The sequence below is a fragment of the Amaranthus tricolor genome, chromosome 17, assembly GCF_026212465.1.
Source record: "Amaranthus tricolor cultivar Red isolate AtriRed21 chromosome 17, ASM2621246v1, whole genome shotgun sequence".
Lineage (NCBI taxonomy): Eukaryota > Viridiplantae > Streptophyta > Magnoliopsida > Caryophyllales > Amaranthaceae > Amaranthus > Amaranthus tricolor.
Genome location: NC_080063.1, coordinates 8450678 through 8522766, shown reverse-complemented (window position 1 = coordinate 8522766; position 72089 = coordinate 8450678). Strand labels below are relative to the sequence as shown.

The 72089-nt window shown below is 33.3% G+C and overlaps 4 protein-coding genes across 20 annotated transcripts; 1 reads left to right on the top strand and 3 right to left on the bottom strand.

Annotated features, from left to right (window-relative positions):
- Window positions 1–3008: 3008 nt before the first annotated feature.
- LOC130803998 (uncharacterized) lies at window positions 3009–18013 on the top strand. Of its 16 annotated transcripts, none has more exons than XR_009039972.1 (13): window positions 3117–3278; window positions 3419–3573; window positions 4818–5254; window positions 7656–7689; window positions 8349–8959; window positions 9046–9094; window positions 9207–9332; window positions 14053–14154; window positions 14294–14385; window positions 14466–14619; window positions 17148–17291; window positions 17376–17430; window positions 17575–17714. XR_009039972.1 is itself a non-coding variant. In XM_057668266.1 (12 exons), exons 3-12 carry the CDS (start codon window positions 3433–3435, stop codon window positions 17851–17853), a joined length of 2025 nt encoding a protein of 674 aa, XP_057524249.1. In that variant the 5' UTR covers window positions 3032–3110; window positions 3226–3278; window positions 3419–3432; the 3' UTR covers window positions 17854–18013. The 16 variants fall into 16 exon arrangements, 6 of the variants coding, with proteins under 6 accessions (XP_057524250.1, XP_057524249.1, XP_057524248.1 ...); XR_009039973.1 differs by having other exon boundaries at window positions 17545–17711; XR_009039974.1 differs by having other exon boundaries at window positions 17536–17711.
- A 2561-nt stretch (window positions 18014–20574) lies between these two features.
- Window positions 20575–23902, bottom strand: LOC130804388 (probable inactive receptor kinase At3g02880). The gene is made up of 2 exons (XM_057668806.1): window positions 22361–23902; window positions 20575–21507 (listed from the first exon to the last, which is right to left on the bottom strand). Exons 1-2 carry the CDS (start codon window positions 23709–23711, stop codon window positions 20867–20869), a joined length of 1992 nt encoding a protein of 663 aa, XP_057524789.1. The 5' UTR covers window positions 23712–23902; the 3' UTR covers window positions 20575–20866.
- A 6133-nt stretch (window positions 23903–30035) lies between these two features.
- On the bottom strand, window positions 30036–65429 carry LOC130804676 (valine--tRNA ligase, chloroplastic/mitochondrial 2). 2 transcript variants are annotated; one of them, XM_057669205.1, is made up of 28 exons: window positions 65217–65429; window positions 65048–65132; window positions 62804–62930; window positions 61818–61901; window positions 59843–59937; window positions 55305–55396; window positions 52025–52078; window positions 51495–51547; window positions 51342–51409; window positions 49694–49769; window positions 48735–48818; window positions 48065–48213; window positions 47868–47985; window positions 47633–47749; window positions 46129–46349; window positions 45680–45769; window positions 44722–44833; window positions 42676–42786; window positions 41350–41487; window positions 38627–38677; window positions 38431–38543; window positions 36363–36510; window positions 33805–33909; window positions 33574–33675; window positions 31974–32046; window positions 31726–31892; window positions 30907–31040; window positions 30036–30388 (listed from the first exon to the last, which is right to left on the bottom strand). In XM_057669205.1, coding segments are annotated over exons 1-28 (2898 nt in total). In that variant the 5' UTR covers window positions 65347–65429; the 3' UTR covers window positions 30036–30387. The 2 variants fall into 2 exon arrangements, with proteins under 2 accessions (XP_057525188.1, XP_057525189.1); XM_057669206.1 differs by lacking the exon at window positions 30907–31040 and having other exon boundaries at window positions 65217–65419.
- A 3827-nt stretch (window positions 65430–69256) lies between these two features.
- Window positions 69257–71845, bottom strand: LOC130803708 (uncharacterized). The gene is made up of 5 exons (XM_057667909.1): window positions 71662–71845; window positions 71520–71580; window positions 70511–70955; window positions 70290–70433; window positions 69257–70204 (listed from the first exon to the last, which is right to left on the bottom strand). The coding sequence occupies exons 1-5, from the start codon at window positions 71843–71845 to the stop codon at window positions 69257–69259; spliced, it is 1782 nt and encodes a 593-aa protein (XP_057523892.1).
- Window positions 71846–72089: the final 244 nt, after the last annotated feature.

Below are 72089 nucleotides of genomic sequence, written 5' to 3'. Positions count from 1 at the left end.
TTATGCTAAATTACAGACTATTAAAAAAAATTTAAAGGTTGCAAAGAGTATTTATTGATGTGCCTAGGGGTGTGTTCGGCCCAAACACGGACCGGGCAGACCAGATTTTTGAAAATGCTAAGACCGGAGACAAGACCGTTCTATCCAGTACGGTCCCGATCTAACCTGGGATCCTTCCGTCCGGTCCAGGTTTAAACCAGTTAGACCGAATGCAATATTTGATACTAAACATTTTGTTGTCATTTAGAGTTTATAATGGTTAAGATGGAAGATTTTGAAATATTTTAGCAAATTAGTAAATATAAAATTAAAATATTTGAAATAAAATATTTTTGTGTTAGAATTAAGAAATATAATGCCTTTTAGATAAATATATAATAAAAATTGCAAATATTATTCCCTTTGAAAATTACTTTTTACATATATCCTATCTAATCCAGTCTAATTCATAATTTTTCAAGCTTAGATAGGACCAAACCTAATTAGATTTTGTATGTGTTTTTATAAAAGAAAAGCATTCGCAAATGCATTGGCATAAAAATAATTTTTGTTCAAAAGTAGTACATGTGTGTTTAGTGCATTACAATCCTTGTTCAATAGCAAAAGCTTGACATTTTTGTTCAAAAGCTTTCTTATATGAGAGGTTACATTAATAACAAAAGCCACACCACCCTACTTAGGATTACAATCTTAGTTCAATAACATACCACATTGTATAATTTTCATTCTTAGTTCAAAAGTAGTACACAATCTTCATAGGGAATATTTGTTGATGCTTGAGATGAGTTTGGCTATGCTTTTATGGCCTTTCTCTTTTTCTTAGAACCTTGTAAAAGAAATAAATTTAACAAATGTCAATGCAATCTCACTTATTGTATTTTTAATAAAAATTCTACATAAGTATCAACAAATAAATATAATATGATGTTCAGAAATGCTACTGAAGTTATATAAATCATAATATCAAAATGTATATAAATGTATATGAATGTTACTGATGTTCGTGAAATCAAATTAAAATGTGTAAATCAAATCAGAATGTGTATGAAGTTCAAATCAGAATGTTTATAAGTCATAATGTACTTGATGTTCATGTGAAATTATTGTTCAACTACTTTCATTTTCATGTAAGACACATTTCTTCAACTCTGAGAGGAACCATTGTCAAGATTCGTTGTTTTCTCTTTCAACAACCGCCCAAGCTAATGGATACATTTGTTAATAACATAACACCTAAGAATGTTTTGATTAACACTCATCGATGCACAATGTCTACTTACAGCCACTCACACATCCATCTTTTACAACTTTAAAGCAAACAAAGATCCTTTAAAATATAGGTGGTATTTTTTCCTCATCAGTGACAAGTGTAAAGTTACTATTTGAGTTACTTTGTTTCAAAGCCTCCATATAGTTTCCAAGCTTATAATAATGTTACTTCATTGACGTAAATTTTTTAATGTGGTGAAGCGTAATAAATCAACAGTCAACACTTGATAGGTGTTCAAGTCCCATCCAATAAAATGTTGCCATTTGTTAGAAGCTTTAAGAAATTAATTTTATTATAGTTAAATTATTATATTGTATGATATGATGATTATATGATCTTTAATATATTGTGATGTTTTTAAAAGCTAATCACTCAAAGTGAGATTGAAGAAACTAGGTGTCCTAACTTGATTAGAACACATATTAATGCGCTTAGGATCAATGACTAGATTTCCAATTGTTTCGAGGAAAAACGAGGTTTGAAAACATAAATAAATAAATGGACAATTTGCATGAATTAAACATCAAAATAATCAATGGACAACAACACATAACAATTAACTAGCCTAGGTGTTTTCATTGATGTCTACACAAGCTTCTTAAAGCTTTCATGGAGAATTACAGTGGTGATTTAAAGAGGGTTAGAGAAAAAAGAAGGAAGGGATAACTATGGATTACACTTTGAGAGAGAGATTTAATATTTAAGATTAACCAGGGCCATCTCCGACATTTCAAAGGCCCTGAGCAAAATCTAAATTATGGGTCCCTAAAATCTAAAATTACGTACTATTACATTTTGGTATTTGTAAATTTGTTTATCAATACTTTAATTAATAGAATTAATTTTTATCAATATATTAAAATATTACCAAATTTTATAATTATATGGAACCAACAACTATTAATCATAAATACACATAGCCAATCCTTCTAAGTTTAAAGTTTATACCACTATTATCATTTATCTTGATAAAACTAATAATAAAAATAGTAAATTAAAAATCATCAAGAGAGATAAATTGCTCACCTATAATAATTTATACTAGTATATCCTAATCATTCACAAGCTAATAACACAAATTTATTAACCAATTAATATAATTATCTTTTAAAAAATGATTGAATGTGAATATATAAAATTATAAAACTCACTATTCATTTAATTTTTCTACACAATAAAAAAAATTTTATATTTTAATTTTAACCATATAACAAAAATATGAGACTCCTTATAAATCAGGGTCCTGAGCAGTAGCTCATGGTGCTCCCCTAATAGTCGGCCTTGAGATTAACTCTTCTAATCTAGCGTATTAGGGGTATTTATTACCCACTAATACTTACAATAGCATAGGACTAGAACAAAGCAACGAACAAAACGGGCAAGAGCAACTTGCAACTCGACTTAAACCGCTACCTTCAACATTAGATTTCTGTCTAAAGCCGAGTTGACTTTGGTGCCAACAGAAGGTGCAACCGACTTGACTTTTAACTTCCGTTCCTGGACCAAAGGCTTAGCTCTTTCTCTTGAAATGCTGCTATATTGCTTCTCAAACAATGCTATACTTGTACTCATATGTCCACACTTAAACCTAAGACTCAAGGCACACATAGATCATTAATTTTAAATTTTCTAAAATTATGTGATAATAGTATATAAATATGCCAACTAAGATAGTATAAATATATAAAAAACTACACCATATATATGTAGAAATATTTTTCAAAATAATTTAATCTAAAATTAATATATAAAATGTTCTCTATGACCAGTCATACACTCTGGGCTATTTGAAGTGGGACTGAACCGAAGCTACGGTAGCAAACTAGCAATTGCTAAACAGGTAATAACATTATTATTATTATCTTACAATTTTCGTATTCGCTTGGTTTCGTAATCTGGCGCCAAATCTATTCATCGTAATTTGCCTCTCAATCCCTAAAGTAATCCCTAACCAGGCTAGTTTCATGGTACCAGTAGTACCATTGAGATCGAATCTTCTGGTGTAATTGTAAGTTTTCGAATTTCGTTTTGCGAATGAATTCATAATGTTATGTTTTTGTACAATCTAATTTGAAATTAACTTCGAAAATTGAAATTAATTTCAAAATTGAAATATATAGATTTCTCTAAATTTTTGAGGTTTTTCAGGGTTTTAGGTTAGGATGTCGACCAATCTGAGGGTGGGAGTTGGTGATGGCGGATGGTCAGAGGAATACGATTGCGTTCCGCTGCGGTTACGATTGAAGATGTTGCATTTAATTAAACATCAAAAGGAATTTGTAAAAGTTAAATCTGAGCCTCAGGTATTCTTCATTTGCTTATGTTTATTTGTCTTTGTTAGACATCTAAAATTGCATTGTAAATTGTAATGTTAGCATTGTAAATTTTTCTTTATAAAAATTTAGTGATTTAAAATTTCTTAGATTCCCTCGTACGTGATATGCTTTTATATATAATTGGTTGATTTTACGAGGATTTAAGGTTTTATTTATAATAGGTGTGTTCTTATATTAGTCTACTTAGTTTTCACATTAAAGAGAAAAGCACAAGGGGAAACTAGTTTTGGCGCATTATGATAAATTAGAAGTAGTACTTCTAGTTAGGGTGGTTAAGGCTTCTTTCGTTTGGTGGAAAATTGTTTCAATGGATTATGAAATCAATGGATTACACTTTTAGGTGGAATATATCATTGTTAAATATTTTTCTTTTGTTTTGTTTTGTTGAATAAATATGGGAAGAAAGAGAATGTAAAGGAGGTGAAGAGAATACATGAAAGAAGAAGGAAGAGGAAGAGAGTAGAGAGGAAATTGGCTTTTGTTCCGGCAAAGGAAATATTGAAAACTAATTTCCAACCCTTGTAAAATCGTTTTTCTTTCATTGCAAACTCGACAAAGGAAACTGTGGCATTCACTTTCTTAGGAAACTGTATTTTCTCTAATTAGACGCACTAATGGATTTTGTAGTTTGATGGATGGTAGAAAAAATGTTCAAAAATAGTTTTCTATTGTTTGATTGGTGGGTAACATTTAGGAAAATGGAGAAAGATGAATTTTGAAACGGCTTACTAATTACTACAAACAAAATGCAGAGAGAAAGAAATTAACCAAAGGGGCGCGAGCTAGAGAGGGAAGGAAATTTAGTTTCCCTTTTTTTTTTGGATGGAAACAATCTACACTGGGTTGAAAATTCTTTCCCCCTCACTTTTCTTTCTAAAATCCTCTCCCAACCAAACAGCGGAAAAGGCAGAAAAATAAATTTCTGAAAGTGTTTTTATTTTTTCCGGTAAGAATGTAACTTTTCTATTCCGGTACTGGAATATTGGTGGACTACTCTTATGGCTACTTAGTGAGGAATCTGGTTTATGTTTGCATCAGTGTAGTTAATTTCTGACAATACAGCCAGGTTTCGAGTAATGTAGAAGCAATCTTTACTCTGCAATGGTAAAGAGCATACTTTCTGTTTGAGACTACAAGATTATTTGGATTATATTGTCGGTTTTGTGTTTATTATTATGTTTTATCTCAGTGTATTTGTTTATTTTCTGTAGACAATATGTGGTTGTTTTGCTGAAAGTGAAACTGTAACTGAAAAGCAGCTGATTCAAAGTGCAAATTGTTCTAGCATGGTCTTATTTGCCAAAGATTTAGAATTACGGATTCAGCAAGCTTCAGATAGTCGTGCTGATCGTTATGAGGAATGTCCTAAAGACTATGGTCTATCGCAATTTGAAAATTGCTTCATTTCTTCTAGTAAAGTGCTAGCTTCTGAAGCACAAGCTGACACTGAGCAACTTAAAGATCTAGCAGGTGCTTCTTTACATCGAACAACATCAGATGTTCCTCATAACATTCTGCAAGACTGCTTAATGAGCTACACTAGTGAAAGTGGGCAAGCTAGTGATGTTAAGCAAGAGATTTTCTACGATTTTGATGATACTCTGGATAACATTTTGTTGAAAGAACGTAGGAAAATGTTATTATTCAGGTACTACTCTTTGCTAATATCTTTTAGAAGCATCTTTGAATGTCTGTAGCATTTTGATCGTGTCTAGTCTGAACAAGAAAACCTCATTTGTATTTTTCATATTTAACTATGCTTAGGATTTTTAAAAACTATAATGCTAGTTTTTTTTGTTTTAAATTAATTTTAGTAGAGCCAATATCATTGTTACACAAAATCTTAGTTTTTCCTTTTTGTTTTCATTTGTTTTAATATATAGGTTTAGGATTTCTTATCACTAATTTTGTTGCCAAAACCTATATTTTTTCTTTTGTACTTCCTATGCTTAGAGGTGTGCAAAATAGACTCAACTCAAATTTTTACACATAACCTGATTGTTTGTATTCAATAGTTGATTGAATTAGTAACTCAAGGTGCATTATCAGAACCAATATGATGTTCAACTGAATCAAATGGTGACTCGAAAGATTTGAATTTGAATGGAAAGAGAATCGATGTTAGGTTAACTGAAATCGACATGAACCTCACACTATAATAAACCGAACCCAAGTTGAACCAATATTTGAAACCTATACGGCTATAAGTAAATTATAATCAACCGACTATTAATTGATCTAGGGTATGATTGACTCATTGAATAATTTGTCTCGGATGAAAATTGACCGGATGTTAAACTAACGTGGCAAAATAAAAAATAGTGAAGACACAACTCATTTTTCAACCTACTTTATTTTAAGTTTAATTACTTCTGAATCAATTAATCAGATTTGAACTTAAGAAATAAGTGTTAACTAACTCATATTGACTTGAATTGAATGGTAAGCCAACCTCTTAGTTCTTTGAGCATGTCCTTGAGTGTAAATCTACATATATGTAATTTAATTATCTGATTTAATATTATTTGTTAACTGTTATGTATGAAGATGGTATCAAATACTCACAATTGATTTTTTCTTTTTAAAAAACATTTAAGTATGTTATTACAATCATTTCATATTTGTATACTGTATTAGGATGTTGCACAAATCACATGAATATTTTTGAGATTTTTGGTAAGTGAAATTTCATAATTCCATGGTATTCTATTGTTACCTAAGTTGACAAACTCAAGAGATTTTTCAATCAATTGATAAAGCGCTAAGAAGATTTACCTTTTCACCTACATTTTATTTGTCGATTTTTCAGATTCAGATCAATATTCTATAATAAGACTCGAATCATTTTTTCGACCCACTAATAAATGTATTATGAGAGAGATTCACCTTATTAGAGCTTATTTAGCCTTATCCATCTTTGGAGTGGGTGGTGGACTTTTAGACCACTGAAGCCTTCCTTCAAATGAGATTCTTTTTGGTTTTGGATCTAACAACCAATCTTATCCATCTTTGGAGATGTTGCATCTTTGCCATTCTTTGAAGCATTTGGATAGAGAGAAATAGAAAAACATTTAAGGATTGATTTCTTCTGTTACATGCGGTAGAGTCAAGTTTCTAGCCTCGCTTTGGTCAAAGGCTAATGGTTTTTTTTGGAGTGTTCGTTAGGAGATCTTTGTAGAAATTATTGGAGTCTTGTATTGTAATTTTTCTGAGCTTCACAGATACCTCATCCCTTTTCGTATTGTTTTTAAAGATTATTTTATTTATCAAATTTTTTTTCTAGCTTTCTAATATTCACTTATTAGCTATTTTTTATTTTTATATACTTTTTTATGCAACCATTTATTTTTAGATATTTTACAGTATATATTGTAAAATATTGTACTAATTAGCGTTTCATGTCCAAACTTTGGATGATATCTCCCTTGTTAGAAAATTTCAAGCACTACCAAGTCGGTCACTCAGACATGTGCCCGACGTCAACACTCATGTCTAGGTTAACATAGCCAAGACCTAATCTTAACTTAATATCCTTGGTATTTATAAGGAACACTTCAGCTTGATGGGATTTCAAACTTGAAATGAAGACAATAGCAACTTTGAAAGGGGTCAACAGTGAGTTATAGAAAGATGAGTGATAGTATTGGATGATAGATTTGGTGCTAGCTAAAGAACAAGTTCTGATTACTTCAAAAGCAAAAGCCATGCTAGTTCTAATGTTTGTAGCAACAAACTCAACATTTTTGTGAAACTTTTACTATTCTAAATACAAACTCTTCATAGGCCTATAATTTATCATTTTGAGGCTTAAAGCCAAATCATGAGGTTTAGGGCCTCTCCTTTCTTAGAAAGAGTTCAAGAAATTCATGGCATGATACAAAATGATCTATGATTAAGATAGATATGATCAAGATTATGTAGAGTTTCATGGATTTTGGTAACCCAAGGTCATAGGAGTAATCAAGATATGTAAATGTGTATTTGTAACTTCAAGCTTTACATGGTCAATGTTTATGCTAAGTCTTTCTGTTCTCTTTTTATTTTGACAGGAAATTCATGGAATCTTCTAGATCAAATGCCGAGGTAATATTTGGTACTTTTGATATGATTTATGATCGATGCTTAATTTACTGGCTTTTGTTTGTTCTGGATTATTTTGGAGATGATTTCTAGTTGTGCTAATTTCTTAATAAAGGAAGCCTTTTGGCTATATTTCTAGTATTGACGATGAGATGTAGCTTTTTCCTCTAATTTAATGTCTAGAACTGACAATTGTTTATGTTAAGGGAAATTTCTGTTGGTTATGTTTACTTGTCTGAAATATTTTGAGACTTGGTTGTGTACATCTAGCTTCCATAAATGTTCACCATTGGAAGGATGTATAAAGGGTTATTGTTGTGTCAGTCTTATGAGGATTTATTTGTTTATTGTTTTTTGTGTGAATAAGTAAGAGATTGGACCAACAATGCTCCTAAATTATATTAGAATACTTTTTCTTCCAAGGATGCATTTGTTGTCAAATTTAAGACACCATTAATATAGCAAATGAGCCTTTTGGTTCAGTGTTGCTGGGCTTCCCTATACTTACTTCAGGCCCTTAAGCCATTTCAAGAACTTGGGCAGCAATATTATACTTATTATACCAATAGGTGTCACTTCTGTATGGTGCACATTTTTTTACTGCGTTTGAGATTATTATCCAAAAGTACTGAATTCTGGCTTCAATTTACTTGTTTTTTCAGGAGCAGGATGACGGAGGGTTGTCTACTTTTTCTAAAGTTATGCTTCAAAGTGCCGGAAATGATTTCATCCGAGATGTAGTGATTGAGAATAATATAGATCATGAAGTAAATGGCTACGAAAATCTCGGTTCAGAAATTGCAACTGATGGGACATTCCATACTTCTAAGTACTGCTCATCATCTTTGACTGAATCTTTAGTATCAATTAAGTCCATCCCTTTGACTGCAGGGTGCAAATCTTTTTGCACCCAAGAAACTACTATTGTGGAAACATCAGTTTTACCATCGCTTGCAAAAGTGAAAGATGAACCAGTTGATATTAATGAACAGTACTGTGAAGGAAATAATGTCATGCCAAACTCTTACATTGACCAAACCTTAAGTGTGAAGAATGAGCCCGTGTTTTCTGAATTTATTCTGGACGAGTTAGATCACTTGCCACTCGCTTATCGGGTCAAATTTCTGTCATCTGGAATTCCGAGCTCAGATGCATCTGGAACACCTGAGATCATGGAAGATGGGGCATCAGCAATGGAATTTGGTAGTGATGTCTTTGAGTCTGTCAAATCAATCAGCATGAGTCGGCCTAAGAAGAAGAGAAGAACTGCAACGTATTCTTTAAATGAATCCTATCATTAGTACTACATAACTTACTTGTATGATTTGGTTTCTTATATATTCTTAAATTGTTGTGCAGTGATTCAGTTGAGACTGCGTTAGAGGAAGATGCTCCTGGGCTTTTAAAGGTAGTAAATGATTCATCTGACCACCATTTTTTCTATCTCACATAGACATAATTTCTATCTTATGTAGAGTCCAGCATAAAATCATTTCTAATGTTGATCTTTTCTTTTCTAGGTTTTGCTTGACAGAGGAGTATTAGCCGAAGAAATAAAACTATATGGGGAAGCAAATACTGACGACGCCCTTGATGATTCTATTGGTGAAGTTGGTTTTGCAGAGCTTGAAGCTGTTATATCACAGGTAATTTACAATTTTTTCTGCACGCTTTCTTGGAAATTTTATTTTCTCTTAAAGCTAATGCATAAAACCTAAAGGTGCTCCTCTTGTGAGTATATATCACATTTAATTGTACTTTTGGCAAAATAACGGTCACGGGAAGTGATGTACTTTTAAGCGGAATTACTGAAGATATTGATACCATATTGATAGAAACTTCAATTGCTTATTTTTTGCCATGAATTGTTTTCTTTTTTTTTATGGGGATATTTTATTTTGGATATTTTTATATACATCCTTTTGTGCTAGCTTATGATACAACGGAGGTTTTTTCAAGGTAATGCTTTCTGCTTATAGTACAGTACAGAAGTAAAATTTGTAATATTGAGGTATTCTCAATTGGATTTTGTGATCCTAGCACTGGTGATGGTTAAGTAGTTGACTTTGAATTGTTAACAGACATGTTTTGTAAAATTTTGAGCCTTGAGGTCCAAAACTACAAGGCCAAGCTTACTTTCTGTTGCAATTCTAACCTTGACAATCTAGGACAATAAAGGTTAAAAATACTAAGGGAAGGGGTAGTGTTTTGTTATTAGTTTTGTAATTATGTGCTTAAAAATAACTCTCGGCTCTGGAGACACACTCACAAAAATTGATAGGATCCGAATTATTTGCCAAGATCTCATGTTAATGAATAATAGGATGCCAAGAGATTAGAAGTACAAAACTCTATCAGGACTTCAGAGTATAAATGTGATGGGTTGGAGGGAGAATTAGATCGACTTTTGAGTATTTTGAACCTTGGATTGTTTTGGTTGAGTGTATGGTAGCTTCAGAACTTCCTCCTCATGCATGGCTTTGTTTTAACGGATATTTCATGATATACCACTGAGTTTCTTCGAAATTCACCATATACCACACAAAATATTTTAATTCATCACATACCATTGAGTTTTCGTCCGTTAGCACAAAATACCATTGATGACAACTGCCGTTAGTGTGCCGTTTGTGGTAAATTATTAATTCACCATATACCATTAATTTTTTTTTTTGCGTCAAATACCATTTTTATAAAATTATAACCGTTGAAATTGTGATAAACAAAAGAAGTGTCATACAAACCAAGTAGTTAACATTTTGTTCAAAAACAACTTGACACTGAACACTGTTCACCAAAAAAATACCAATATAAATATTGTTTCTGATCAGTTTCTTAACTACAATACCATGCAATTGCCTTCCAAATTTCAATGCCTTTTCTTCTCCACACGCCTTCAAAATACTACATATAGTATGTTCATTCAGAAAATATCTGTTGACCGGCATTCGTGATAGCAATGAGAACGCTTTCTCACTGTAACCCTGTTGCAAGCAAGAAGTGATCATCGTAGTCCAAGCAACTATATCTCGCTTGTTTATCCTATCAAAGATTCGTAAAGCACTTTGAAATTCACCAGGTTGTGCCTAGAAATACAAGATACCACTTTCTACAATCAACTTGCTCCATCTACCTTTGATAATACAAGCATGAACTTGCTTACCTAGCTCATAATTCAGCCTCTTTCCACACAAAATCAACACACACACACACACATACATCGTCCCATTTGCTTCAATACCCGACTTCATAAACTCTTAAAAAACCAAATTTCAAATACCCATTTTGCATTGCAGTCCAAAAAGCAACACTTTGTTCAAATATTTCATCGAACACCTTACGGGCTTCCTCTAACTTCCCAAATCTCAAATACCCATTAATCAAATTATTATCTACAAACACATATACTTTCATTTTACTCTTCAAAATGAAATCATGTACCACCTTAATTTCTTTCAATTTAGAACGTGATTGAAGGCAAGAAATCAACCAAAATGGATCACGTTCAACCCCATCACAGACTCGTGTTCCGAAAATTCAGCAACTGGGTTTTCTTCACAAATCTGATGATAGCTGAAATTTATTACATCAGCTGAAATATGCGAATTTTTGTGACGCAAACGAATTTTGGGAGGGATTTTATAAGGATTACATACCATTAGAATGCTGAAATTGATTGATAAATAACAACCAACTAAATACAAATTTTCAAAAACCCTAACAATGGCACCAGTTGAATGCATAAGGGCATACTGGTAATTTACCACAAACGGCACACTGACGGCAGTTGTCATTAATGGTATTCTGTGCTAACGGACGAAAACTCAATGGTATATGGTGAATTAAAACATTTTGTGTGGTATATGGTGAATTTCGAAGAAACTCAGTGGTATATCATGAAATATCCCTTGTTTTAAATATTTATGACCATACTACTCCATAAATATTGATAGCAAAGCTAGTCCAAAAGTGTTGTTATCTTGTTCTTACTTGTATAATACTTTGAGATGTCCAAAAAAGTTTCATACGATTTTTTCGAACTTTTTTATGGATGCTAAATCTTTAGAACTTACAATTTCGGTAACAAAAGAACTCAGGTTTGCATCACACAAAGTGCTATTGTTATGGTTACATACATGATAAAAACTAGTAGAAAAATTTGATATTAATGATCCATCTTTTTCAGGGCCGTCTTGGACATTTTTGAGGCCCTAAGCGAAAGCGAAACAATGAATTCTTAAAATACAAACGTTATCCCTTTTTTCAAGTGATAATTGATAAACTACTAATTTTATCCATTAGACAAAACTCTAATATGCTCAATTAACCTATTTACCTAGAAAATACAATAAATTAAAAATATCATTACTTAGTCACTTAAACACAATGATTATCGATGAAAAAATATCGAATTATATCCACCAATGATTAACCCAAAAATAAATAACTAGTCATTAACAAGGTCAAGTTCACAAATGACCATTAATTATGGAAAATCATTGCCATTTATTATACTATCACCTTTTCATCTATGTAAAAATATTATAGCCTTTACTTAAAAAATAAATGTAAAATAAATATATCAAATAAATTAGGCCCCTCAAAATAATGGAGCCCTGAGCCGTCGCTCATGTTGCTCTTGTTATAAAGCAGACCCTGATCTTTTGGCTTATCTTCTCAAAACAAACTCAAGTATTGGTTAGCTCAACATAATCCATTTTATCAGGGTTTTCTTCCCAAAATAAACTCAATTATGTTTTTTACAAAAAAAAATTGGGAGTATAAATGTAAGTTATATAAGTAACTATGATTTATTATGGGGTATAAATGTAAGTTAAAATTAACTTTGGTTAACTCAATATGATCCATTCTATTGGGGTATATTTGGGAAGTATCAATTTAGTCTTCCCAATTTATTTTATTGGGGTAATATTTCCAATAAGATGGATTATTTTGAGTTAAACACGTGTTTATTTTGAAAAGATAGACAAAAGGATGAATTATTGATATCAATTGTTCCAAACTAGAATGCCTAATTCGATTAAGGTAATTTAATTGGTAATATTTAGACTTGTGCTGTTGGGCAAATAAATTAGTTTGTATTGGGTCTATTTGTGCGTATATTGCAGTCATTTCAAAATATACACTTCATGTCTTTTGAAACGGTTCAAGGAAAAGTATACATACAAATTTTCTCTCCCTGCTTCTTTTCTCTTTTGTTTTGATTGGATATTCACTCCTTCCTTGCTATTCTTTCTCTACTTCACCATAACTTTCACACATGACTCATGAGTGGCACTTGCTCTCTAAAAAGTCCTTTTTCACTTGCTCTCTAAAAAGTCCTTTTTCCAACTGTTATTCTTTTCTCCTTTTTTTCATTGTAACTCCAATCAAAACCTCTATTCCACCTTTTTAAAATTGAAAGTTCCACAATTGCATTTTTAGAGTCCCCATTCAATTTCTTCTCGTTCAATTGCATTGTCAAAAATGTCTATCTATAGACAAAGGCAAAGTCATCTTCATGTTAGTGCAACCATAAATCTTGTTGAAATTTATTGAAACTCCATGGGTAGACTTCAATTTTATTTTTTGCTAAAAGTAATAATCAAGTTTTAGTTAATGAATTAAATACACATCAATGGAAGACTTGAATTCTTCATAAGATGATGCATTTCTTTATTCTTTATATTTCCATTATTAGGACATTTTTATTCAGTTTTTTTCCATTTGTTGGAATAAAAAGAATTTTATTTTAAAACTAATAATATATACGGTAAACAAAAAAAAAAATACTATACTTTATAATTGACATGCCGAAGAATCCACATCCAAAATCTTGATTGACTATGTCTTAAATGTCCATTTCTTAGTTCCTTTTATTTTGAATTATTGACTGAAGTTACTCGGTGAATCATATGCACTTATTGATGTGGCGTTGAAGATGGTGTTTATGATCAAGGGTCAACCAAAAAATAACTTTATTGGCATTATGGTGTGTAATGTTGTTGATTGTCTCATAATTGTACAACAAATAATTTTGTTTGATCACGTTTGTGGTTGTGGTCATGGTGATGCAGTTATCATACCAATAAATTTATACTAAAATCATGAGTTCTTTGAACCGGCCTAAAACACAGTTTATACTGCTTTAAGTTTATTCAATATATTGGAAAACCTTTATAACTTGGTCAATAGATAATGCGATTCAGTTTAATCTTGTTTTTGTACTATATTCATGACCTTCATGAGAATGTTCCGTGGAACTAGGAGTTCGAGACATCATACATGTACTTGATCTTGAGCATTGAGGAAATGAGGATGTTAAAATTTTCAAGATACTGATGTTTGTTGTTTCTGTTTATGCAGCTATTTTGGCAACGTCAAACTTTTCTTAAATTTCCTCATTTACGCTCCAAGGGTGCGAAAATCGACTATTGCTTGTCTTGTCTCCTTTCACTTGTAGAGCAGGTAAAGTTTTGGAATGTAATGGCTTTGGAAAAGAAATAGTCTCTTTGAATTTAGTGTTGATATATTGTTAATTAATTGTATGAGATGATGCTTTTCTATAACTTTTCTATTTCTATTTTAATCATTGAGTTGCTTTCAGACAAGATATTTGCGAAATAAAAAGTGGCCAATTGAATGGGGTTGGTGCCGAGACCTTCAATCTTTTATATTTGTGTTCCAAAGACATAACAGGTGGTGTTTCCAGGCAATTAATTATCTTTGAATATTTTATATTATCATTTGTAGCTTTTTAATCAAGTTGTTGTGTGCAGAATTGTTTTGGAACGTCCAGAATATGGTTTTGCGACATACTTTTTTGAGCTGCTGAATTCTGTTCCTGTGGCGTGGCAGATCAAGCGTCTAGTGACCGCAATGAAGCTTACAAGCTGTGGCCGGATCACCTTAATAGAAAATAGACCTCTGGTGGTAATCTACCTTGACTAATTTTATGGATTTCTTTAGTTCTGTCATCCGCTGATAATTTTATGAACTTGAAAAGAATTCATAAAAGATGCAAGGGTGTCGTTTTTAACACAAATAATCATAGCAAGGATGTTGTAAAGTTAGATACAAGTGAGCTCTTTGTAAGTGAGTGTTTTAAGTACATTGGATCAATATTTCACGATAACAAAGATATTAATCAAGATGTAAAACTTATGATTCAGTGAGGGTGACATAAAAAGGAAAGCTGCTACTGCACTAGCATGCGATCGAGGTATGAAAGGTTACATTGGATTGCCATTATATCAACGCTATCATATGGATTAGAATGTTGGATTTTCAGGAGATATCATCATAAGAAGGTAGGGGTAGCTTAGATTGCATAGGTCTAGTGAGCAAATACAATTTTGGTTGCGGTAAAAATTGCAGAATGACTTTGCTGTCAATGCATATGGTTTCGTGGTTGTATTAACCGATATTTTTCCAAGTACTACCTCATAAGTCTTTATAATACAATTGCGATATTGTGATGTAGATAAGTATTACGTTAGGGCTGATAACGTATAATATTTGTATTAAGGATCTCTCATGTTAATTTATTTGGTTAATGTGGCCAACCCTATAGGTTAGGATCAAGACTTTGACAATGTCATTGGCGTCGTTGGTAGTGTCACTTGTTTCGCACGCTTCCCCCATAAATCTCGGTTGGATGTGATCGTCCCAAATTAAAGTACGTTTGCAGGTCAAATTGCCCTAGGTCATGATTTGAATTCAGTCAAATCACCGATCTGAAGTGTGGGGTTTTTCTCTTACAAACCAAATATGATTCTTCAAGCTCTTCTATTGAATCCTCCTTCTAGAAATTACCACCGCCTGAAGAAGCTCTACACTGATTCAAGACACTTCACATTCAACCATTGTGTACTATGTTTTTTGTTTCTTTAACTTTTGCAAAAGGGGTGAAACAATTGAGGAAGAAGGGGCGTTTTCTATTTTTAAAATGAGGAATGGTTTCTGGTTTTGTGTGTATAACTGTACAAGTGAAGAAGTTCATAGTATAATCTTTAACATTTTTCTCTCTTTCTTTTACTTTTCTTTTTTCTCGACCTTTTCTTGACTAAAAAATACATTTTTCATTAAAATGTTGGTTTACATCTAAGAAGGTCCACTTAGATCCAAAATGCTTTGCATGAGTGAAAAATGACATGAAGAACTATGATTTGCAGGAATATATGGCAATAGATAGAAATGAATGAAAATAGGAAATATATGTATAATCATTGAAAATTGATTTTGTCAGTCCTAAATTAATATAAGTACTAGATATAGCTGAATAATCTTTGTTAGAATGATTTTCCACACTTACATGTAGCTAGCCTCATATTATTGGGATTAAGACTTAAGCATTGTTGTTGAAGTGTACTAGTGAGTGGTGAAGACCTTTTTCTTTTGGAGGATTCTTGGGCAAAAGAATCCTTTAGTACTGTTTGATGTGGATTTTTCATAGGACCATACTACTCGCTTAGTATTCATGGTGGAAATGGGCCATACTATATCTTTATTTTACTCTTGGAGGAATCTTCGTGAATGAGTTGGAGCTGGTACAATCAATTACATAGTCACCTACAAATAAATTATGGCCTTCCTCTTTTTTTCTTTTTCTTTTCATATAAGTGTTAAAGTAGTTAGAAGCATTGGATATCAGTTGAGTGAATGAGAAATAGGAGAAAATAAGTGAAGAGAAGAATGGGGAAAGGTTGAAGGTAGGATAGATTTTTGCTGCAAGCTTACTAGCAGGTCAGACTTTCAGAGAGGTCTGGAGCTATACATGAGGTACAATAATTCATCCTTTTGTCATGTTATGTTTCTTTTTCCCTTTTACTATCCACATAAGCACAAAGGCTCCAGAGATTTCTGACACATTCACAGTAGATTTTACAGCTAATTTTTATTCTTGCCCTCTTGTTGCTCCTTGATATGGAAGCATTAATATCTTGCTTGATTCATGACAATCATGTGTATCTGATGTTTTCCTTGTTGAAAAACAAAAATATTTGCTTTTTAGCGTTCTCGGGATTAGCTAGCTGCCTTATTACTTAAATATGATTTTTAGAGGTTTGCGAGTTCACTAAATTGAAGGGAAAATGGTGATGATTACTGCCCTTTGTTGGGAATTTAGAGTTGTATAATGGTCAAAAGAGTGTCAAATCTTAACAAACTAATTTGTAAGGTACTTTCTGTGGTCATATTCTAATTATACGCTAGTCAACGAATTTTCCTTTGTAATTGTTTTATGTGCGGTGTCGTTGGACCATCGTTTTACAAAATTCTCTTCAGCCTACTTCCGCAAAAGAAGATTTTCTTGCTTTTTAATATTGATGTTGCTTTGAGCATTTTGCTAGATCATATAGTCCTATATAGGCTGCTGGTATCGACTCTCCTTTCCTTTGTTTTGCTGAAGAAGGATTTTGACTATGCCTATTTTAATTAAGTTGTTGCATTTGCCAAGACAGGTCTCCTTGGCAATAAGACCTATGCCTTCCATTTAGTGGCCTGGCTCAAACAAATATTTTTGGAATGCATTTATCTTGGACTCATTTTCACATAATTCTTTTTCTGGGTCTGCATGTGCCTGTGTCTACATGATCCTGACTATGGTATGAATCAACCCATTATCAGCCTATTACTTGTTCCATGTTTCTAAGTCTTTTAGTTGATTCTACAATTCCCTTGTGTTACAGTTGTTTCATCTCTGCCCTCTTCGCCCTATTTGCTTCCATTTTATGTTCGGCTATGGTGAGAGAACGTTTTCCGTCTTGTTAAGTTGACTAGGATCAGACTTCATCAACTTAATTTACTATATTTTGCGTCCTTTTATGTTCCTTGATTGCTTTTTTTTAGCGTCTACAGTGAAGCGTTGCTTTGTGCTTGATGTAAAAGGTCGGAGAAGACTTAAGTGAAGGGGAAGCTCAAGTTTTAGCTGATTACGGATGGACTCCAAACACCGGCTTGGGAACAATGTTAAATTACTGCGACAGAGTTTTTCACGACCGGAAGCAGCAGTTCGACAGCTCAGAGTGGAGGTTGAAGATAGGAAGGCAGCTTATGGATGGGTATAATGGAGGCAGTCTTGTGGCCAAAAATCTTCCAAAGAGGTTTACAGAATATCAAGATTCACATGAGTACGTACAAGTGAAGACTGAAGAATCAGCTGTTTGAGTGTATATTATCTTTGTACAGATCCGAGTATCTAAGCTTGATCAGATTAAGGTGTTGTATAAGTAGGGTTTTATTTCTTTCTTGATCATTTGTTATTAATATTAAATGAACGAGAATCAGTCTTATGTTGCATTTATTTACCAACACTGATATTTCTTGATTAACTGCATTCAACATTCATAACAACTTTTTGAAATTAGTGAATTTATTTTAATAGACTTTTAAAATAAGCTTCGGAAATAAATGTTTCCAATGTTTTCTATCTGAGCCTAAGTAGGGGTTTGTTTGCTATTTAATAATAGCAAACAAAAGAGATTAGGTCAAAAAGTCAATTTAAATTTTGTTCACTATTGTTAAGAACGAACAAGTGTTTATTTTTTCATAATTAATAATGCTTCGTTACCTTGGTAATGACTACTTATTTTATAATTATCGATTTTGGATTTATGGTTACTAGATATTTTATAATTAATTTGTATTATTAATCCTATAAAAAATTAGTGTTATTATTGTTTTGTTGTATTTTTTTTTTAATGTAATTAAAATAAAATAGTAATCTATTATCGTCATTAAAAAATAAAAATACATGTCTATAATCAATAAGCTTATTTAAATTTTGCTCAGACGTTAAACAATTTGAAGAAGGTCCTGTTGTTCCATATAGTTATAATTTTGAGCCAATAAAATTTTTCCTAAAGTTTTTTATGATAAGGTAAGTAATACCTTGTGATAAAAAGACATCCAAAGGGAGTGTTGAGAGTCAAAAGGTTGTGTGAATGCCTTAAAATTGTTGGAAGGTTAGTAGTTTTCGATGAAAAGTTGTATAATGTGACATAAACACACACCAGATGCACAATACTTCTTCACTATAAATATGTAAATTTGCTGATGTAATTTATTGCACTAAGCTTGTATAACGCAGATTCAGACATGTCCATACAAAAAATTCAAATTTAAAAAGTAAATGAGTTATTCAGAGTATTACTTTTGACATCTAAAATAATTTTTTTATAACAAAGCAATTAAAATAAGTATTTTAAGTAAGAAAGTAAATATTTTAATTAATATAATTGGATTATTTGATTTAATTTAAAAAATTTGATGAGATTGTCTTAAATGAGAATTTGTAAATAAAATTTATATTCACAAATTCTTACTTGAGACTGTCTTTATAAATGACGTGTCTCAAATGGGACCGATCCATTATTACTAAAAAAACAACTACCAAAAAAATGCGCGCTATGTAACCCTATTTGGAGTTGGTGTTATAACCCATTAAAGTTAGTATTAAAACCTATTAGAGTTGGTATTATAACTTATTAAAGTTGGTATTTGGAGTTGGCATTATAATCCATTAAAGTTGGTATTTGGAGTTGGTATTATAACCTATTTGGAGTTGGTGTTATAACCTATTGAAGTTAGTATTAAAACCTATTAGAGATGGTATTATAACTTATTAAAGTTGGTATTTGGAGTTGGCATTATAATCCATTAAAGTTGGTATTTGGAGTTGGTATTATAACCTATTTGGAGTTGGCGTTATAACCTATTAAAATTGTTATTATATCCTATTAAAGTGGTATTATAACCTATTAAAGTTGGTTATAATACCAACTCTAAGTTATAATATGTTATAATAGGTTAAAATGTCAACTACAAATACCAATTTCAATAGGTTATGATACCAACTTCAATAGATTATAACACTAACTATAAATAGGTTATAATACTAAATCTAAATATCAACTTTAATAGATTATAATACCAACTTCAAATATCAACTTAATAGGTTATAATACCAACTTCAATAGATTATAACACCAACTTCACTAGATTATAATACCAACTCCAATAGAGTCAAACGCACGCGTCAATTTTTTGGTTTTTCTCTTTTTTGATTATTGGACCTGGACCTAGAGAGCTGTTAATTATAAAGACGGTCTCTTAGAAGAGACGCTAATTTATTTCTCTTACTTATTCAATCTATTTATCTCAACATATCCTCTTTAATTTTTTAATAATTGACAAATATTTTATTGTAGTTTTAAAAAAGCAAATGAGTATTTTATTACGTAAAATCTAATTGTATATTGGGTCATAATGGGACCACACGGAAGCCCACGGTGACGATCAATAAAAACATCTATAAATGCAATAAGCACGTTGTCCGAACGTGGTGGCATTAAGTGGGTATCACATCTAAATCCGCCCTACGACAGCTCGTATCGATGCAAGCTAAGAAGGAATCCAACCTCCTAGTGGGTTTTTGTATATTATCTAAAAAATATGAAAAAAAATTTAAAAATAATCCTTTATTTCTACGACACTGACACGAAAGCTAGTTATAATTAGTTAAAGAGTAAAACATAAAAATAATAAAAGTGATAAGATCAAGTCTAAAAATACAAATAAGATTAATTTATTAAAATAGACTAAGATTAAAATTGCGAAAAATTAATTAAGACGAATGGTAATAAATATTTTTTAAAAAAAAAAGATATTTTGGTTGTTTTAATTTACTATTTAATGAAAAAGAAATCAGCATTACTTTGACGCTTAACTTTGTGGTTGTTCAAATAACTAATCAATTCCCCCACCTTTTTCTTTCTAATTCCTACATCAAATCAAACGAAAACTAAGTTTGATCAACCTTTTTTCTCTTGAGTTTCACCAAATTAAACGTTCAATTAAAGCAAAATCATGTAGCATAGCAAATTAGAGGAACACTAAAAAATAATCATTGATTTATTATGAACAATCAATCAAAATAATCAATAATGTTGAATATATAGTACAATAACATTGGAACAAAATTAATGGGAAAGTTCGATCGAGAAAATAAGTACAGGAAGAGGATTTTCGATGGGGAATGAATCACGATCAAACGAGGAGAGCTTTAAGAATGAACAAACAATTTCAAGTATTCGTATAAATTGACGTAAACAATTGTGAGAATCGATGGTTCTTTTATCGATTGATGGTATAGAACGGGTGTGAATTTCTCGCAATTGACCTAACTCGGTGTGGAAGACGTGATCTCAAGATCGCTAGTTATGTCTGCAAGCGTGTCTTGCCTAGACGTTGAGTTAGATTTGCAAATCTCCTCGATGTAACTCGTGACATCTGCCATTGAAGGGCGGCTATCAGGGTACTGAGCAGTACAGTCGATAGCGAGCTGCAATAGCTTAACCATGTCCTCCTCGACGTTTTGATACCTTAAAAGCTCCATGTCAAAGACTTCAGCAGCCCACTCTTCTTGAACCACTGATTGCACCCATCGCGGTAGGTCCACCCCTTCTTCGTTCAAGAGGGCGTGAGTAGGAGCCTTTCCGGTAAGCAACTCCAAAAGGAAAACACCAAAACTATAGATATCGGCTTTTTGAGACACCCTACGAGAGTCCGTGATCTCAGGAGCACGATATCCAGCAATACGGTTTGGAGCAGAGCTTGGACTTGGAGTTGCAAGTTGTGCGAGACCACAATCGGAGACTCGAGCTTCGTATGAGTTAGAAAGGAGGATGTTGGATGACTTTATGTTGCCATGAGAGGATGTAGAGTTCAGCGAGTGGATGTAGGTAATGCCACGAGCTGCTCCAAGGGCGATAGCAGACCTCATTTCCCAGTTTAATGGTGTTCTTCCACTTCCTCTATTACCTGTATATGATTATGAAAGTACACAGTAAAAATTGTGTTGTTTTACCCATTTAATCCTGTTTTATCTATCTTTTTATGGAAAGAAAAGAAAAATGTGAGCAGTTTCATGAGTCCGCAGGGAAGACCGAACAACGTCAACATCAAAATCCTAAAACAACGAAAAGCAGCTATCCCACTGATTAAGAATTTAAGGAAGTGGGGTAGAGTTTTATTAACGGATCTTTGACTGTGGGCTACAGAACAATGACATAGCAGGAAACAAAAAAAAAACAATGTAAAACTACTTAGTGCCTGTTCTTTTCGTCTAATCTGATAGAATCTGATCTGAATTTATTAATGTCTGATCAAATTTGATCTGATCTGGTATGGTCTAATTTGCGTTCATGCAATTCCAATATAGACCATGATAACCGCAAAATCATCAGCATGGACTGTGAAAGTAGTTACGCGACCATTATCCTAGACACACAATTCTTGATGCAACAAAAAGGATGCTACATGATCTCAATTTTAGGGGATGGAGTGTTATTTAATGGAAAATATCAAGACATTAACTTTCACAAAACACCATGCTAGGTTATGTTCTAATGCCCAAAACAAATTTCCAATGATCATGCTAACTATTTATGATCAAATAACAAGATCCAAAATCCCAATTGTAAAATTACCAAAAGAAAGTATAAATAAGCACAAAAACACAAAAAAGATCAAAAAATCATGAGAAAGTAGAGCAATGAAAGCAATCATAATTAACTCAATCAACCAAAAAGCAAACAAAAATGGTATTTAAAATCAAAACCCACAAAATCAATTAAAAAAATTAATACACTAGTAATCATAAGAAGTAACTCACCATGTAAAAGTGCAGACAAGCTTCCCATTGGGAAATAATCATAAACCAATAGTTTTTCATTAGCACTACAATGATAAGCTCTTAGACTAACAATATTCTCATGCTCAATCTTTCCAATTTCCTCCATTTTCTCCTTGAATTCCTTCTCTGTTGCAGTCACATCCTTCAAACGCTTTACTGCGACCGCCACGCCGTTATCCAATGCCGCCTTGTAGGTGGTTCCATAGTTACCTTTCCCCAATACTTCAGCAGATGCCCTTAACAAATCATCAAGATCAAAAACTCTAGGCCCTTTACCAAAAAACACCAATGTCTTATCAATACCAGACCCACTTTTCCCACCAGATTTTGCAGCTGATGCTGCACTCGAGCTCTCGCCATTTGTTGTTGCCGTTGTAGATTCTCTGCCCGTCTCGACGTCTGAGCGCTTTGTAGCTCCAACAGCACCACCAGATGCAGGTACTGTAGCTGAATCGAGAGATCTTGTTGCATTCTGCTGTTCATTCTTTTTGCTTCTTTTACAACAGCAGAGGAAGATGAGGAGTAAAATGGCGAGCAATGCAATTACACTACCGATTATGATTCCTGCAAGAGCACCAGCTGAAAGCTTTTTTTTCTTCTTATGCCCATTTTTATCAACATCAATATCTCCATTCGGGGAAGGAGAAGGTTCAGTACTAGCGCAAGGAGTGAGAGAATTCCCTTCAAAAGCTGTAGATGGCATCCCACAAAACTGGGATGGAATATTCCCAGTTAACAAATTATGGGAAACATTAAATTGGTTAAGATTATTAACCTTCAAATCAGGAATCGAGCCCTTTAATTGATTGTTTTGAAGAAGCAATGTAGCTAATTTAGACAAATTGTTAAAACCCATTGGAATCTCACCAGAAAATCGATTATCCGACAAATCAAGTCGGGTAAGATTACGCATCGAAAACAAAACCGCAGGAATCGGACCAGAAAGCCGATTATGTTGAAGATAAAGGAATTTGAGGTTAGAAAGTTTGGAAAAATCGGAAGGAATGGTTCCAGTAAGAGCATTGTAACGGAGAGAGAGAAAGGTAAGTGAAGAAAGGTTACCCAAAACGAAATCAGGGATAGAACCAACGAATCCAACACCGGGTAAATGGAGCTCCAGAACCCGACCCTGGGAGCTACATTCAACACCTTGCCAGTTACAAGCGTTGGTAGCGGTGGTATTCCAACGGCCGCCAAGAGAAGATTTAAGAGCGGAGAGGGCGGCGGCGTCGGTGGGGTTAGCGTCGGCGGGTGCGGCTATGGGGAGGAGAGAGATGAAGAGGAGAAGAAAAAGGAGCAATAACAATGGCGGGAGTTTAGTTGACTTCATTGGTTTTGTTGGTAAGAATGTAGGGGAAAGAGAGAAAGATCTGAAAGAGTAAGAGTAGGAGTAATAGTAAGAGTGGGTTGTCTGTCAGAAAATAGTAGTTGGAGTAATGGTTGAAATGGTAGTGGGTTGCATATTTTTTCAGTTACTTATGGGCTAGTCATAGTGATAGTGATACTCATACTCATTACTCATTAGTGGTTGTGTAGTCTAATGTCCTCATTCATTTGTGTTAAATATGAGTTGTTTTATATTTTGTCCGTTACATCATATTTGTTATATTTGAGACTTTACCTAATTCAGTGTGTTATATTGATTATTTATATATTGAACTATATACATTTAAAAATTATAAAAAAATAATATTATAAAAGTATACGATTAGACGATTTAAACAATATCTTATTTGACTATATTTGTCATCATTAGTCACAATATACTACTCCCTCATATTCACCCTAAGTGTTTTATTTTCTTATTTAGTTAAATCACCCTAAATGCCTCATTTTTATTTTGGGTACGTAAACTTTGATAATTTATCCTTATGAAACTTACCTTTTCACACCTTTACATATATTAAACTCCATAACCTTATTAAAATTTAAAAATACTACTTTTTTTTTCTTTCACATATAGTCCTATTTCACTACTAAAAAATAATAAAAAGTCAAATAAAATATATTAAATGAATATGAGAATAGTTATAAATTATAATAATCGTATTTTGGCAATTATTTAGAATAGAGGAAATACAAGAGAAAGAGGGAAAATGACAATGATAATGATGACGTAAGATTAGCTGTTAATTCGATGGTCACTATTCATTGTCGCTGTAGGTTGGATAACTAATACATTACCTTTTCATGTCTTTTTTGTCTCACTGTTCGAATCTCTAAAATAGAAGTAGGAGCAATTGTTTATTCACAGTAACATTTAAAAAAAAAATGTTTTATGCTGAAAAGTATCTTTATTAGTCTGATTTATGTACATTTATTATAATTAAAGTAATTATTCATAATTTTAAATTGACTAATCATACAAGTTCTTTCCATGATGATATAATCTCATACAAGACAAAGTCGATATATATTTCTGTCCAATAGGAGTGCATTAGGTAATGCTTGAGTCTTGACTCTTGGGTCTGAAACTCAAACTGAAACAGCCGAAAACCAAGATACTATGTAGAGCTTTAAATACCTTAGATTCATATTTTAAAGTAGTGAAGGAATTTAATAAGTTGTGATTTATAAGATTAAGTGAAACTGTAGAGCTCCCACTAAGATACTATGTGCACCAAGATTGGGTCCCTCATACTCACAATCTTGCACTGAACCACTCTCCCTTTGGAGATAGTCTGTAAAATGCGGAAACACACACAATCCTCACCAATATATACCCAAGAACACTCTTCTTGATTCTCAGGCCAGCCTCGTGGTCTTCCTCTTCAGGCTTCACTCACCCTTGGGTTGAATCCACGACCCTTCTCTAAGCTTCACTCACTCTTATGAAAATGTTACACACTAGATTGTTCCTCAATCTAGTTTCAGAGATGTTTTACTCCTTCAATACGTTTTGACTGATTGAAGAACATACGCAAATATACTCAAGGAAAAGAAGAGAACAACTAACAATGAAGACGGATTGAAAACAATGAAAATCTGAATGAAAACTTGTATTAATCGAATGAATTCCCATTACACCAAGCCTATGCATCTATATATAGCTTTCTATCATTGCAACGGCTAGTTTGTACACGTGCCATTTATTAGGCTATTTTAAAACAGCAAATCAGAATAAAATTGGCTAAGTACTGGAAGGCCTATTCTGCTGGCTGGTGACTGGGGCACCTTGCACTGGTTCCTTCGGCCTCTGTGGCTATTGTCAGTAGGGTGCTAGGCCCTTGATGGTTAGGTCCATGTACCAAGATGTCATATCTACCTTGGTCACCCCTTAGAAGCTCGTGGTTACGTCTCAGGCAACAGAGCAAGGTGGCCTGGTTGCCGGGTTGCTGATCAGTATTATGCTCTTGATCCTGATGGTCCTTGCTTGAGTATTCTGTTGACTTGCTTGATGGTCTGGATGCTTCTACTTCCATCATGTTATCTAGTTGAGCCTTTTGCGTTGATCTTGAGGATTAATTATGCCTAATCCTTGATCAGGGAGTGCAACAATAGGGCAATCAGAATGAGAGCTTGAATTACTTGAATCACTTGAACCATGATTTGATGCTGCATATGGTTCAACTCCTCCTTCTTGGGGAAGAATTGACCTCAATTCTTGATTTGCTTGATGTAGTTGCAGATCTCCAATATTAAAGGTGTTTGATATGTTGTATTCATTTGGTAATTCCACCTTATAAGCATTATTCCCAAGCTTTGCAGTAATTGGAAATGGGCTTGCTACCCTAGGCATCAACTTGTTTTTTCTTAACTGAGGGAACCTCTCCTTTCTTAGATGTATCCAGACCAGGTCTCCTTCCTTCAGTGGTTCTCTAGGCTTATGCTTTCCATCTGCTTTTTGCTTGCATCTCTCATTGACTTTGCAAATATTCTCCTTGACCTTCTGATGCAATTTCAGCAGCTCCTCCGCTTGATCAACCGCATCTTTTTGCTTCCTGTCATGTACATTAATGTGTGTGAGGTTAATTGGCAACAGGGGGTTTTCCCCATAAACACATTGAAAAGGTGTATATTTTGTAGCATAACTTGGGCTTCGGTTGTAGGCAAATTCTGCTTGACTTAGTTTAAGGTCCCAATCCCTGAGGTGTTTACTTACCAAGGTTCTTAGGATGGATCCTAAGGTCTTATTAGTAACTTCAGTCTGGCCATCCGTTTGTGGGTGATGGCTTGTGCTGAAAAGCAGGGTGGTGCCTAATAGTTTCCACAGGGTCTTCCAAAAATAGCTAAGGAATTTGCCATCCCTATCAGATATAATGGTCTTGGGTACCCCATGTAGTCTCACAACCTCAGCAAAGTATAACTGTGCTATGAGTTTGGCATCATCCACTTTAGTGCAAGCAATAAAGTGGGCCATTTTTGAGAATCTATCAACCACTACAATGATAGAATCTTTTTGCCTCTGTGTCCTAGGCAAAGCCATAACAAAGTCCACACTCACATGTTCCCAAGGTTTGTCAGCCACAGGTAAGGGCCTATATTCACCTTTGTGGAAAGTGATCTTTGCTTTAATGCAAGCTTCACATCTCAATATGTATTTACCAATAGTTCCCAACATTTTAAGCCAATAAAAATGTTCACTTAGCATATCTAAAGTCTTTTGAATGCCAAAGTGTCCACTTAAACTACCTTCATGCATTTCTTTTACTAATAACAGTCTCAAGGGGGTCTTGGGTATGCACAATCTATTGCCCTTAAACAAAAATCCCTGTTGTAAATGAAAAGCACCTTGAGGTTCTTTCAAACAAGTAGCATATAAATCACAAAAATCATAATCATTAGCATATTGTTCTTTAATTATTTCAAGCCCAATCACATTAGCATCAAGAATAGCTAGCAAGTTGTACCTCCTACTCAGAGCATTAGCAATAACATTGGTCTTTCCTGTTTTGTATTTTGCTGAGAAATTGAAGGTTTGTAGGAATTCAACCCATCTAGCATGTCTAGGGTTGAGTTTGTTTTGTCCATGAATATTTTTCAAGGACTCATGGTCAGTATATAAGATGAAGGGTTGTACTTTCAGATAATGGGACCAGTTCTCTAAAGCTCTAATCATTGCATAGAACTCTTTGTCATAGGTGGAGTAGTTAAGTCTAGACTTATTTAGACATGTGCAGCGATAAGACTTTAGTAAAATGGTAAGAAAAATTTTAAGTTAATATTTAGATGATTTAAAAAGAGAGCATGAATGACCTAATATGACTTGAAACGAGTGAAAAATGATAGAAAACATTGTCCTAAATTATTTCACCTTTTGTTCATTTATTATGAATAATCCCTATTTTAGATTATTTTTCAATAATTCAACCTTTATTATAGGAGTATTTGTTATTAGCATACCCTATCACTTGTTTTACTTGTTACAATAGTCGATAGGTAACTCAACAAAAATAAGAAAATTTTTGATAAACCCATTCCATCCCACCCTTATCCTTCTCAACCTTTTGAACCACCAATAATACAACCAGCACCGACGAACCCCCTTCCCTTCCACCACCAATTTGCCGCCACCACCAGCCCTTTCTATCAAAATTTCTATTTCCATTACTACAAAAAAACTTTGATTCCATTTAAGTAGTCAATACAAGGAGGGAGATTAACCTTAGAATCATAGTCATTCTTCATCTTCTCTATTTCTGCAATCACTAAAGCTACCGTTTCCTAACAAAGCTAGACTAATCAAGAGTCTTCACCCTTCTAGAACATTAATTCGAGAATCCTTGGTCTGAACTACCCCATCGGCCCACCGGAGACAGACTCGTTGCCATTAATGGAAACAAAACGCCTTCTTTTGCTGGAATGGTGGGAAGGGTTAAGGGTTCGTGAGTAGCGGGGGAGGGGATGGGGTTGCATAGTAGCTTAGGAGAAGAGGTGGTGGCCGCGATTTGGTGGTTGTGGGGTTAGAAGATGGTTGAATTATTGGTTGAAATTAGTGCTATTCATAGGCGGGCTTGGGCGGGTAGCTGACCGGATAATACCTAAAAATTCTACCCGTGGGCTCAAATATTCAAAAGTCTGGCAGCATTTGCGAGCATATTTTTTTGTCGCTATCCGCCCATTTTTAAAGCGGGCGGGACACGCGAATAGGCTGGTATTTTGTTATATAAAAGTTTAAAATATAAATCATATTATAAAGTTAAGTTTTAATAACAATTAAAATAGAATACATTGTCTAAGATACTTTAAATACATACAAATTAGATGAATATTGAATATAGATGGTGGAGTCAGCTACTTGTTTGAATTTTGATAATCAAATGCTTGAGTGCTTTGAAAGTTAAAAATATTTAATGTAGACGGTAGAATTAAAAACTTTAAAGTCTAAAAGAAGCAAATCTTAGGGCTAGTACAAGAGTAATAAATTAATGTTGGGTATGGGTACTAATTACTAAAGTTGGGTATGAGTACTAATTACTAAAGTTGGGTATGAGTCTTGTAGTAGTACTAGTTTAATAATTAATAGAATTAATTATTTAATAAATAATATATTAAACTAAGCGGGTAGGCGGGTTTACCCGTGGGTATTTTTTTGGTGTCGATACTCGCCCATAAATCTTGGCGGGCGGGTATTACCCGTTCAAACTTTAAATTTTTTTGAAAAACGCTGTCCATGCTCGGCGAACTTAGCGGGTAGCTCGCCCATGAACATCTATAGTTGAAATGTTGGAGATGGGAGCACGAGATGGAAATGTTTTTTTTTCTTTTTTTTATTAAGTTACCTATTATAACAGGTAAAAACAAGTTATAGGGTATGCTAATAACAAACACATACCAAAGGTTAGATTATTAGAAAATAATCTAAAGTAGGAATTATTCACAGAGAATGGGTGATAAGTGGGATTATTCATGACAATTTTTCCAAAATGATACACCCTCTATTTCTTTTTAAACGTCTCATTTGATTTTTTGACACTAATCATCATTTACTCTTTTAATAAGTTAAAACATAGTCCAATGAAATCTTGTTTTCATTAGTCCCAACATAAGATTTATTAATATTTAGTTTTTATAATTTTTAATTATGCACAATTAAGGGATATTTTACATGTGGGAATGGGAATGGAAATTAAGATACTAAAGTTGAGACTTTAGGATGGGACTTGAATTAAAACTTTGAAAATAAATGTCTCATGTACTTGTTTAGCAAATGATAAGAATAGATAAATAATTAAATAAAAATTAATTATATTTACAAAATTGTCTTTATAACTCTTGCTTTTTTTTACTTTTATTAATGACAAAAATATCTGCATAAATTTTTCAAGTCTCAACCCAAAAATATCACCTCCCCCAAGATATTTTTTGTGGAACTCTCCCTTTCCAAGTCTCAAACCAAAAACAAACAAAGAACTTTTTATGATTCCACTTTAAAATCCCAATCCCTAACCTCAATTACCTTTTGACAGACACACATTTAGAGATGTTAAGGATAGTATTAGTGCGTTGGCAAACGTGCCCATATCAAATGGGACATTTGAAAAGAAACGAAGGGTGTATTAAAGATTAAAATTATAGGTTTAGATTGTATGAAGGCAAAATGAATAAAGAGAAAGATTTATATGGACGACCACTAAAACTGACTTATTGGTTTACATTATCAGCCCGTTTCTAATTAAGTGTAACTTAACCTAATAAAATTTAGACTAGACAATACTCCAATATTTTATTTTATAATGATAAAGAAGCAAATACTCCAATATTTTATCAATGATAAAAAAAAATTTCATCAATGATATAATTTTATCTATCTGAACAAACATACAAATTGGAAAACTAATACAAAAGGGCATACTATTCTGACAACACAAAAGGAATACTAGCTGAAAATAGTGCACAATAAAGAATGAGGAATTAAGAATGAGGTTTAAACAGCATACTACCATACAGAAATGTACATCAGTCAAAATTGCATGATGTGTTGGTGTGAACTCATACAAAGGACCAGTATACTCCAAAATGCTTTCTATTCGCATAGGCGCCAACAAAACATCATCAGATTCATACCTGAAGAAGTCATCATTAGCAACTTCATGTAGGAAATGCAAATAAACATGATTTAGCATAAACAATCAAAGGAAAATGTAAAAATTTAAACAAAATAAGCAAAATTGCATAATAAGTTTCCAAAATAGGCATGGGGAAACTTATTTCCCAAAATAAGCACGCAAATCTCCAAACTTAAGTAAGGAGGCTGTTCGCTATCACTAACAGCAAACAAAGCATACTGATAAAAAAAATTCAAGCACTTTGTTCACTGTTACTAACACCAAACAAAAAGGTCTGGGTTTAACAAGGTAAAACACAACAGCGAACAAAGTCTTTTAACTTTTTATTGTCCCTTGTTTTTTGTTCACTTGTTTAGTAACAACGAACAATCTTCTTACCTAGGTTTCGAGATTTACGAGCTTATTTTGAGAAATAAATTTCCCCCATACCTATTTTGAGAATTTTTATGCAATATTGCTTATGTTGTTCAAATTTTGGGAAAATGTTGAGGGATTAGCAGCAAATAGTAGACTCACTACACTGCTTGTGTCATCAATGCTGTTGATTTGAGGAATGCTATACGATTTTTGGTCAGATTTATCTTCTCTTCCATTTCATCAGCCTTTTCTTGAGTGGCAGAGACTATTTCTTGCGGAGCTTTCTCCAAAAACTAGAAGTGAAAGCATATCACATATCAAGTCGATGGACTAAGTAGGATGAAATACAGAAATCCATACACAAAGATGTACTGCAACAAAGATATTTCTAGCATATATTCTCAGCACCACCACAGACTACCCATTTTCTTTTTGAATAATTTGCGAATTACAACTTTAAAGTTTAACATTTTTGCAAATTACAGCTTTAATGTTTATTTTTTGCGAATTATATCTACCAAAGTATCAAAGTTTACAAGTTCATGCTAAAAATATAGAACTCCGACCATTTAACCTAAAATTCCGACCACCAAATTGGTCGTAATTCTGTGTTTTGGCGTGAACCTGCAAACTATGATACCTTTTGGTGACTGTATTTCACAAAAAATAAACATTGAGGCTGTAATTTGCAAAAGCACCAAACTTTAAGGTTGTAATTTGCAAATTATTATTATTTTTTTTAATCGTCTTAGATGTGTTTGGACTTTGGAGTACTGCAACATGTAGCTTTTATCCTTAACTAAGCTGTAAATAGCTTCTTTCACCACTCTCATAAAGATCGACTGACTCTTAAACCCAGAAGCATAAAGGATGAGGGTTACAAAGCAAGAACCATAACCATTCATATATGGCAATATTATGTCATTGAATAGTGTTACTTATGCTAGTTGAATTAAGAAATTTGTAAGAATCTCCTACCTTTGGAGAATCAAGGCGAGCTCTAATCCCTTTATACTCGCCTTCCATCTTAACAAGACGCTTCTCAAGCCGCTGCATTTCAGCGGAGACATCTACCATATCAGCAAGAGGAAGATATGCTTCTAGACCTTCACTAGCAACAAGGTGAACTGACTGATTTGCATCTTCTGCAGATTATAGTGTTATTATGTATGGATATAGATGTAGCGCATCTGAAGTAAGTACAATATTCAATCATAACAACAGACCTGGAACAGATTCTGCAAAATTCAAAGCTTGCAAGTCCAACTTGGAGAGAAGAGCTAGAACTTCTTTTTCTTCCTGTTTTCAAAAGCAGAGACATCATTATTTCTTGTTCAACTTGCAAAATGAGAATGGAATTCATCAAAATCTCACAAGACCACACACAAAGCATAAAAAAGGCAACTAGACATGTCAAATCAGTCAGACATGTCGGTTTCAGGTGGGTCGGTTTTGACCCAACGGGACATAAATTTATTAACATTTTATTCTTCTTGCTATAAAATAGCTAAAATGTACCTTGTAATATTTTCCATTAAAAAAATATAGTTTTTCTCATTATAGGCCACAAGTAGTTTTACATGTCATAATTGTAGAATATTGACACAAAGAATAACATTGACGGTCATAACCCAAAAAATTGATGCACAACTCAAGAGTTTGCCAAATTTTAGAAAATAGGTCAGGTCAGTCTGGTCTAGATTGGGTGGGGTTTGGTCGACTTTCCGAGTTAGGTCAAAATTTGACGGGTCTAAAGGCAACACACCAAGTATACACTAAAGAAGTTATGTAATCTTCTCACCAACTATTGATCAACGAGTTTCTTCTCCAATTTCATTAATCCAAGATATTCTTAATGTGCTTGAGCCATATGCAAACAAAATTCATGTCTCTAATTCAAGTTTGAATGACAAGGAAATTTTGCAAGTGGATGGCTGTTGAAGCTTCAAAGACCGAGCTTGATTAGGAAATTCATCAACATATCCTTGTATTCCAGTCTTTCCTTTCTCAGTAAGAGAAGGATTTAGATTCATCCTAGAGTCCATCAATAATCAGAAGTTCATAGGCTTAATAAAAGTTGTATTAAGGTTATTATTAATAGTGTCCTTATTATAGTTTAAAGATGATTAAGGAAAATAACAACTTGTTAGCATAAATAGGTTGTAAATACACGTTTTAATCATGGTTATAACAAAATTAATTTTTTGCAAAAAAAAAGAGTTTAGGGTTTCTTCTATTTGGTACTAGTTGAACGAAAACATTTCTGAATTTTTAATTGTAAGTGGCCCTCTCGAGTGTTAACCTTTCGGTGGTGTGTGGTATCATATCTTTTGCGTGAGTGGTCATCCAAAAGCTCTAAAATACTAATTTTACAAGCGCACAATTCAACTTTTTCTGGTAATTAAAATCTCGTATTTCTCCACCTTACATACTGGGCTTTGCACTTAAAATTTAGAGTATTTGACGGTCAAATGTAGTTCAGTGTTCGAGAAGGATGTACTAACGAATAAACAAGCACATTTTAAATCAGTGTTCTCAATTAAATTTAATTAAAAAAGAAATGTTCACTTTTCCATAAATTTGGAATAATTCAAATATGAAATTCCTTGCAATCTGCAAGTTCCAGGAAGTATGGTTTATGAATATAACAATGAATGAAATCAGTTTTCTCTATTTAGTTGGATGATACAAAAGGATAAATATATAATCAAATTGAGTACAGAGGACTATATAAGGTGATCTAGATGATTATAAGTGAAAAAAATATACTCATCATAAGGACAGTCATAAACAGGAAGAAGGAACCAAAAGAAAAGGTATACTTACAGAGATGTATTCAATAACATCGAGGTTCGCAACAATAGTTGCAGAAATCCGTTTTACAGGCTCAACAGAGTACTCTGCTCGCACATTACGAATAGCCCTTGTCTGGACATCAGAATATAGTTATTTTTCATCATTCTTTATTGGTAGATAGCAAAATTACTACTCAAAAATAGTTCCAAGAACATTTTTGGGAAAATAAACTTCCTAGTGCATGAAATCGCTTTTACTCACCAAAGCCTGAAAATTCTCGAATCTTTTTATCATGTTTGAATGTGAAGGAAGTGAAGTACTAGGCCACGAAGATATGATAAGAGGCTCTTTCTGGTTGGGTATTGCCTGTACAAGAACATAAACATTAGTATAGAAATGGAAGATAACATCCCATACAGCTACAAGGGCACAACATAAATACTACAATTTTCTATTTGTCTTACTTTCCATATAAGGGTCTCCATTTTATTTGTATCACTTCCAGACCTCCAGTTTGGCTGTTTTTGGTGAAATTTTATCTTACCATGAACTTTCTACCAACTTAACCCACTAAGCATCAAATATACTCCCATCTTAATTATCAATGAACTCCCAAACCATACTCTCTTTTGATTTTCTATCTGCTCAGATGACCACCCTTACTATCCAGCTCCAATTACCCCCATCCCTTTCACTGGACCTGATCAACCCATCTATACTCCAATACCCCCTTCTTTGATTCAACTGGACCAACCCCTCTCCCTGCCAAACTTGTTGAACCATCAAAAGAAACGCCCTCGCCAAACTAGCACAACAAAAATCTCAATGAACCATCATTAGACTCAAAATACCAGGAGTCAAAAACTCCAAAGAAAATTTGGAGACCTCCAAGCAGACTCAAATTTCACAACATATCCATTGAAGATCCTCCCAGAATCATCAACTCCCTTGGCCAACAACCACCACTGTCCCTTCCCTTCCTCCACAAAACAACCTCCCGGCATAGTGAAAAAATACGGTTTTGGTCATGGTCGCGGTAACGGACATGAAAAGGATTTCACGGACAATAGGGATGATTTTGCGGTCAGTGGCCTATATTTAGGTCGCAATAAACTCAAAAACCTTTACAATACAACCGCGATACGATGACGCGGCCTTGATTTTGCACTATGCCTCCGGTGCATGTCTTGCTTATCTACACAATTTGTTTCAGATTCTGGTGCAACTCACTTCGTTCTACTCTTTCAATAGTTTTCCTGATTGCGATGGCCGCCATGAGAATTGAGGTTTTTGCGGCGGCCTGGAAGACTAGTTTTGGGGTAGATAAAGGTGATAGAAATTGTTTTGGGCTAGGATAGTGGAGATAGGTGTTGGTGGTACTTAAGTAGTGAATGAGGATGTGGACTGAGGTTGTAGATTACAAAACCCTATCACCCACAACCCCCATGAAAAATCTAATGTGTATCGCCCAATCTTCCCTTTCTAAGTTGTGAAAAAGTGTGGGACTAAAAGTTATTGAAATGATGAAGATTTGATATAGATTTGACGAAGATTGTACATCCACCAGAAATGTCAAGTGAAAATTTTTTAAATATTTACCAACAAACAAGTTATAGAAATGATAACACTCCCGCTGTGACCTTAATTCCAAACAAAGGTCCTTGAGACCAAGTTATCATATCATGGAGATTTTATCCAGCAACAAATGAATTCTACTTCCAAATTTTATTGGATGAAAACTTTTCCTTAACTTAAAGAAAATCAAAAGTAAAAAACAAAGTTGATGGAAAAAGGAAGTAAAAAACAAAGTTGATGGAAAAAGGACAGTTGCAAATAAATTGCTTGTGGCAGCATGACAGAACTCTGTCGAGAGTTACGTATTTGAAAATGTCACAAGTTCTAGGCTAGTCTAAAGTGTTTGATTGCACATGTCACCAAATGTTAGGGGCCTCACAATGATGTACATTTCACTAGTAATAAGGTAGAGGAGTAGGTAAAATTATTGTAAGGTAAATTGAAAGTTTGGGGTTTGAAACCCATGAAATACATTTTGGAAAATGTATGTCACATTGCATGCGTAGCATTTATTGTTCTATCCTCCCACACGCATTTTTAATTGCACTCTCTTTGCTAGACTCCCTTCTTCCTTGTTTTTGCGAGTCCCAATATTTATCCAATGAATAGAATTCCTCCCTTATTTTACCAACTCATCTCCCTCAAAATTCCTTCATTCCTCTTTTATAATCTGCTTCAAATCTAGGTGATAAAAATATTAGTCATACTCAATTTAGTTAATTTAGTATTCAAATTCATTTTAGTTGAAGTTATTTAACAAATTTAATATTTGGCAAAACCTCCAGCCTACAGTAGACTGCAAGATACCGAGTTAAGAAATAATATGTATATATAATTCTTTAATTCACATATATATGTAATTCTTTGATTCACATGTATGTGAAATTTGATGATTTGAATTAATGTCACTTTTTTATTTATAGTGAAACCTAACAAACCATTGCCTTCCACAAGCTTCCTCTGTTCTAAAGACAGCAGCCATGAAGGATAATTGACATTAACATACCCAATTAAACCCCAAGATAAAGATCTGTATAACTCCACCACAAGAAACACCACACTATCAATTTGTGTAATCCATTACCCATACTCCAAAGTGAAAAACTCAATCGATAAAAATGCAATTGGTTGGACTAATTTATGTGCCAGTTCAGCATTGCTTCTTAAACTCAACCAACCAAAGTGCCTGTCATTATTTTTAGCAAGACAAGCACACGGCATATCAATAATAAGAGTCATCAAACCTGCCAAAGTGCCTCAGTGACGAAGGGCATGAAGGGATGCAGAATTTTCAATATGTTCTCAAAAACATACAAAAGCACTGCTTGCGCTGCACAGCTTAAAGAGTTATCTACGGACTGATAGAGGCGAGCTTTACTAGCTTCTATGTACCTAATAAAGGAAAAAACTCGTAAGATTCTAGAAAGAAAATATCCATCACATGGACTTCAAGAAAAGCTCATTTAATATAGAATGCATAGGTTATTTATGGAGATACGACTTGCCAATTAAAGATGATTGCTTTGTATTATTATCAAAAATAACACACCGACTTTAATCAACTAAGACTAGTATCCTAGAACAGGTTTGGTGGATTTGTTTTAGATATAGAAAATCTTGGAGAAAAGTAAAGAGAGAAAATCAAATGAAATGAAAAAAAATTGAATAATTCTATTTGCATCCATACAAAAATCCAAGCATTAAACAAACACTAATGATGCAATGGACGTGTAATCCAATAATCCTAAGCTAATAAAATATTTGAAAATGCATTTAATGGTTGATCTATCTCTTCAAAGAGAATCAAATTAGACGGCAGAGTATCAAAAAGATAGATAACTTGCTATATTCCTCCCAAGAAGTCCATAGAATAACACAAAAAGATGCAAGGTAAACTATACAGTTCAAAAACCCTCTTCTAAGATTACTATAATCATCAATTACTGTCACAAACCCTAGGATATTTCTTCCTATGTTCTTCCCAACAAAAACACAAGGAACATTGAATATGATGTCCAACTGTATCTATATGCTGGTGACATAAACGGTGTAGCTTCTATTATCCCTAAAAAGCTTAAGTGGCGTATGGTGTTGAGTGAGCGTCCATCAACAAACTCAGATAAAATCAACTACAAAAACATATGCTGACATTTTGACAACATACAAAGATACATATTTAATTAACAGTATTCAATTGGAACATTTTCTATGAATTTGAAGCTGATCATCTATGAAAATGGGTTGAGATTTGAGAACAATTCTTAACCCAACTACCCAATTAACCAATTTAAGGTATTTTTTAATCGATCCCTTTTCTTGGTAGAATAGTTTAAGAGACACATACCTTGACACCTGCACAACAACAATTCCAAAACCTTATCTCAAAGATACTAAATCAGCACTATCCAATATTATACGAACATGCATACGTAATCGACCATATCTTAATTTACCCTTACCATCCAAGTCATCTTTGATCTCCTTCGACCTTTTGTGTTGTCTTCAATTGTCCAACTCAATTTTCATAATGTAAGCATTTTCTCGGCGGCTTGCATATTTCGAATCAACAAAGTTGATTCTTCTTTATTATGGGAGATACTCCCACATCTAATTTCATTGTTATATTTTCATTTCATAGTCTACCTCTAAGCGTATTCCCACACATACATATTAACATATGCATCTTGGCTCCTTTTTATATAAAACATATGCATTGCTTTCCTTATATAAACTCCTAGTGAACTTTTAAGTCATACAGTATTATCACTAAAATCTATTCTTAATCAACAGCGAGGTTTATAAAAACATTTAAATGCTAAAATTTGCCACTTTCAACACTAACATGTTACCAATGGCACCCTCTTCAAATGAAAGACAGTTTAACAGATTTCGAGACTAGAAGACGAACATTGTATGGTTACTGAATACAACATAGGTCACACACTAATAATACCCTCACTACATTGTTTGCCTTGAAAACAACCATGGAATTGACGACATGTAAAAACCTAAAGATGGATTTCTAACTGTCCACCCCACAAAATTCATAAACTTAAAAATCTGAAAATGCAGTTCAGTAGTCTGTTTAAAACAGCAATACGTGTGTAGCAGAGGCTATGGTCCCAGAGAAAACAGACAGAATCTAGTTCAATTGGATAAATTATAATTCACAAAGTGACCAATGATCTATGTCGTTTGTCTGATGCCTACATCTAGCTCAATAATTTGTTTGAAGTTTTATGGCTTAGTTCTTGTCAAGTATAATTGAAGCAGCCTTAGAGCACAATATATTATATAATTCAACAAGCATACCAATCAGCAAAATCTCCCCAAAAGAAATCATAAGCTTCTCGTGCAACATCTCCAAAGTAGAATTTGTCGTAACTTGAAGTTACTGTGTCAATGAGCATATGAAGCTTTGAAACCTGTTATTTAAATAAAAATCAACAATACAGACCTGTAGATTTTTTTTCCCGAAAAACAAATGGATATCAAGAAATAATCTTACCACCCAATTCTCTGGCAACCGCAACTTGAGCAAAGACTCTTCTTTATCAAACTGAAAAGGCAATCCTTAGTTGAAAGTCAAGGCCAAAAATCTTTAGTAGAGGGCTAGTACTCTCAATAGATAAGCAACTTGCATATTAATCAATTTACAAAAATAGCTGCACCCCTTAATGTTGAATCATATACAAATGATGTTAAGATCAAATCAAGTTTATGTATTATCAAGTTTCGACAATAGTCTACTCTTGATTGAAACGGAAAACAATGCAAAACTTGACCAAGTTTATTAAAGAGAACATCTATTTCACAAAAATACTTTTCCAGATATTTGCAAGAAAAATGATGTAAGTGTTGTTAGATCCTCTTTTAAAAGCACTTCCGATGGAACCACAGAAACAAAGTAACACAAGAATGCTCAAACACACATCCTCTCTCTCTCTTGTTTCTCACTGTAAAATAAACTTTAATTAAAATCATTTCATTTCGTTTGAAGTGGTCTGAAAAATTCAATTTATTAGCACCATAATTACTATTTTTGTCTGGGAATGTGGTTTCAAAATAATTCAGAGGAAGTGAAACAGGCACAAACAAAGGTTCTTCTTTAGTAGGTGAACTGAAACTGCGAGATTTGTTGTTCGTTGGGTTTGGTTGTTTGTTTTAATTTTTAGGTTCGTGATTTGTATTGGTAAATTATTTGATTCTCTAGTTTTTTTCATACTTCATATTTTATCAAAAAATTCAAACTACCAGCTTTTTATGTTTTGGAATAAAAAGGAATCATGCTTCTAATCATTCATGATTTCCCAGCCTAATTAGTTACCCCAACCCATGCCAGGCTACCTAGTGCCTCATGCCCAAGCCATACCCATCCCCAGCGACCCACCTGCCCCCTTACCCTATCCAATATTCTAATTTCCTATAATAAATTCCTTCCCATATCCTAATATTCCTAATATTCAGATTTTTTTTACTCCCTCCATTCCTTTTTGTTTGTTCACTTTAAGTTTTTCCACTTTAGGAGATAGAAATTTAAATTAGGCTTTTGAAGAATATATTTAAGATAAAATATATGCATGTGAGATCTTGTTAGATTTGTTTTGATGCAAATTTTTTTAACATATAATTTTAAAATTTTTATGATTCGTACTTAAAGATATTGAGGCTCAAAACTTGCTTTGAAATGTGTGCAAAAAGAAAAGTGGACAAAAAAAAAGGAACAAAAAGAATAATAAATTAAAAGAACTCTCTCTCACACCTTCCATCTTCTTCGCCTCTATCCTATTAACCATCACTATCATCATCCATTGGAGCTCATCCCAAATGCTCACACGAATCGACAGATGAATAGAAAAAGAATTGACTCATGTGGTCAATAAACCATTGTCTCTACCAGGTAAGATTCTATCTTTTGTTCTACATTTTCTCTTCTCTATTTTCGATTTCTTCTACAATGTGTTGAACCCTTCACAATTTCTCTTCTCTATCTTTAATCTATGTCTTCTACTTTCGGCTCGTGATTTGACGATTCATCTCACAAAGCACTACGATTTCACTCGCGAACAAACCCGTTTGGGGACTATAGAATCCAATTGAAGTTTAGTTGGAAAGTGAGTAAATCATGTGACACATTCAAAGTAGTCTTTGAACCCACATAGATCCATTATGTGTTTGAAAGATGGAAAAAATAATGATCATCTTTTTAAGCATTGTAATTTTGTAAAGGGTGTTTGGACTAGGCTTTTTAAGATTCACGCGGAGTAGGTTGATACGAGAAGAATTAGGGATTTCTAATTTTCGTGCAGTTGGTGGTAATAGAGACCTCAAGAAATCTTGGATGTGTTGTTGTTATGAAATTCTTTGGTCTATTTGGTTGGAAAAAAATAGGCAAAGTTTTAACAATCGAATCTTGTCTTCATAACTTATTTTGGATAAGGCATAAATTTTAGCCTAACTAAGACTAATGGCCTCTTTCAACATCGTTATTTAAACGAGCTCTGTAGAGGAGAATGGAAAATACTAATGCAGTTAGATAGTTGAACTTTGCGAGGACCTCTCATCCCTATAATGTACTACTAAAGTTTTTCATTGATAAAATTTTCTTTATCACAAAAGTGCTTAAAACTATTATTTATTGGACCCATGGTGTCAAAATGCAGCTGCAAAAGAATCAAGCTAAACAATGCTAAATGCTCTCACATCGCAATTGAGAGGTGTGGTTCAAATCTCATAGCCCAAAATTTCTATGCGGTATCAAAATATTGTGGTAGTTCCCAGTTTCTTGCCTTGCGGACTAAGATCCTCTTATCATAATTGACGTTCAAGGCCACTGCTCGAATTAAATAATAAAAATGATGGTTGCATAATTACGTATCATTGTAACAGTGTTTTGCTTTAGCAAAGTAATACTTGGCATTAAGAAATGGCGTTTCTCAAACAGTTTGATGGATACATACTGTTGCAGGCTTGCAGCCCAAATGATAGTAACACTGGCAAATGCACTGAAATTTGGGATAGAGAGAAAGGAGCTTAAATTTCTTATTTTACATGTGACCTCTCAAGGTCCACTTAACCTAGGTGCCACGTTATGGCATTGGGGTAATGTCGAAAAGGCAACATAAACAATGAATCAACATGAACAATGGAGTATATAAAAGAGTCATGTAGAAAGGACTTGAGTGTTTATTTCTATTAGACTAGCCATCTGCAGAGAATAAGTATACCAACCTCATAAGCACGCACAGTTTTCCAAGCAATAAGATCACTTTCGTTTGGCAAATTTTGCAGGATAAACTTTCCAGCATTCCACAGTTTGTTTGTAAAAGCCTTGTTTGCACTCAATCTTTCGGTAGACAAATTAAGGTCCTGATTGAAAAACATAAAGTCAAATTCATATATTTAAGATACACCTTAGAAGCCTTCAAAGAAACAGACACTAAATTAGCAGACAATCAAGAGACGGAACTAAATGAAGCTTTCCATGTAATCCAACAATCGCGTTTCAATTACTGGAAGTAAATATGTCTTCACAATGTAAAGTTATCAACACAAACTTGTAGATCATATAGCGCAAAAGTATAAACAGAAATTTCCACCTGAGTTTTCCTACAAAGGTGCTTTCAAAAGCAATACACATTGCTTATCAAGTTTTTGGAATCACATATGCTCATTTTCAACAAAAATTGAAAAGAACACTGAAGAACTCCCACAAGAGAGAGTCAATGATCAATTAATTCACCATGCACTGATATTGTTACTGGTAGTCTGGCATCAAGTTGTGGTAGCAAGTAGCAACATAATAAATCCATTTGTTTTAGAAATATTTAATGTGATTTTTCTCATACTATTCTTTAGAGCTTCAAATTCATACTACCCATTCACCACTCAATGAATCAAATTAAAAGAACAGGAATCTGCAGCACTTGATCTAAATTAGATAGAAAAGTCAAAGGGATCCTCAAGCATGAAATTTTCTATGTCATCTCATCAGTACCCACAATCTGGGGACTCAGGAGTATATGTACTGTATTCCTCACTGCCCACAACAACATGTATACAAAGTTGTGCGCCAACCAAATTTCACCGATGCAGTCACTGTTATTATTAATTTACAAAAACAAGGTATATGTATTGTATAACTTTGTGGTTATGCTGTCACTGGCCAGTGAGTATTTTCTCTCTAATAACCAGATTTGGCAGAAAATGAGCTGATGAAATTCTTAATTGTATCAAATTTGGCTCATTTCTATAACTTATCAGTTACTAGTTACATCCAGAAATTAGTGAAGTGTCATGCAAAGAGGTATTGTCATGTAATGGTAGAAGTCAGTGTTAGGACGGAGCACAACTAAGTGAAAATTAAACATAACGTATTAATTTTATAGAACCATATAAACACCAATTTGTATTCCTCAGCAACTTCAACAAGACCTTAAATATAAAGATGAGCTTACATCACGAACAGAAACCCAGAGAGATTAAAGGAAAAGGACAATATACCAAATGCAATTACATTCTATACTAAAAGATTTGATTTCCACACCAATGACAGACCTGACCAGCAGTTCCCAATGCAAGTGCAAATCGTAATGCATCAGTTCCAAACTCTTTGATCGTGTCAACTGGATCAATTACATTTCCCAGTGTTTTAGACATCTTTCTCCCCTGGAAACACATATAACAAGTAGGGTTCAATAATTTAAAATCACCTTTTTTGGACGACAGAAGCACAGTCTCTAATTATTACACCAGTTGATCTTCAATCCTATACTCCAGGATTCTGCTCAAATGTGGACAGATCAAACTCCAATAAGTTGGACGGAGTGCAAAAATATGGTAATGGTCGCAATCGCAATAACAAAACGGTAATGTGGTAAAGGGATTGATATGGTTATCAAAACGCCTAAATATCAGTCAAAAGCATGAGATATTCCTGGATATGACCAAATACGCGTTTTTTACACCTTTACAGATCAGAAAATATCAGTTCATTTTTTTCAAAAACTTTACAACGCAGCTGATGTAATGCGATGCAGCCTTGTTTTTGTACTATAGTTGGACCAAAGGATCTGATTAAAGATGATAGAATATTACACTTTCTGCAAACTGGATAGTATTTAAACAAAAGGTTGTACATATTATGAATTATGAAGTTGCGAAGCATGATAACATGGACCTGACAAAGTAAGTCTAGTAATAAAAGAGGTGTATTATTAGTAGAGGTGGTAAAAATCAGGCATAGGAGATAGCACAGTAAAAAATTGTGGTATACAAAAAGGAAATCCCAACAATCAACATCTCCCATGACAGAAAATGGCCATGAGACCAGAGCTGATACAAAGTGCAAAATCTTGGATGCGGTCACAATCATGGCGACGGTTGCAAAACCACTTTTTCTGTCATTGTGAACAGTTCACGATATTACCAGCCTAAATTAAGTTAGACATAGGCATAAAAACATTTACAAAGCGGTCTCGATATGATGAAGCGGCCCATAGTTCGAACTATGAAGTATGAACTGCTACCAAAGTGAGCCAAGTTCTTAATAGATTCCTGATGGCCTGATTATAAACTCCTTTATAAAACATAGTTCAATATATATACACAATGTTCCACAGATCCCAATCATCTGTCTTCCAGCTGGTTTTCAATTGTCAATTGTCATCAACTTAAATTCAAGTTTAAAACAAAACCCCTGACCATAGAAATAACTAAAAAATCGGAGCAGAAAAAATGTCCATAATAGACAGAGAAAATGACAACATTACCAGACTGTAGAAGAGAAAAAGGAGAGTTGCGAGAAGGATAGGAAAATTTGTTTTTCGCTCACGTAGCTGACCCCATATGTTGGGATTAAGGATTTGGCATTGTTGATGTTCATTCATGTATGTAGACTTTGCAGAGACTTAGCTTTAAGAGACCTAACATGTCTTTGAATCCACATAGATGCATCATGTATTCATGCTTTTGGAGGATGGAGAAAATAATGATCAACTTTTTATGCATTGCAACTTTTTGAAGAGTCTTTGAATTAGGCTTTTTAAGGTTGGTGTGGAAGAGTTGGCTGCTATAAAAAGAATTGGGGATTTCTGAATTTCTAATTTTCGTGGATTTGGTGGTTATGGAAACCACAAGAAGTTCTGGATTTGTTATGCAATTCCCTGGGCCTGGTATATCCTCTGAGAAAGAAATAGGCAAATTTTTAATGATTCTTGCCTTTACAAATTATTTGGGATGATGCAAAATTTCTAGCCTCGCTATTGGCTAAGGCCAATGATCCCTTTCAACATTGTTCTTTAAAAGAGTCACGTAGAAGAGAATGGAATATATTAATGTATTTATATAGCGGATATTTTCAGGGATTTCTTTTTTATGTATTATTGAGGTTTCTTCTGTATAAAATTTTCCTTCATAAAAAACACAATCTTCTGTTCTAGAAGTAATGTGTAGATCGCATGAAGAAAATGATTCAGATTTTAGATCCTACGGGAAGATTGGTAATCTACAAACAGAAAATTTCCAGTTCAAGATGATCAAAATCAGATCCCATTGCAGTTTCTTACGTACATACCCTAATTATTAAGTAAGAAAATCCCTTACTTGAGAGTCTCGAATCAGGCCATGTAAGTACACATAACGAAAAGGTACATTTCCTGTAAACTCAATTCCCATCATAACCATTCTTGCCACCCAAAAGAAGAGTATGTCATGCCTGTAAAGCAGAGTATCTAACATCACTGTAATTGAAGATATGTCAATACAAATTTCCATGCCACGAGGCATTAGAATAGTTCAGATCTCAGAAGTATAACTAATGAAAATAACAGACAGCATAAGAAAGGAAATAACCAAGGGAAGGGCCCTCTTACATTAGCCATTCACTTTTATCATTACTTAGACATAGTTTTGGGGACCTAAATGGGTTGAGTGCCCCCTTTCCAATAGTTTGTTCATTCTAATGCATAAAACTTGAAGCCATATTATGTGATGTTGGGCAACACTACTTTTAATAATCTAATGTTTCATTCTAATGCATAAATACTTGAAGCCATTTAGAAACATGTTGCTATGATCACTTTTTAAATGTTTAGGAAACAGAAAACATTTCCACACTCATTTTCATCCCTTGGTCAATAGATAACTAAAAGGCAAATAACAAGATTCAAGAAAGAAAGCAGCAAAAGTATATGCCAGGAAAAAAAGTTTATATTGTGTTGCCTACTAGATGAATCACATCAAATATGTTAAAATATATGAGATGTCAGCAGCATTTCCCAGAACAAACTATATCAATGCAACATTTCCCACATGCTATTATTTCGGCAATTTTCTTGACGCTAAAGGTCAGTGACCACCCATTAGCCTAACTGTAAGGTCAGTGACCAGAACACAGTAATGCATACTGGAGACAACCAAACGAAAAAGAACCAATGGATGAAGAGCAACTGTTCTTGATCAGAAAATTACAATCACTCAATTAGCATTTTAATACCTAATGCAACCATAAAAAAAGATTTTAAACATTTACATATGAGAGAAGAGTATTGTCCATGCTTACCCTGTTTCAAGCATTGTTGTTGGATAAAACCTTTTAAAATCCTCATCTGATACATCAGGCCATCCCAGTGTGCTGAAAGGCCATAAAGCACTGAGGGAAAAAACAGCACAATTTAACAATAGAAGCCTATAATGAAGTCAAAGTCATCAGGCAAGGAAATGAATGTGGCACATTAGGCGCATTATTTAAGTTTTGCTCAGGTGAATACCACTTCTGATCTGGTAACTAAGAAGCATCCATCCACAGACAGCTTAATTATCAGCTAAGTTAGTCTTTCATAAAGTAGGTGTCTCTTAATCAAAGTTCCTTTATATAGATTTAAAAAATTAGCATATTCCCATTAACGTGTATTTGCATGAACATTTGAAAAACAACAAAAAAAATGCAATTTGTTTGCATCATGATAGTCAATCTCAAAGCATACACGTAATAAAGCACCATCAGCAAACCTTGAAAACCAAGTATCTAGAACATCTGGATCCTGATATATTTCGGCATCTTTTCCATACTTTTTCTGAGCAATATCAAGTGCCTCCTCTGTATTCCTCGCAACTATATATTCTTCTTCAGAATCTTTTCCGACGATATACCAAACTGGTATGCGGTGTCCCCACCACAATTGCCGACTTATACACCAATCCTTTATATTTGATAGCCAATGATTATATATCTATAAATGCAAACCAAAGTTGCATAAGTCATACTAAAAAAGTTAAACAAGAGTTTTAGCTCTGAGGGATTCACAAAAAGGAAGGGGAAAGAAAATGATGCACATTCACATATCTACGTTAATTCAAGCTTGACAAAATTTCTAGAAAAGAGAAGCACATACAATTTTGAATTATAACATATCAAATTCTGAGGAAATTTTGTGTTTCATTTGGTAGCCTTTGCTGCATGTTTGTAACCTCTCTAAATTAAAAACTGAAAATTAAGAATAAAGAATAAAGGGAATAAAACAACCTCTAATTACAGTGGCGAAAGCTAAGAACTAAACTAGAGGTCTATTGTCACACTCGATCACAATGTCAAGTTATAGAACCAAAAAAATCCTAAATAATTTTATGAGGTCTACTAGTACAACTTACCAAATCTAACCACAAATAATTAATAAAAATGGTTTCTACTATTTGACTTGAACCTTCAACTGTCACGATCCACACATTATTAATAAAAAGGTAGCAAACACACATAACCAATAATACACACACGTTAAGCTGAGTAACACACTACAAAAATAAATACATTAATTAATATTAATATATTAAAATTTAAGCAACATAATTTATAATAAATTACAACTAGAAATGGTCGACCCACTTTTCTAATCATAAATCAACTCAGTTTCCGAATTATACTCATTGCAATATCTATATACAAAGCTTAATAAACTAAATATGTTGCATGTTCATAGTCATTATCACCTTGTCTTGGCCATAGTTAATTCAAATCAATAAGTCAACACCATCAAAGTATTTTTCGTTCATAACTAAGACCATAAACATAATTACAAATTCAATTTCTTCACGAGCACTACCAGATTAATAACAGAGTGAGTATAATTATTTGATCACATCAACTCATTACCAAAAGGGAAGATCTAAGTTTGAATAACTTTAAGCCTCGATCAAAGATCAATAACTAGTAAATATATTTTTCAATCCTAAAAATGATCAATACCCGTTAAGGTTAGTACTTGAATCTCAATATGGGATGGATCTTAAAATAAAATATTTTAATTAGTCGAATAAACACCAGTAACAAAAGGTGTAAATCTTTAGTCCTCAAAATATAGATCTTAATTCTTATGGTCAAGAGACAGCTCTCATATTCACCAATCTTATATAAGCATTAACAAATCATCAAAAAGAACCACATTAGCAGGGCTCGCAAGAAGGAAGAAACAATTAAGCAGATTTATCAAAATTTAAACACATATAGCTCATGATGTACCTTCTGAAATCTATCAGGCATGATGGTCAGATCTCCTGTTTCAACAGCATGAAGAGCTTTTTCTGCTAGTGGCTCCATAGTTACAAACCATTGCTTGCTAACAAGTGGCTCAATTATCTAGTTCATATAGTTTAGGAAAAGATAAGAATATTCATCATATGAAAAGAGCATTTAACAAATTTTGATAAGAGAAAAAAAATTATTGAAATTCATGAGCAAGTCAAATTGTACATACTTCTCCACCTCTTTGAGACCTAGGAACTCGTAAGGTGTGGGGTTCCTTTTTCAAAGCTAGGCCACTTTCTGTAAGATCCTCCCAAAGCTTTTCCCTCGCCTCAAAACGATCAAGGCCACTGCCGCAAGACCAATCATAGGAATCAAATTTATTGTGAAGAAACAACCTGCAGCAATCAATAGTATTCTAAAACTTACGAATATAGTCCAGCAACTTCATTCAACGTTCCATCTTTGTTCATAACATTAAGTATTGGAAGACCAATCTTTCTAGCGAGTAGATAATCATTGTGATCATGCCCTGGGCTTATCTTCAGGACACCAGTCCCAAATTCTCTATCAACTAGCTGTACCATAGTCAATAAGCATCCGAAATCATAAATTAAACAATGTAAAAAGATTGCATAAAAGGCAAGAGTTATCCCAAACAAGTCTCCCTACAATCACCACGTAATTTAACTTGTAACACTTTGGGAATAGGAACCACAAGGAATTTTAAAGAAAAATAAATTTATCCTGTTATCATAAGGAGCATGCATCCAGCTTTGGTTTCATCTGGAAACTGGAGATTAATAATTATTTTGCAAATGTCATAAATGAATAAACCCTACATTTTATTCATTTTTCAGTATAAAAAACATAATTAATCATGTCACAACAAGTTTAGGAAAGCCTAGAGTAGAACTCCTAGAAGATATAAGTAAAAACATAAATGTTGAGCCTTAAATGCTTTATACTATTTAGAAGGTAATAGATTGGTACAACATACACCAATGCCATTAGAGTGATAGATAGAATAGTAAAGAAAAACAAAAGTACGTGATTATTTTTTGACGTTAAAAAAAGAAAAAGAAAGTGATGCTCTAACCTTATCTGCAATGATTGGGACATGACGACCACATGTCATAGGGACAATTGCCTGACAACCTATATATTTTGCATACCTTTCATCCTGCAAGCACAACAAGCATTGTCAGAATGAAGGAATAGATCATAAAGAGAAAGGCTTATACTTTATGGGCATGCACAAAATAGAAAGCATTGACACAAGCTAATAACTTTCTTATAAGCCAGTGACATAATAGTTAATACTTCATGTACATGCACATAGAGCATGGGTTATTGGTTACTTCTCCAAGTTCAAACATCATGAGGCACATGAATTTCCAAAGTTGGATCCATGACACCAAATTTAATCGTGAAATTTTATCAAGGATCCTGAGAAATATGTAATTGATCCCACTTAGTGGATCTTGGACAATAATTTTGGAGGGACCAAGGTGGCAAACAAAAGTTAATTCATACAAAAATATTAACTGATAATTATCAATACTAATCCAGCAAAAACAAAAGTTCAAATATATTATTAGTACTCAGTATGAGTTTAGTTATATACTCTGAAATGATATGAAATGCTTTTAAAAAATGACCAGTTGCTCGTAACTTCCCAGAAACAATGGCCAATTGATCAATGAAGCATGTATCGGATAACTTACAACATCAGAAAAAAAACGAAAAACGATATAAATCCTCATTGGTTCATAACAGAAACAAAGCTAACAAGGTATCAGGACTATGTTTCATGACTTCATCAATGCAATAATGAACAGATTTGTTTTGATAGACAAGAAAGTTATATTATTGATACCAAAATAAGGTTTTAGGTGCAAGGTTTTAATAAATATATCCATCTTCCTTTTGGAGTTTTGTTAGAGTAAATAAATAAAACACTTAATGCTGGAAAGGTACTATGAAACTTCAAATAAACTCAAGTGTGAAACACTTGGCCAAAATTATCCCTAACAGAAGATCAATAATGCCAAAAACCTCAGGATTCACTGCAATAGCTGTATCGCCAAATAGAGTTTCTGGCCTTGTTGTTGCAATTGTCAGATAGTCATCCCTTGAAACAATAAAGAACTTGTAGTCAGAACATAAGTATTTTTGAAATATAAATAATTAATAGCTTATTCTCATCAATGAATATTCTAAAATGTTATGTTGAAAGAAAATTAATAGCTGATTGACAAAATCATAGTAACTGATTTTTACTAAATTAGCATATCCATGTACAATATGACCTCAAGGGGATAAAAAAGATGAATATACAATTTCAAAACCAAGTTTTCCTCTCATTATGATATCAAAACAATCTTGTAATTCCCATAAAGAAAGCTCAGATGAACATATAATCCTTGCCCTGCACCAATGCAAAGCAATCCCTCATCTCATTACTATCTTTAGCAGTTTTCATTTCAAGTAATGACCATTATGGGGCTCCACCTTATAATTTGTTTATTAGACTTATTATGTGGGCTTAGATTAGTTTTTCTACTATATCTACTTTACGAATTAGATTAATCAAGTCATCCTACTTAAAGGATCATGGTATTTAGTAATTAGTAAATGTGATATTGAGAGTTAATTAAAGAAATTTTGGTGAGGGTTGCTTGATAGAGGTTGTTCTACCTGAGATACATTGTTGCAAATTTGTATCATCTAAGGATTAGAAATCACCTCGTAATTTGTTAAGACTTAGTTTAAAGTTTTCTAAGGATTGAATTTAGGAATGAATACTAAGTTGTAAGAAACAATTGTCTAATTTGGTTTAGTTTTATATGTTAGTTTAGCTTCTTAGAAATAGATGCAGCTGTAACTCTTCCATGATTAGGATTTGGTTTATGTTTTTCCCTTACAAATGTTTTTGAAAATTAGACCTAATTATAGGGGTATTACAAGGATATCTCATTTGTTAATAGTTAAATATGATTACTAATCAACTAATGAATTCCTTGTTCCCTTAAGATTAATTGCAAATACCTTAATATTTATTTAATTGATTTTATTCTAGAATTGGTAGGGTATTTTTAATTCTATTTAAGACTCGGTTAAATTAGTAGTCTTTTTAAGTTGAAGTCGGACTTGGATTTAATTTTAGAAATTGAATGGAGAGGTGCTCTCACTCACTCATGGATCGGTGTTATCATCATGCGCCATTCTAGCTCGCAAAATTGTTTAAGAGCCATAAGGTTCCGCTTAAATGCACTTGTGGGACAACACATGTGGATTTAAGTCATTATTAGGTGATTTTTTTACAAGTGTGATGCTTATATTACTAGTGCAATAACACACGTGGACTTAAGTCATTATTAGGTGATTTAGGTCATTAATGTTATAGCATTCTAGAGTTGGTTAAAGGTTGCATTTTTAAGGGAAGGTTACAGTTGGTGTGGACCACTGTTGATTCTATAGAGCTTGTATCGCGGTAAATTTGGTCTTTGAAGTTACCAAGTAATACACGTAGCCAACACTAAGGGACCACATAAAAAGGAAATGCGATAAACTTTCAAGGACAGCACAATAAGAACTTTATTCGGTTACCTGAAGGACACAATTAAAATGAATTGGTATAAATGAGAATTCAAGTCTAGATTATCAAAGGAATGACATACACAGCATCATAATTCATAATTACCTTGAACCTCCAGCCACACGGTACTTAATATGATAGAGATATCCAGGTTCTTCAGAATACTCTACTTCCTACAAGCATATAGAGCATATCAATTAAAACAGAAAAAAATCACATAACTATATGAGCAATAAGCTTCAGTAAACAAGAACATACCAAGTCTGAAACAGCTGTTTGGAGATTAGGAGACCAATTCACCATGTATGAACCTGAAACATTCAACTCATGCCAAATCAGCGATAAATTAAATGCATGAGCACCCTCCTCCCCTTAGAAAATTGCCAATTCAACTCAAGTCATTCATCTTTAATCCATCACCATTAAACATTTTGGTGAAAGTTGACCATCATGCAAGCTCTGTCTAGAAAATTAATATAATCAAAAGCCTATACTGTCCATCATCTAACAATTTGTTGGTGTCAAAAATAATTGGACAAAAAGTTTGTCAAAGAATGAGCTGGTCAGTAGCATACAATTGTTGAGAATAAGCATCATAGCTAATCCAATGACATACACTTTTAACAAAAAAGTTACCAACCTAAAATTTAAGGCAAGTGTCAAAGGTAGCTATACTCGATGGAGCATTGTGCAAGCTCCAGCCTATCCAAACTCATCTATCGTCTATCAGAATTTTACATTCATATAACTTAAATCACACTCAAAAGATACATTTTCAGATAATCTACCTTGGTATATAAGGCCTTTCTCATGGAGCCTTACAAAAGCTTCAATCACAGCCCCTGCAAAAATTAGTAATTCCTGAATCACCAACGTCGCATCTTTGTAAAATGAGGATATTCATTCAACTAAAACCAGAAAATACAGAACTCCATTAATAAATCCAAACATAAAGTTCACTAGACATAAGAATGATGGCTAACCATTTGTTAAGGTAAATGTTTTAACGCATCAAATAATTTGCATAAGAGAATACTTGGAACATCGGCATGTCATAGGCCTTTATGTCTTTACTCATGCAAATTTCACATGAGAAAAAGTGTACAGATATGAGGGATGAAATGAATTTCCACTACAAAACAAAAAAAATCCAGCTTTAAAATCTTGCAATTCATGAATCAAAGACAGCTTCATGCAACCACAGCCAGTGAATATTTGTCACTAGAATTCCTTGTACATAACTTTCTCGGAAGATAAGGATAGCAAACACTTGTTCGAAAATCAAACTTTTTAGCATTTCTAATTAAAATCTCTATCTTTGAATTAAGGACAAAATTCCTCATCTCCTAAAATTAGGACATGTTACAATAACAAACAAAGCCTATTAACCATGTAAAAAAACTGACGTCGCGCAGTCGTTTGAGGAAACGGTCACGGTGTATCGCGGAAACGGCTACAATGGAGTAATAACGCGAATCACAACCGTTGCGGTGTGAATTTTTCTAACAAGTTACATACGGACATTTCGTAACATAACGGAGGAGTATTTATTCCATGCTATTTATAAAAGAAACTTAGCTATAGACGAATCAGAATAAATTCACAAAGTCTTCCTCTTATAAATCCTAGCTACTGAAGATATCCATTAAAGAAGTTGTCGCCCATACATAGCATCAACAAAATAAAAGAACGTGAAGATATTTTATTTTTCGTTAATGGAAAATTTTATTATTATATAAAGAATAAAATTCAAGGTTAAGCATGAGCCATCCCTAGAAAAAACAAGTGAATTACATCAAGATTATCCATACATTAGTACAAAAATCATCTAGAGCAACAGCTAAAAGCAAGCCACTGGACTTAACCCAAAACATGGCTAGGAACTTGGCTCTCTCCAAAAGAACATGTGACCAAGAAGCTCAATCCTCGAAAATATTTATATTTCTTTCCATCCAAATAGTAAATAAATGGCAAAGAAATAGTTATTCCAGAGAACTTTTAGGTGGCTCTTAGCTTTGAAACCAACTAATCTCTTTTGAAATAAATCTCCAATTTTCATAGGCTCTATCCAAATTTCTTCCCTGATGCTAAAAGTACGAGAAGACATTAGCTACAATCACTTGAAAATTGAAAGACCCTGATCCCTTGGTCCTAATAAAACATCTATTCACTTAAGAGTTAAGATCTCTCATAGCTTCCACTATGTTGTTCCCATCAATCAATGCATCTATTTTACATCCAAGATGCCACATTTTCAAGATCTCTAATAATACCCTTTTCCAACAATTGGTGTCCTCTTACAAGAGGGATAATTCCTTTGATGATAAAAAATCAAGACACCTAACACATGCACGCTTTAAACAGCATTTATTTGACCTTGAAAAGCTACCAAGAATCATGCACTTCAAGCTCATATTTTTGAACATGAAAAGCTACCAACATGGAGACACATTAAAGAGTGATTGCAAATAAATTTTGAGATAAATACCTAATAAAATAGAACCATGATCGTCCCACATAAAAAAGTATTAGAAATGAATAATAGGAGTTAAAATCTGAATTAGTTTCTTAACAAAAATATAGAGAAAACACGTAAATGCAAAGGCATATGGAGGAATATTGAAGGATGTCTCTATCATGATGGGTCTATACAACAAACTTGCTTTAATTTATTCTTTTTGGACGCTTAGAAAGAAAATATTACGGACAATTTAAATTAGTCATTAACTATGTTAATTAGGGTATGTTTGAGAATTGGAAGTTAGAACTACAAGGACATTGAATTTAATTAAGGGGGGAAAAATACTTGTATGCATCGGACATATTAGAGGTATTTAAAACAAATCCGATGAATCGACATTTGCTCGAACTTGTAAACGAATCCAACTTTAACCCGACTTTAAAAATAGCTTTAGAATTATGTTAAAATTAACATGAACACAGGACCGAAATCGACCTAATAACCTGAATAAACACCTCTAGACTAAATAGAGCATAAAAAGAGGACATAGATGGAGGAGTAAAGATTTAACTCATTGTGAATGTAATCGACTACGTATTTTCGAATTAATGTTTTGGTATCAGGAATTTTTGTTTCATAAGCTACACCAATGAATCAATGATGGCCAATAAGAGTACAATAGCGAATTCTCCTTTTAAGTGTTTTGAGGATCTTATCAAACTACCCAAGCCAAAAAAACATGGTTTAGGAGGAAAAAAATATTGAAAAGAAATCAAAACACAAGTTCAAGGAATGAAAATCCTTTTACATCCTTATCATCATACTAATATGATCATTTCAAATTTCAACCTTGGACAGTAGTTTATATGTTTACATGAAAAAAGAATTGAGAAGCATCAAAACTTGAGGTTCAAAGCATATACTTCCATGTGCTCTTATATAGGTGGACCCATTGCAACATTTCCTTTTCACAAGACGAGCTTACAAACTTGAAATAGTGACGAATATTAATGTGAAAAGGGTTACCGATTTCCAATAAGGAATCTTTGAGTTCTTGAGGTAGATATCAAACAAGTAAAACTAAAGAATTCTTATATTTAATCATAATTATAATTACTAGCAAGTCCTCCTAAGTAAGCCTATAGAAAAATAATATACTCGTCATCAAATGAACACATTTTTCATTGGAAGACCAAAATTGCTCGCTAAATAATCAATAAAATAGGTTTTCACAATTATGTCAAAGCATCATTCTATGCTAAATTAGGCCGGCAACTCTTGTGAACAAGTGATCATCCACAAATATAATTTGTTACCATTCATTTCCATGACTAATCAAGCAAGTAAAACTTAAGGAAGTCTAGATGTAATAATCAAGTTCCCCTTATTAACTTTATCAACCGAAAGGTCTCCAAATAAATGTAAACAGAGAAAATAAAAAAAAATGAACACAAAACTTTTGAGTTATACACTACCACTAGAATATAGAGTCTAGTGTGCTCAACTTTTATCATATTTCCCAAAATAGGTTTTTTTAAGGAAACACCGAAACATAAATAAAAAAAGAAAGTCAACTGATCAACTTAAATTATAGAGAACTCTCTTACGACTTAGTCTCTCATCAAGTGTAAAATGCTCTCGTGTCCAATCACAAGAAGCTCCAAGTCTCTTGATTTGATTTGTAATGGTTCCACCATACCTGCAAGTCAAATGAAAAGCACCCATTGGCGAATCTATGTGAGAGCAAAGGGTAGCACGTGCTACTCTTGAAAATTAAATAAAATACAGCTTTTCAAAAGTTAGAGCGAAAAGAGATGAAGTGAGATGTTTAGGTGTAATTTATTGAAGATGATGTGATGGAGAGAGACAATTAAGAATTGTTGTCATGTTGTTTGAATGTTTCTATGCAAAATAGTGGGTAATGGAGTAATTGCTCTATAATGGGGTTGGCAGTGGGGAAACAGAATATTATAAATACTTGAGCTTGATAAAAGTATATTGGGTAAATAATAAGTGTTCATAACTTGAATTTGATTTGATGCTAGAATTCAAATGTCATCATTTAATAGGGAGTTTAGAAATAATATTTTTCTACAATAAATTATCAAATAACTTCATACAAAATTTGTAACTTCTTTTACTAAAAAATAGAATTGTGATATACATAGCAAAGAAATTATTATCCAAACACTAAACAAATATTACATATTAAATACATACAAGATGAATCATCCATTAATATTATTAATGCTTTAATTAAATTATAGAAAACAATTATTAGATTCTATCAATCAACTTTCGCATAATTGTTGTTTGGTGATTATTTTTAATATAAAATTCAAATTAATTTTAAATTTGTATTTATTGTATTTTGTGTTTATGTGCTAAATGTTCAATATATTGTAGAACATGTTATTATGCAAAAAAAAAAACGCTCTTAAAATTTATACAAAATTTTATTACTAGTAATTTTTTAGTATGTTGGTGCAACCGGTGATCTTGGATCTTGTATCCGCCACTAAAAGCACCATTGTGTCTAAAATCTCAAATTGTTTTTTCTTACACAAATTCTACACCATAATTTGAAATGAAATGGATTAGGTCAACATTATATGGCAATAAACGGGCAAAAGTCTTGCTCCCCTCCATTCGAAATAATTTTCAAACAGAAGATATTGGTTCATAAGTTATGACACAATTAGAGTTGATACGACACCATGTAGCTATAAGGAATAGTGTGTAAGTAGCTGTTAGTTGTGTGGATTGTGTGGATGGTTGTACTTGTATAGTTGTAGCTATTAACTATCTTATTCAACTTTTTAAACTATGAAGTTTTGTTTTTCGATAAAAGTAGTTATGGTAGCTGTTGAAATATAATTTGTCATTTTAGTAAATTATATATATTTATTGATTAAATTGATTAAGTGATAAATTATAAAATTGAATCAATTATTTAAATTCAATAGTGATTTCACAAGCTTTAGTACATAGTATTCTAAGATAAAATTAAACAAATATACAATCATCCTTTAAGAAAATAATTAACGTAGTAATATAATCAATTCCATTTTCTTTATTGAGGTCCTTTAGCTTCTAAGAAAACATACTATATTGTAGGGATTATGCTTTAGTAGAGAAAACTAGATAATGCTCGTACGATGCACGGTTTTTAAAATTTTTTGACATATTTGTATAAACTACAAATTAAAGTTTTAAGACATAAATTTTACACTATAGTTATATTTCATTTTACTCTGAACAGTTGTATACATTACGTATATTGTATGAAATTTTGCATTGTGCGCCCAGGTGATTGTGAAAATTTAGTTCATGAAAAATAAATCACAACAAACAAAAAGTATATTATGTTTTAACCATCTCAAAATATCCAATATATTAAATAATATTCATTTAATAAATAAAATTAAAAAGATTTTATAAATAATTGAAAAAAATAAAATAAAATATATAATTCATTAATACATTAAATAAAGTGATCTAGAAAGTAAAAATAATAATTAAATTGTAGTAAAGTCAAAGATATAAAAATAAGTCATAGTAACAATGACATCATCATTGAATTTTAGAGGGAAAATTTTATTTGAGAAAGTGACATGTAAGCAATTTCTTAAGATGATGATGTCAGCAGTGTTTTGTTTTTGTTATAGTTATAGATGGTTTAATTTGTAATGGCACGAAAAGAATTGGAGAATATTCTTGTTGAGAGAATAGAGTTATTCGTACGGATGTTTAGGCATTTTTTTTGTTTTAAGAAAAATAAAGTAATTTATTTCAAGATTAAGGCTCAGCATTGTTGTTGAGAAAATATCATCCTAAAGCTCTATTTGATATTTTAAAACACTAAAAGTTTTAATGTACAAAAAACAGCTACCTAAACCTACACCACTAACTGCTAAACACTATATTCTTAATTAGCATTTTCACCTAATTAACCCATCAAAGGCTACTTAAATTGGTATGTCGAAGTTTGAAGTTCAAACACACCCTAATTTCTCTTTTCTACAATTTTGGTTGTTTAACGCATACAATCTTCATCACACAAGAATAGACGTTGACATCCCATAAACTTTGACACATAAAATTCCATCAGAATAAGTTTCTCTATCATATAAAAGTCTCGCAGAATAAGTTTGATCCCTATATCATTATAAGTGTCTCTTGATATTCTCAATCATAGCAGTAAGCCTTGAAAAAATATAAACAAGACCCAAAACATAATATAGTTGTACACAGCATAGTGTAAAACTACAGCAAATCACGATTGAGGTAACGAAAGGGTAATTTGGACTCGAGAATAATGTGGTTATCATAACGCCAAAATATCATTCAAAACCATAAGATGCGGTTTTTTTACATCTTAACAATGCGGGAACTATAGGTTTTTTTATTGAACCTTTAGAATGTGACCGATGCAATGCAGTGCGACCTTGTTTTTTTTACTATGGTACACAAAAAGACCATTAAGCATCTTAAAAGTCCTCTGTTAACCTTTATCTTTTTAATAGAGAAGCATTAATTTCTATAGACTAAAGTGAAATTTTATAGGTAAGCTATCATTCTAACGTATGCACTATTATTGCTTAACAATTATCAACATGTAGCCAAGATTGAATCAAAAGCTTCCTCTGTTTCAACCTTCAATATACTTGCAACACAATTGCCTTTTGGTCAAATTAGCCATTTAGTTTTACTACACCTTGTATTTCACAATGTTCGTTACGTTTGGTATCTTGCATGATAATTAATAAAAGTAATCATAAGATGTTTTACTTCAATTTTTATAATTGGAATCAGAAATAAGAAAATAATTTTGGTATGTAATTTATTAATTTCTGATTTGTGATTTGGGTAAGAAATAATTAACGAGCTTTTAAACATGCTTGCAATTCTCCATTAAATACATGAACTAATGAAATTGCTTTGTTCATTTTCTCAACCAATTAGAAAAATTTTCTATAAAAGGGAAGGTTTCAAATGTCACCAACAAAAGAAGACAGCCAAAACATAATATGTAACCACTAACCAATATTGTGAAACTGAGGGAGTAAAATACTTTTGAATAAAACCATTATCATGTGCATTGTAGTTGAACTAGTATTACAAAATAGAATTGAAATATCAAGTTAAATTTTCCACTTACATGAAAACTTTTAATTTAAAAATCACTTTGAAAAATCTCTCAATAAAGTAGCACCACTTTAGGTCTAAATTTTGCTAAGTTACGGCATGTGGGACCCACCCATAGTTCTAGTTAATTTTCCCTCAAATTTCTAGCATGCAATCCCTATCTGACAATTTTACTCAAATTTTGGCCCACAAAAAGTCTTTTAGTAAAATGTTTTAAGTGAAGGTCCCTGCACGTTAAATTCATTCAAGTTTTCTTCTAATTTCTAACAAGTGGATACATCATGGTTCCCTAGAGGATAGAGAAAGTCGAGCAAAAATTAGGAAATCATATCTAACTAAAGTTAATAGGTGCTATAAAGTTCATGAAACTTGTCTAAGTGTTATTGTTCACAAAAAAGATTTTGTGATGTTTTTGAAAAAAAAAAAAAGTTGCATAAAGTGTACACAAAAGTGGAACTTCTAGCAAACAAGTTTTCTTAATTTTAGCCATGCATATTTATAGATATTTAATTTTAAATCCTATGTCTAAAAGACAAATGTTGCAGGCATTTGAAACTGATGAAGTATACTATACTAACCTTTATAAGATTTTCAGCATAAGCCCCAAAAAATTGCAAGCCTCAAGATAGTAAGAAAAAATTGCAAAGAAAATTGCTATCATATATGAACAGAAAACTCAAGAGTACAGAATCACAGGTTGTCCTCAGAAGAAAAACCAAGTTAACATATGAACCAACATTCTTTGTTTTTCATTGTAATGGTGTAGTGACAAGAGTTTAGGGACACAAATATAAATAATTCCAATAACATAAACTACGACTTTGTGTATTAATGCACGTGTATGTATGCCTGCATGTATCATCAGCAAGTACAAACAGGAAGTGAGTGTTGTAGAGCGTAAAAGCCAAACAAACTAAAAATAAAAAAATCAAGATCAAGTCAATAATTTAAACCACACAAGAAACATATAAAGAAGAGGGTTAAGAATCAATCTTACTTTTCCTTCCACTTCCAAACATGATTAACAAACTCGTCTCTGCTTAAGTCAGCTCTTTTTATACCTTCTGAAGCAAGCATTTTTTCCACAACCAACTGCAAGCAAGAAAACAATATCTCCATTAAGAAAATCGAGTTACAGCCGATAGAAAAAGATAAAACAACCGCAAAAAAAGCAGCATATTCTGGAAAAGATTTAGGACAGTCATCAGTGACATTGCATCCACAGTCTATGCAACAAAAAATACTCCCTTTTTACACTTCCATTAATCCAGGTCTGTTACACAATGCAAGATTCATAAATGATAAAACTAGTCAATTTTGTTATATAGCAACAAGTTTCTACCCAACCACCAAAAACCTAGAGCACACTACAATCAACTGCAAGAAAATGAGATGAAGCAGTCTCATGTTTATTTCTTTTCTTGTTTGGGAATACAAATGGGTGTGATCTGAAAAATAATGAGGGTCAATAATATCAAGTATTTTTTAGTATATAAGGGTTTTAGAACTTTAGAGTATTATCTTGGAACATTCCTAATGTCACATCTAAGTGACACACATATTACTCTTAACAAATCTGAGATCTGAGAAGGATCCTGGACATATGTTGTTCACAACTTAAACCTAATAAATAAGTTTCTTAAGACTCAAATGCGAAAGTACGACTCTATGCTCTATTATATTTGAATATCAAACTTATTTGGCGAGCTTATGAAAACTCGTCTACACATCTTGGCCCTTACATGAACTTATATTCACTAAAATTAGCAAAACATATGAAAAAATTGACTTGAACTTAAGTTGAACCTACTTGAATTTATTGGCCTAGTCTCTTTTTTCCTAAAACTATTTCTCAAATCTCAAGCACAATAGTGCCACTCTTAGCTAGACACCATATGAGAAATTTAAGACCTATCAAGTTAGCTAAAGAGTATGTAATGGGAAGTTGTGTAGTTGTGTCAAGACATATGTTTGGAGTGACAAGGATATTTATGAAAATTCTCCATGATTTTAGCCAACATTAAAGTATCTAAGTCACTAAGTGTACTCATATGACAGTGTCCAAAGTGTAACATGGATACATGAGTTGAAATGAAGAGTGTGACAAACATAAGCCAGAGTAAGATTGTTATAATAATATTACATATAATAAAAACTACGAAAAACGTTGTAGTGGAGAAAAACACCACCCTTTTTTAGACGAATATATACACCATTTAACAGAATATGTACACCTTGAAATTAGTTTTCGATCTTCCACACTTTGACAAACTAATTTTTTCATCCTTCTTCTACATAAAACAAGAACAACCTTACCACAAGTTCCACAACGAGGTGGGAACACACAATCCAAAGATGCTAAAGGACAAGTGTCAAACAAAAAGAATTTAAGGTCACTACAGGATTAGAATCAACAAATTCTTCCTCCTTCAACAAAGGAAGTTCAATTAGATAGAATTTAGTTTCTAAATGAACATTGCATACTACAGAGATTTTAAATTCTTTAAGATAATCTTACGTGATATTACTAGAGTAATTGATCTCTTACAGCAGATCTAAATCTTACAGCAATGTAATTTAAAAGCATTAGAAAAAAACAGGATCTTGAACAAAAATGCCTAATGTTGTCTGGCTGCCAGAGGGGAAACCCAAAAATGTCAGCTTCACAATGACCCAAATGAAGAGATATCAAAATAATGTTCGCAAAAATGAATGGTACATTCCAATGGCAAGCAGGCTAAGATGATTTCGGCAAAACTAAAAGCCCTGAGTGATAGCCATTTATAGCAATATTCAACGGAGAAGAGAGAAGATGGGACACTTGATATCCAACATGAAAAATATTTCAAAAGGCTTCCCATAATTCAAAAAAGGAAAAGTAAATAATATTTGGATTTCCTTGGGTCACTTGATGAGCAACAAGTGGTGATAGATAAATATCCAAAATTCAAAAAGGTGATCTAGAAACAAACCTGAGTAGCAATGCCCGCATGATCAGTGCCAGGAATCCAAAGTGTAGGTCTTCCCTTCATGCGATGGTATCTAACCATAACATCCTATAATAGATCATAAACATCACATTATATGTCAAGAAAAGACTAGCAATAACAAATTTTATAAATCAAGCTGATAGCCTAAAGGCAACATATATTAACCACCATAGTGAGGGGAAGGAATAGGGGCATCGATGGAAGAGGGAGAAAGGCGCAAAAAGTTGGTTTTGGGAAAGGGGGAAAACTGGCGGTGTCCACCCACAATCATAAGAAAATGATAGATAATAACTAAAACATTTCATAGTATACTTGAATTGGGTGTGGAAACCCCATGAACAGCTCAAGCCAAGCTAATAAAATCGGACAATGGAGATTCCTCTGAAAATGACATTTCACCCTACCATTCTTCTTTAAAAATTTCTAGCGCGCTAAAAAAACTACCTCTACAAGTTACATCCCTTCGAAATCAAATAAAAGACAAGTGAGTGATCCACAACAGTAGGTAGGGTGTCATATATGATGATGACAACACCAAATAGTTTGTACAAGGAGAGCACTGAAATTACAATACGAAAACAAATAGTTCAATTTCTTTGACATCAACACATTTATTTGGCCTCCAAGACGAGCTTTGCCTCCAAAACTGAACATTTCTTAACTTCTCCAACCTAGCTAATGACAAAAACATTCGCCCACTTTGAATCTTTAGGCATCAAAATGAAAATAGAAAAATGAAAAAGGTCTCCAACTAGGATTCTAGAAGTAAATTGACCAGAAAAGTAAAGAAGCTCAATTTAATGACTACAACAACATCAGAGTCTTAAACTCAAAAGATTGGGGTCGGCTAAATTTGATGACAAATGAAAGTTTTATCCTTGATAAACCAAAAAGATAGAAATACTCCTTAATCTCAATCCCTAGACACAAAATGATTAAAGTGAAAATAAAAATTAAAATATACCAACCTCAAGTGTTACAAACATTGCATGCCCCATATGCAATGACCCAGTAACATTAGGTGGAGGCATCGGAATAACAAAAGATTCACCTCCACGATCCAGGTTTGGTTTGAAATATCCTTGAGATTCCCACCTAACAGGAAACAATTTCACAATAAAATGTTTTGAAATGCTTCCTTTCAACATAATGAGAAAATAAAAACGAGAGCCTTAGGCAATAAAATAGCCTACTAAGCGTAGTAGATTTTGAAGACATTTGTAATATAAATATTTAGCAAAATGATTCACACATACTAGCACATATTTGCTCAAATCAGCATATGTATGCAAACACCATCATGATAGAGAAACATGCACAAAGGTCAAAATGTAACTTCAGATATAAGTGCAATAGACAATTAAGGAGTTAGAAATCATTAATTTATTTGGTTTTGGGTTAAGGCCTAATATGAAGTTTTCTTCATGTATTAGTCAAGCTAAGCTTATCCAAGAAAAGATGTAAAGTATCAAAACAAAATAAATAAAATTTTAAAACCACTCACTTTTACCCCTCATAACTTCCATAAAGTGGTTTTAAAATCACCCAATACACCCTTCTTGACGTCCCTTAATTGCAGTACACCCCTCTGACCACCCTTTACTATACTACACTCTTCTTAATAACTTCCCTCAATTATTTTTTATTCAAATACTACATTGATCACCCTATACAATAATAGTTTCATTTTCATTTCTTATACCATTCTTATTATCCTATCATTCTTGATTCATTCATTCTTTTTTCCCCATCTCTTTATCGAAATCTAGTCTTGCTTCAAAAGGTAATTTCTTTTTCAACCTATAAAATTAAGAGAAACCAAACATCGAATAGGTAGACCAAGAATATGAAGAGCATATGTTTAATAATTCTAGGCTTGCTTCAAAAGGTTTTTTTTTTTTCAAGCTCTCCAAAGCTTGATCCTCGTCCATTTCAATTCATATCACCTTAAAAAACTGGATGTGAGAATAAAATAAAAAGTATAACTTCTTTGAGCTACTCAAGAAAGAAACACTTGTAAGTCCTTAAAGAATTTTGAATCATCAAATCAATCTTTAAAAAGCTTAATAAACTAATTAATAAAGAAAAACACATCTTTCTCCGAAGTAAATGAAGATTTAACTCCCTATTGATGTAACAGCATATGTATGCGAACATCGACTTGGATGAAGACCTTTAATGTGCTTATCAATCTTCTTCCCACTTGAGACATGTAACAAACATAGAATGATAATTAGAATTTTTTATTAGCATGGACTTAAAAATTGAGATGGTAGAAAAAAGAAACGAATGGAGAAGAATCCAAATAGCCAACCCCATTGAATTGATATATTGGTTCATGTAGCTGATCCCAACTTTTTGGAATTAAGGCTCTAGCATTGTTGTTGTATGGACTTCTTTGAATGCACCTTTCCCTTGAGACTCATCATTTGACCTTTGTAAGCTTGAATACGCATAATTGGGTAAAGGCCTTGGAGAAGCAAAATATAGATAAAGAACTCAAAATGCAAGGTGCACCAATAACACCATTTCAAATAAATGGAAAATGTTAGGCAATACCTTGAGGAAAAGATAGCCTTTATGGATCCTCAAATACACTCAAGGGATATGATCATGTGATGGGAGTCAAGATGAGGAGGGGCAACAGCAAAGAATGAGTGGCGATAGTTCAAAAGTCAAGGACAGCGGATCAAAAGGCAGTGATCAAGAGCCACGGACGGTTATGGTGATGTCTACAGATAATTTGGGTCATCGTGAGTTGAAGTAAGAGAACAAGAAGACAAGGGGCAACGAATAAAGAAAATATAAGCTTATCAACACCAATAAGATGTTATTAGGATCCTACATCATTTGCTTCAGAATTCATCCCTAACCCTCTCCCATTTCCAAGTATATTACACACACCGAAAAAAATAGTCAAAAATCAAAATTTGAAAATTCAAAGGTGACAAGCATATGAAGGGTTTTGAGTCATACTAGCAAGCTGATGAAGAAATGCCAAAAGTGAATAAACATAAAGGGTGAAGGCAGTATAGTACAGAAAGCATCCCACAGACTGTAGTGTAAGCAAACCTTGCCCTAAATTTGTGCAAGAGACAGTTTCTAAACAGCAAAATTTTATGCTAGAACAAACTCATTATATAATTGCATAAAATGTATTATCAATCATCATGCTACAAAAAATTGATAAAATTAGGTTGCAAGGAATGTACCAACTGTAAATGCGCTCCTCCATATCAAAGTCAAACGATTTGGCTTCCTGCGGAGAAATAAATACGCCATTCAGCGAAGCTGACACTGCAATCAAAATAGTAATATCAATTAAGGCTACCCAAGAAGCAAAAGGCAAGACTAATTTTTACATCAAAAGCAAAAGCATACCGGAGAAAGGGCGAGGCCTTAAATGAAGAGAAGAGACTCTAAAGATAAAGCGATGAGGAAAGAGAAATAGAGGTCTGAATCTGCGAATGGAGCAAGGTGAGAGGAAGGAAGGACTGGTAAGTAACGCCATTGAAGTGCTTGCTGAAAGCTTCACCCCTAGAGTGTGGTGACAAAACTTTTAGATAAACCCATACAAGGAAAAATTTGAACTGAATAAGCAATTTAATATAAAAAAAATCAAATGATAAGCAAAGTTTTATTTTATTTCCCGGTACTCAATTCCGAGGCCTGTATAACATCGCTGTTACAAAAGAGAATAAAATGAGAAGGTTAAAAATAATTGAAGTATTAGTTCGCTGTTAGTAACAGCGAATAATGACTTTGGTTAAAAAAAGTCAGCATGTTTGTTCGTTGTTAGTAACAGCGAACAAATACTTTGACTTTTTTTTATCACAGTTAATGTTCGTTTATTAACAGCGAACTAATACAGCCCTGAATACAGCAGTCAGTCTCCTTTCCCATTTTCTCCAAATCTCAAAACCCTTAAAACTTTATACGACTTTTTCCTTCTAAATTCCACCATTAAAACTACTTCATTCCTTTAATTCTTCGCTTCTTCTTTCAAGCTAACCCTACTAAAGTAATCTGCCATAGATTTAGATTGATTTTAGGTAATTATTTCATTGAATTATGCAATTTGAATTCGATAATTAAGGTTTAGAGGTGTTCATTCCGGTAATCGGGTCGGTTTCGGACGGGTGTCGTTCGATTCGGTTGTATTTCCTACCGGTTATATTTCGGATGCGTGTTGCGACGGGTCATACTCGGGTCGAGTCATTTAGTCACGGTTCAGTTGAAGATTGGTTATTCGATCTATCGGGTTAGCATCAGTTCGGTGTCGGTTGAAGTTCGTGTCGAGTTTCAATCGGTCTCGAGTTGTCATCGGTTAATAATTGGTTCGGTTTTACTGGGTGCAGATCGGGTTCAGGTATTTTTCAAGTAGAATTCGACTACGAATTGCGAATTACTAATTACTAATTACTATTGATCGAGTCAGTATCAGATTAAGTTGTTAGTCATTTTTTAATTGATCATAAGGTTCCTTTACTTAAAGCAAAATAATGAAAATGCAAATCAATTAGTGATCATTATTACATTGTTACTTTTTACTTGTTTGACCAGAAATTAAAATTATAAAGTTCTATCAATTTTCATATAATTTGATTAAAAGTAGTTAAATAAACATTGACCATTGATTATTAACTCTAAATATATGAAACCATGTATTTATAAAATTTATTTTATTAAAATATTTATGACTTTATTAGAATAACTAATAAGATGATTGAATATGAGTCAATCATACTTCTATGTAAAAAATTAGTTCAGGTTTACAGCAGTTCGATCTAAACTTTGTTCGGGTTAAGTCGGTTTTAGGCGGATCGAGTTCGATTTTGAGCATTATTCAGGTCGGATATGACTTGGGTCGGTCACTATTAAGTTCGGGTAATCTCGATTAATAGTTACGTGTCGGTTAGAAAAATCGGTTACAGCTCGAGTTCAGTTTTCCCATTTTCAGTTGCCAACCGGTTCGGGTATAGCTTCGGGTCGGGTGATATCAGTTCGATAAACCTAAAAAAGGAACACATTTTCGAGTCGGTTTACTTTCGGTTTCAGATCGGATTTTCGGGTCATGTCACTTTTGAACAGCTCTATAGGGTTTATTAAATTTTTTCTAATTTTTTTTTCAAATGCAGGTCTTAATTGCAATTTAATACTTGTTTAGGTCATCCGCAACTACTTAAGGTACTTGTTAATTTATCTCATTACCTATTTGTGTAGTAGTAACTATGGTTGTAACACTCCGAAATTTTCATGGCGTCATTATTTAATGGCAAAATGTTAAAAAACTACCTAACATAAACCCCATTTTGCAAATAACTACCTTAAATAAAAATTTTTGCAAAAAACTACCTTACATAATCCATTTTTTTGCAAAAGACTACCTTGTAACGGAATTGGGCGTTTGACCGGCACATTTAACCGTTGACCATCACGTGCCTTGCACGTGTTCCCTTTATTAACCTAAAATCCTCTTCTTTTCAATCCAGTGAATTCGAAATAGCTTTCCTTCCTTCTTCTTCCCAGCGATAAACCCTAAATCTTCTTCAATTCAATTCACAGCTTTCTTTCATTCACCTAGCATTCGAATCTCTAATTCATTCAAAGATCATCGTTTTCTTCCAATTAATCAGTTATGTCTTCTTGTTCTTCAAGCGAAAATTCTTCAATTGAAAAATGTGGGTGTGGAGTTCCCTTTGCAAGGAGGGTTTCATGACCAAGGAAAATCCTGGAAGAAGGTTTAATACTTGCGTTTTTTATAATCCTGATACAAAATCGAGGGGTTGCAAAAAGTTTAAATGGGTTGATGAACCTGAAATGGCTATTTGGCAAAGAAAACTCACTAACAAGCTTGTGGAGGAAAAGCGACAATTGGCAACCGAAATCAAGATTTTGACATCAAGGGTTTCTTGCTTGGAACATGAAAAGGAACAAGCACTTTCAGAAATTAAAAGGATTAAGAAGAAATGGATGAATGAGAGGAAGCATGGAAATCAGATTACAAGCTTTGTATTAGGGTTTTCCTTTTGTTTTTTTTTGGTGTTTCTTGTAATAATCAAGGCTAGTAATTGAAGTTTAGGACCTATTTAAGAATAATTGTAAGAGTGATTTGGGTATTGTAACTTGATCATGATGAATGAATGAATTAACCTTTGGTGTATGTTTTGTTTGTTGTGGTTGATAGAATTACAATTATATCAAAATGTTGGTATCTTTGCTGTGGTTGCTGGGTATTGTAACTGTACTTGATGTGGTGTCTGTAAACACATTTCGTTTTGGTGTGTTTGCTGTGTTTGCAGCACCCTTACATGTAAATTTAATGCTGTGGTTGTTGTAAACACTGTGTTGGTGTTGCTGTAAACTTTAGAGTGCACATTTGGTTGAGGTGCACATTTGGCTCAGGTGCACACAGAACTTAGTTCAAACAGGGTACATATTCTGTGGTTGCTGTGCATAATAAACTTCAGCTCTTTGCTGTGGTTGCTGTGCTGTGCTGTGTATTAGTCAAGGCTCAATTGCATTGAACACTAAAATTATGAACATTGAACACTAAAATTATGTGCTGTGTACATATTCTGTTGGTGATGTGTTTGATGATCAGTTCAAAATCAACATTGAACACTAAAATGAATGAATTAATACATGCTGCATACTTATGAACATTGAATTGTTTTGCTGAACATTAAACATACTCAGGAACTTAGGACCATTGCTGCACATGATCAGTTCGAAGGTTTAGTACAACTGATCAGTTCAATTCTTTTGCACCACATGATCAGTTCATTATTGATTCAAACACAATTCAAACACATTTGCACCACATGATCAGTTCATTCTGAATGATCAGTACAGCAATGATCAGTACAATTAATTCAACATAGTACAATTAACTAAATTGTTGAGATCAGCAATGATCAGTACAGCAATGATCAGTTCATTTGCTAAAATACAATTAACTAAATTCAACAAGGTTTAGTACAGCAACTTAATTCAACATAGTACAATTAACTAAATTGTTGAGATCAGCAATGATCAGTTCATTTGCTAAAATACAATTAACTAAATTCAACAAGGTTTAGTACAGCAACTTAATTCAACATAGTACAATTAACTAAATTGTTGAGATCAGCAATGATCAGTTCATTTGCTAAAATACAATTAACTAAATTCAACAAGGTTTAGTACAGCAACTTAATTCAACATAGTACAATTAACTAAATTGTTGAGATCAGCAATGATCAGTTCATTTGCTAAAATACAATTAACTAAATTCAACAAGGTTTAGTACAGCAACTTAATTCAACATAGTACAATTAACTAAATTGTTGAGATCAGCAATGATCAGTTCATTTGCTAAAATACAATTAACTAAATTCAACAATGATCAGTACAACAACTTAATTCAACATAGTACAAGTCTATATTTGACTATTTTGATCCATTACACATGAAGTAGATGCATTTAACTGCGTTTGTTGTTGACCACTGGAGCTAGGCACATCATTCGCTGTAGATTGTTGAGTAGAAGAAGATCCCATTTTAGGCCTTCCACCTTTTGACTTGGTCTTTGTTGGTGGTGGTTTAGGTTGATTTTTGCAGCCCTTTTTGTAGTGACCAACTTCACCGCAATTACCACATCTCCGTTGCTTGAATTCTTTAATAGCACATGCAGCCTTCTTTCCTCCTTTACCTTCACCAACTTCCTTCTTTCTTTTCCTCTTGTTAGGCCTTCCAGGCATCTTTCTATATGGTGGAGGAAGTGGTTTGGCTAAAGTGGTTGTTGGCCACATTTTGTGTCCTGGCATACCATAAAACTTTAGACTATACGTTTTTCGATACGTTTCTACGAGATACGCCTCGTGGACAAAGTCTTTGGCATCTAATTTTCTAAGCACAATACAAGCAACGGCATGTTTGCAAGGAATCCCTATAAGGTCCCAACTTCCACAATGGCAAGTTCTATTGGCCAAGTTTTCAACGTAACAGTCTTCAATATCATCCACCTCAAACTCATACACATCCACTGGGATTACCCTTAAACCATATATTTCTTTTGCATTTTTTTCAATAATTTTAGTGATAGCTGGCATCAACTCACCTTGAAAGTTACTCAACCCTTCCCTTTTGGCTGCGCTTCGTTGCATTACATATCTCCTAATCCACTCCATTAGAGAAATTATAGGCTTCGCCCTTGCTTCTACTAACACATTGTTGAATGCCTCACAAATATTGTTCAATAACATCCCAGACTTACTCCTACTACAAAAAGCATGCCTAGCCCAATGTTTTGCAGGAATAGCAGCTAGATATGCATATGCGTCAATAGAAATATTCTTTATTACATTCATTTCTCTATCAAAATGATTCTGTAACGTAAATTGTTACTAATTAGTTTGACATTACATTCATTTCTGTATCTAAATGATTCTATAAACATAAATGATTCCATACCTTGTTGTAGGCTCTGGCTGCACTCCAAAAGTGTTGTTTGAACAACTCTCCAGGGAACTTGATCTTGAAGTTCGCCCATATATGTCTACAGCAGAACCTAATTTCACATTCAGGAACCACTGAGTTCAAAGCTTCAACCAAACCCTGCATTTTACACAAGTTTTTTTAGGGTTATAACATTAGTTACATTTGAAACAAGAAACGTATTAACAAGAAATTACCTTTTGCCTATCGCTCATGAAGGTGAAAGCTTCACCTTCTGCTTGAACCCAACTACTCGATGCAGTTACCGACCTAAGGTCTTCCACCAGAAGATTTAGAAACCAAATCCATGTTTCTACATTTTCAGTTTCAACCACAGCCCATGCAATGGGAAAGATATTATTGTTCGCATCTTTACCAACAGCAGTCAACAAAACCCCAGGGAATTTTCCCTTCAGATGTGCCCCATCAACACCTATAATAGGCCTACAGCCAGCTACAAACCCCTCCTTACACGCTGTCAAGCATATATACATCCTTTGGAACAAAGGTGGGGGTGTGTCTATTCCAATGCATTTAACGATTGCTGTGCTTCCTGGATTAAACGTCCTTATTGCTTCCGCATAATCCCAAACCCTGCTATACTCTTCACTAGCATCACCATATAGCATTTTCATTGCAATTCTTTTAGCCATGTAACACTTAGAATACTTCACTTCACAACCTAACTCTCTATTAACCCGTTTCTTAAATGCCTTTAATTCCCAAGTTGGATTGTCCCTCCAATCATCTATGTATTTCTCAGCTAAATACAAAGCAGTGACTTTCTTATTTTGGTGTTGGTGACCACATGTGTGGTTTGGAAAATAACTCCTTATTTGAACTGTCTCCTCATCTTTCAATTTCACGGCATGAACCTTAAAATAACACTTCTTCTCCTTCCCACAAACACAGTTCACAATTCTACCTTTCAATTTCATGCAATCGCATCTGTTGTAGCAATACACACTGATCCTATTTGTACCATTATGCAGGTAATAATAATTGTAACCACATTCAATAGCATGGTACCTTAGTGCTTTTCTAAACACATATGTCGAAGGAAACTTAAGGCCTAAAGACAAATTAATCTTACCCTTGAAATCAACCTCAGGGTTGAATGTAGGATAGCTGCATATACCTTCCTCATCATCATTCAAGGCACTCAAATCATAATCATCAGACTGCGGTTCATCATCATTAAAGTACATGTCTGTGTTGTTTTGCTCATCAACCTCCTTATCTAATATCAACCTAATTTCCTCATCATCTATAAACACATCATCAAGACCATAAACTACATTTTCCGCAAACAAATCAGAATCATCCTCATATTCATCTTCATTAACACATGTATAATCATCATCACTACTACTATCCTCAACCTCATCAGCATTACCATCTACATTTACTAAAACCAACTCAGAACTTTCAATCAAGACATCATCTACCCTTACATTACCCACCTCAGTTGACAACTCACACTGCTTCTTTTTCGAATCAATGGCTTTTTTACGGATTGTCAATTTCTTCATCTTAGCTAATTCTTACGGATTGATATAGCTAATTTTAAGAACCCTAATACAGTATTCAGATACAACAACAATCAAATTACAAATTAAAAGATATGAAACAACAAATTCAAATACAAAAAACGCTGCAGGAGGAAGCAAATCTGAAAACGAAAAAATTTAAAATTATAACTAAGATGCAACAAAGAAGAACAAAACCATAATTAATTAGTAGTACATACCGGATTTGCTTAGAAATTCCAATGAA

What these genes read in the sequence shown, in the direction of transcription:
- LOC130803998 (XM_057668267.1), top strand. Translation starts at nt 3,433, where the DNA reads ATGTCGACCAATCTGAGGGTGGGAGTTGGTGATGGCGGATGGTCAGAG. An exon ending in ATGCTCCTGGGCTTTTAAAG is followed by an intron (nt 9,095 to 9,206) that starts GTAGTAAATGAT and finishes TTTCTTTTCTAG; the next exon opens with GTTTTGCTTGACAGAGGAGT. An exon ending in TAGAAAATAGACCTCTGGTG is followed by an intron (nt 14,620 to 17,574) that starts GTAATCTACCTT and finishes TTGATGTAAAAG; the next exon opens with GTCGGAGAAGACTTAAGTGA.
- LOC130804388 (XM_057668806.1), bottom strand. Translation starts at nt 23,711, where the DNA reads ATGAAGTCAACTAAACTCCCGCCATTGTTATTGCTCCTTTTTCTTCTC. An exon ending in CTTGTCTGCACTTTTACATG is followed by an intron (nt 21,508 to 22,360) that starts GTGAGTTACTTC and finishes AATCATATACAG; the next exon opens with GTAATAGAGGAAGTGGAAGA.
- LOC130804676 (XM_057669205.1), bottom strand. Translation starts at nt 65,346, where the DNA reads ATGGCGTTACTTACCAGTCCTTCCTTCCTCTCACCTTGCTCCATTCGC. An exon ending in GAGGAGCGCATTTACAGTTG is followed by an intron (nt 62,931 to 65,047) that starts GTACATTCCTTG and finishes GTTTCCTGTTAG; the next exon opens with GTGGGAATCTCAAGGATATT. An exon ending in TCCCAATCATTGCAGATAAG is followed by an intron (nt 48,214 to 48,734) that starts GTTAGAGCATCA and finishes ACTATGGTACAG; the next exon opens with CTAGTTGATAGAGAATTTGG.
- LOC130803708 (XM_057667909.1), bottom strand. Translation starts at nt 71,845, where the DNA reads ATGAAGAAATTGACAATCCGTAAAAAAGCCATTGATTCGAAAAAGAAG. An exon ending in TAGTGATGATGATTATACAT is followed by an intron (nt 71,581 to 71,661) that starts GTGTTAATGAAG and finishes ATGTGTTTATAG; the next exon opens with ATGATGAGGAAATTAGGTTG. An exon ending in GAGCAAAACAACACAGACAT is followed by an intron (nt 70,956 to 71,519) that starts GTACTTTAATGA and finishes CATGGCTAAAAG; the next exon opens with AATTGCAATGAAAATGCTAT.